Genomic DNA, 72,089 nt, shown 5'->3' on the forward strand with positions numbered 1-72,089 from the left:
GCGGAGAATAAAGATTAGCTGTGTTTAACTGTACCAACAGGTTTGCCATCCAAACAAGATCACATGGGATTACCTTTCACAGGTGAGACTGGAAAAATACTTTTCATTGTATTTGGTCATTATAATGTAATTTTACAAACAGATTTTCCTGACTTTGTGGCTAATATGAAGTCTCGCGCATAATAGTTTATGCGCATGCGTCCTTACTTCTTCTATTGTTCTGGTGTCTTCGAAGGGACCGTCTTACAGCGCCCCTAGAGGTGTGGCATGTGTATTGCATCGTTTTCAGCAAGCGTTGCGTTGCCATATGGACCTGATATTTTACTGATTGTTGCCCATTTGGACGCGATATATTTTTAAATAACATCTCATTGCCGTTGTCGTGTGGATGTAGCCTAAATTGACCATAGGTGTGAATGTGAGTGTGAATGGTTGTCTGTGTCTATGTGTCAGCCCTGTGATGACCTGGCGACTTGTCCAGGGTGTACCCCGCCTTTCGCCCGTAGTCAGCTGGGATAGGCTCCAGCTTGCCTGCGACCCTGTAGAACAGGATAAAGCAGCTAGAGATAATGAGATGAGATGAGATTTCAGATAGGGCATCACTCACACTCTCTCTCTCACACACACACACACACACACACACACACACACACACACACACACACACACACACACACTTTCTTGTGTGACATAATGCATTCCCTAGTCCTTTAGTGTCACCTTAATGTCCAGGTCAGACAGCAGAAAGACGCATGCTGCGACCTGAGATCAGTCGGGTGGCGACTGTCTGTAGGTAGACACAAGTAGTTGAAAACTAGTTGCAGCCTGCCATCTAACCTGGGCGTAACCATCACAACTAAATGCCTAACCCCAACTCTCAACCAAAACCTAACCTAAATTTAATTCTGACCTGAAGCTTAGAACTAAATCTTAACCCTCACACAGCCCTTTCAAGAAGTGAAGACTTGTCAAAATATCCTCACTTCCCAAAAATGTTCTAACTCTGTTGGTTATAAATAAATAAATAAACCAACATATTCCAGTTTGCAATATGTAGCAAGTACACACACAGTCCAGTATTTAATTTAAATTAAAAACCATGCACAATCAGAATTTTCAGAAAGATGTTCTAACATCCCATTTTATTCCATTGCCTGTCAGCAAGCACAGCTTTGCCTAAATAACAGCACCATTTAAGTTCTACAGAAAGCTTTTATTCCAGTATTGCCCATCCATCCATTATCTATCCTGTGCATCAGACAGGGTCATGGGGGAAGCTGGAACCAATCCCAGCTGCCTTCAGATGAGAGATGGGGCACCTGGGCAGGTGATACCAACTCATTTCAGTGGAAAGTAGCTAATGCATGCTCAAAAGAAAAGAATAAACTTTTCTCAGAATAAAAAAGAATAATAGATCATAACATTTAGTCCAGAAAGAAGTTGTCTTTGGTCGTCTCATCTCATCATCTCTAGCCGCTTTATCCTGTTCTACAGGGTCGCAGGCAAGCTGGAGCCTATCCCAGCTGACTACAGGCGAAAGGCAGGGTACACCCTGGACAAGTCGCCAGGTCATCACAGGGCTGACACATAGACACAGACAACCATTCACACTCACTTTAGAGTCACCAGTTAACCTAACCTGCATGTCTTTGGGGGAAACCCAAAACCGGAGCACCCGGAGAAAACCCACACGGACAACATGCAAACTCCACACAGAAAGGCCCTCGCCAGCCACGGGGCTCGAACCCAGGACCTTCTTGCTGTGAGGCGACAGCGCTAACCGCTACACCACCGTGCCGCCCTGTCTTTGGTTGTGTCACAACAAATTATTTACATATGTACAATAATTTCTATCAAGAATGCACGCAAGTCAACTTCCAGTGATGATGATGTAGGAGAAAGCTGCTTGGAAGAGGTCTCCTGGTTGAACTGCTAATATATCCCTGTAAACACCACAATTGATTCGGGAAAGTGACAGATTACAATTACAGCTTCAACTCGGTCATGTAATGAGTGACTCTAAATCTAAAGTAAGTAATACACCGAGCTGCCCAGTCACTCGTGGCGTGGTGGCTACTGTAGCTAGCAAACTTGCTAAAATGGCAGCCGTGAGCTCGGATGCTAGCAGCACACCTGGTCTTGTCAAAGACTCGCTGGACATTTTATCAACGAGCCAGCTGGTTTCTGAACTGGAGAAGCAACAAGCCTCGCTTCAGAAAGACATCTCAGTGTTAATCCAGGAGCCTGTTAAACCATTACAGACCTTGGTGGACGCATTCCGCGAGACGGTGAATCACTTTAATGGCTGCCTCGCTGCTGCAGAGACCCTGGCCGGGGAAAACTTTGAGCGCATAACAAGCACGGAAAAAACAGTGAAGATGCTGCATACCCAGAACAAGTCTCTTCAGGACCACCTTGACGATCTTGAAAACAGGTCCCATAGAGTCAACCTTCAGATAATTAACATTCCTGAGGGCAGTGAAAAGGGACGGGACCCGATCGAGTTCATATCTGATCTGTTGATGGAAAGCCTTGGCCCTGACATTCTCTCCAAACCCTCGGAGCTCGAGAGGGCACATCGCTCCCTAGCCCCTAAACCTGGACCGGGAGGCAGACCCAGGCCTTTTGTGATATGCTTTCATTGTTTTCAGGAGAGGGAGAGGGTGCTTCATTGGGCCAGACAACACGAGCTTAAGCACCGCGAAACAACACTGCGAGTGTACCCAGATGTCAGCGCCACATCACTGCAAAGAAACAAGTTGCTTTCAACAAAATTAAGCAAGCCCTCTATCAGAAAGGAGTGAAGTTTAGGCTTCTCTTCCCTGCTCACCTGCAAGTTTCATATGAGGATGAAACGTTCACTTTTGAGACTCCGGAGGATGCACATGCATTTTACAACAAGTGAGTGATGGACAAAGAGTAGAACGCAGTACAGGGTTCCCTGTTGTCACCCACACCTGGGGTTTTCTTCCCCGCCTGTTTGGATGAGGCTGTCTGCTCCTGCCACTGTATGCTGCCCCGTGGTCGTGGACTTGCTGTTTTGCGGACATCTTCATCGAACATCATGGTAACCATGGAAACGGGTAGGTGCGTGAGCTGTATTTACTCTGATCATGCTCCAGGAGTGATGTACATAGACTTGTTGTATTTTGCTTTGTTACGTTGGGGACTTTGTTTACTTCCAATTGTGCAGTGTGGATGCTATATGTGACGTTATCACCATCTTTTCTGTCCTGATTATGATGGTAAACATGTTAAGTTGGTTTCCGTGAGTCCTCGGTTTGGCTGATGTACCTCTAATGCACTCATATCTATCTCATATCAAGCATTGCTTTACTAGACACTTTATTTAATTATTTATTTATTTTCCTCCAACTTCACTACCTCTTTTTGTTTGCTTTTATTTCTCTGTGCCTTGCGCTGTCCTGCAGTAGAGTTTATTAAGTGGGATGGTTTCTCTATTTGAGACAAATATTGAGGCAAACTTATTGATGGCCTGTTTACCTTAGTTAATGTTAAGACTAATGTTGCTTTTCTGTAATCATATGTCGTTCTTTTAAAACATGGTGTAGGCTTTATATATTGTTCACCTGGATGACCTCTTGAACAAGAGAAGGTTATGGAAGCAGAAAGTGTTATCCTGTTGGGATTGAAGAGGTGGGTGTGTTTGGTTTGTATAAGGGAAATGGGGGTGGGAGGGATGTGGAGGGATGCTTTGATGTCCTTTTTTTTGTATGTTTGTTGTTCTTGTTATGTGTTTTTGTTTTGTTTTCTCCCCTTTTTCCTTGGCTCGGGAGTCGCGTCAGGCCTGGGAGAGGTATTGCTCCTTGTTTCTTTATGATATGATGACTCAAGGTAAGAATCTTCGCTTTATCTCCTGGAACCTGAAGAGCGCCAACCAGCCTGTTAAACGTAACAAGGTAATGACTCATTTAAAGCAACTCAGGGGTGATTTTTTTTTTTACAGGAGACTCACCTCTGCTCCTCGGAGGTTAACCATATCAAGCGACCTTGGATAGGGCATGTATTTCACTCTAAATTCCCAGTAAGGGCAAGGGGTGCGGCTATCCTCATACATAAAAGTGTTCCATTTGAGATATCAAGTTCCATTAAAGACCCTAATGGTCAATTTGTAATTATTCCTGGTAGACTATGTGGCATACCTGTGGTTATGGCCTGTGTTTATGCACCTACATGGGATGATGATAAATTCATGACAAGCTTTTTCTCCTCTCTTCCTAAAGTTGATGACCACTACTTAATTATTGGCGGCGACTTCATTCATCTCATCTCATTATCTCTAGCTGCTTTATCCTGTTCTACAGGGTCGCAGGCAAGCTGGAGCCTATCCCAGCTGACTACGGGTGAAAGGCGGGGTACACCCTGGACAAGTCGCCAGGTCATCACAGGGCTGACACATAGACACAGACAACCATTCACACTCACATTCACACCTACGGTCAATTTAGAGTCACCAGTTAACCTAACCTGCATGTCTTTGGACTGTGGGGGAAACCGGAGCACCCGGAGGAAACCCACGTGGACATGGAGAGAACATGCAAACTCCGCACAGAAAGGCCCTCGCTGGCCACGGGGCTCGAACCTGGACCTTCTTGCTGTGAGGCGACAGTGCTAACCACTACACCACCGTGCCACGGTGACTTCAATTTATTTCAAAACCCCTCCCTGGACAGGTCTTCCTCTAATCCTCAGGTGTTATCCAAGTCAGTTAAAATCCTTGACACATATAAGATCATCTCATCTCATCTCATCTCATCTCATTATCTCTAGCTGCTTTGTCCTGTTCTACAGGGTCGCAGGCAAGCTGGAGCCTATCCCAGCTGACTATGGGCGAAAGGCGAGGTACACCCTGGACAAGTCGCCAGGTCATCACAGGGCTGACACATATGGCCCTTTTCCACTACCCTTTTTCAGCTCACTTCAGCTCACTTCAGCCCGACACGGCTCGCGTTTCGACTACCTCAGAGCAGCACGACTCAGCTCGCTTCAGCCCTACTCAGCACCCAAAACTCGCATGGTTTTGGAGTGGGGCTGAAGCGAGCCAAACCGAGCCGAGTGGGTCTAGGGGCGTGAGGAGACACTCCCCTGTGCACTGATTGGTGAGGAGGAGTGTCCTCACATGCCCACACACGCTCCGCGAGCACGCTGGGATCTGTAAACACCGTAAACCTGGAAGAAAAAGAATTACGAATTACGAGAATTTCTGAAGCCTTATGCGCCTCGCCTCATCTATACGCTCTTGCCAGTATCTGTTGGCGTTGTCGGTGACAACAAGCCACAGCACCAAGACCAGCAACACTAACGACTCCATGTCCTCCATGTTAATTGTTTACTATCCGGGTCATGAGACTACCGCTTAAAAGGTCACTGATGTCACTGTTTGCGCCGCCTAACGACATCACGTGACGTCCACCCACTTTCGCTAACTCCACCCAATGTGTCCACCCACTTCCAGCCAGCGCGGTTCAGCGTGGTTGTAGTCGAAATGCAACTCCAACAGCCCCACTCAGCTCGACTCAGCCCAACTCAGCCGCGTTGGTAGTGGAAAAGTGGCATTAGACACAGACAACCATTCACACTCACATTCACGCCTACGGTCAATTTAGAGTCACCAGTTAACCTAACCTGCATGTCTTTGGACTGTGGGGGAAACCGGAGCACCCGGAGGAAACCCACGCGGACACGGGGAAAACATGCAAACTCTGCACAGAAAGGCCCTCGCCGACCATGGGGCTCGAACCCAGACCTTCTTGCTGTGAGGCGACAGTACTAACCACTACACCACCGTGCCACGGCAACTTCAATTTAATTCAAAACCCCTCCCTGGACAGGTCTTCCTCTAATCCTCAGGTGTTATCCAAGTCAGTTAAAATCCTTGACACATATAAGATCAGTTTAGGTTTATTTGACCCATGGAGAGCTAAATCTCATTCAGACAAAGCTTTTTCCTTTTTTTCACACATCCATCATTCATATTCGCAGATAGATTTTTTTTTCTCTTGGATAATTATTTTTTATCAGAGGTCCACTCATGTGAGTACCATAGCACTGTTATCTCAGATCATGCCCCCGTATCTGTAGATATTAGCTTTCCTAGGCATCTCCCCCCCCCCTCCAGACAGTGGAGACTTAACTCCTCTTTGCTAGCCCAAGCTTCCTTTAAAGACTTCCTTCATGCGCAGATCTCCTTGTTCTTTGATACTAACGATTCTCCAGAGATTTCTAGACGCACTCTATGGGAAACTTTTAAGGCGTTTATGCGTGGGCAAATTCTATCATGTGTTTCAACCCTAAAGAAGGCAGAAAGGGTGGAGTCGGAGGCACTCACCAAGGAGATATTTAGAATCGATAATTTGTATGCTTCAGCTCCTACCCCTGCTCTTTATAAAGAATGCCTTCAGCTTCAGTCCAAATTTGATTTAGTATCCACAAGTAAAACACAGAAGCAGTTATTCCTTGCTAAACAACGTTTCTTTAAGACTGGGGATAAAGCGGGAAGATTATTAGCACATCAGGCGTGTGCAGCCACACTATCCAGATTGATCCCCAAGATCAAATCCGCGTCAGGTGAAGTTACCTCAGATCCTATCGAGATTAATAAGATATTTTGTTCTTTCTACTCAAACCTCTACTCCTCACAATGTCCTTCAGATGTTTGGGATGGAGATAATCCTCTAGATAAGATTATTTTTCCTAAAATAAATGAGGATTTGTGTAGGGAGCTGGGAAGTCCAATTTCGAAGTACAGGAGGCAATTATGTCACTTCAGAACGGTAAAACTCCAGGCCCTGATGGGTTCACTGTTGAGTTTTTTTAAAGTGCATATCACGGGTAAATTCAGGAGCAAGATCAATGTCTCATCTCATTATCTCTAGCCGCTTTATCCTGTTCTACAGGGTCGCAGGCAAGCTGGAGCCTATCCCAGCTGACTACGGGCGAAAGGTGGGGTACACCCTGGACAAGTCGCCAGGTCATCACAGGGCTGCACATAGACACAGACAACCATTCACACTCACATTCACACCTACGGTCAATTTAGAGTCACCAGTTAACCTAACCTGCAAGTCTTTGGACTGTGGGGGAAACCGGAGCACCCGGAGGAAACCCACGTGGACACGGGGAGAACATGCAAACTCCACACAGAAAGGCCCTCGCCAGCCACGGGGCTCGAACCTGGACCTTCTTGCTGTGAGGCGACAGCGCTAACCACTACACCACCGTGCCGCCTCAAGATCAATGTAATTCTCCTATTTTATATTAAACTTTGGTCAAATATCTGTCACATTTTGCATTCTCTGCAATTTTTTTACCTTGCGTAATACCAGAAAAATTCAGTTGAAATCAAGCCATTTGAGGCGAATTGGTCCGCCTCTGAAAAAACTTGGCATTTGGATTTCCTGGCAAACATTGATTTTTGTGACGTCGCATGCAGGATGCCTCCTTCTGAATCCTACGTCAGCGCTGGTTTGTTTATGAGAAAATGACCTGGTGGTTTTCTGCAAATTTCTTCAACATTATCATCTCATCTCATTATCTCTAGCCGCTTTATCCTGTTCTACAGGGTCGCAGGCAAGCTGGAGCCTATCCCAGCTGATTACAGGCGAAAGGCGGGGTACACCCTGGACAAGTCGCCAGGTCATCACAGGGCTGACACATAGACACAGACAACCATTCACACTCACATTCACACCTACGGTCAATTTAGAGTCACCAGTTAACCTAACCTGCATGTCTTTGGACTGTGGGGGAAATCGGAGCACCCGGAGGAAACCCACGCGGACACGGGGAGAACATGCAAACTCCGCACAGAAAGGCCCTCGCCGGCCACGGGGCTCGAACCCAGACCTTCTTGCTTTGAGGCGACAGCGCTAACCACTACACCACCGTGCTGCCCAACATTATCATGTAATTATTAAAATGGTTAACAGATGTATTGTACTCATCGTTTCCCAAAAGACCGGACAATGAGAGAGAAATGTGAGCGCTTGGTCTACACAGGCTGTGCACTGAAACTGTGTAAGCTCTCACAGCCTGCTGGTGCTTCCGCACGAATCTGGCTCCAGACTCCCTTGGGATTTTTCCAGACGCGTTTTGTTATTTTATTTTTTTCTGCTGTAGACAGATGGCCTTGTGCAAAATTACCTTCTGGATGAGTGTGTAAAGGGACATACTTTCATATTTAAAAAAAAAACGAAATTGGTCCAGAATATGCACTTTAAGCTATTCTCTGCCACCATTGCACCAGCCCTCCAGAGAATGTATAATAAATCCTTTGTTGAGGGCTGACTGTCTCCCACCCTGTCAGAGGCCTCTATTTCTCTCCTGCTTAAGAGTGATAAAGATCCCCTCATGTGCGGTAGCTATAGGCCCATTTCCCTCTTAAATGTTGACCTAAAGATCCTGTCAAAGATCCTAGCCCAATGCCTACAGCGGGTCCTATCAAGTATAATATCAACTGATCAAACGGGTTTCATGCCTGGAAGGCACTCATTTCATAACACAAGGAGGCTCCTAAATATTATTAGTGCTCCTAGTTCGAACATTCCGGAAGTGATTACGGTATCTCACTAGACGTGGAGAAGGCCTTCGACAGGGTAGAGTGGAGCTTCCTTTTTTTTTGTTTTGCAGAAATTCGGTTTCAATACAGAATTTATATCTTGGATCAAATTGCTTTACGCCAGCCCAGTCGCCTCAGTCCACACAAACGGACTCCAGTCTGCCGCATTTCCCCTCTATCGTGGAACCAGACAGGGCTGCCCTCTTTCCCCCCTCTTACCGTATTTGCCATAGCTATTGAGCCTCTAGCCATCTGGCTGCACCAGCAGGGTGGGTTTGAGGGCATCACCAGAGCTGAGAAAGTTCATAAATTATCGCTGTATGCCGACAACCTCCTTTTATACATGTCTAATCCAGCTGCCTCTCTTCCTGTGGTTCTAAGTATCTTCGACAAATTTGGGTCCTATTCAGGCTATAAACTTAATCTCCATAAGAGTGAACTTCTTCCTATCAATTCTCTGGCCAAAAATATACCCCTGTCTCTCTTCCCTTTCAAATATGCTACAGACGGATTGAAATATATGGTGTGCATATTACAAATTCAATCAATTGACTTTTCTCCAAAAATTTCCCTCCTCTCCTTGAGAGGTGTAAACTAGACTTTGACAGATGGTCTGGTCTCCCACTATCCCTAGTAGGTTCTGTTAGTTTAGTTAAAATGGTTGTTTTACCCAAGTTTCTATATCTTTTTTCACATATCTGCATCCTTATTAAAAAGTCTTTTTTTAGATCACATGATCAATTAATAAGTTCCTTCCATTGGGGCAATAAAAATCCACGCATCAGAAAATCAGTGCTACAGCTCCCAAGGCTCTTGGTGGCTCAGCAATGCCCAATTTCTTACATTATTACTGGTCTTGTAGTATTCATAAACTTTTATACTGGATTACCAACACAGCAGACGAAGAGCGCCCTGCATGGGTGGAGATGGAACGTGCATCCTCTAAACTCTCTCTTCATTCCCTGGTTTGCTCCCAGCTCCCTTTGATGTCTTCCAACTTTGCCTCAAACCCAGTGGTAACTAACTCTGTTAGAATCTGGATTCAAATTAGGAAAAGCCTAGGCCTCCATAGGGCCTCAGACCTCTCCTCCATTGTAAACAATCACCTATTTCTGCCCTCATTCACTGATTTGACCTTTCGGACTTGGCTTGACAAAGAGATAACTACATTTAAGGACCTTTACAACCAAGGGACTTTTATATCCTTTTCTGAGCTCTCAAAGAATTTTGTTTTGTTTTTTTGCACACAAAGCTCACTACACTAATTTGAGGCTATCTTGGAGTTACCCCAATGTAACTGACTCATGTAATAGATGCAAACAATCTCCAGCTAACCATTCCCATATGTTTTGGTTCTGTCCCAGGCTTGCCACATTCTGGTCTAAATCTTCAAAACTCTTAGCACAGCATATAACACTATTATCTCTCCTGAACCTCTGGCTTTGTTTGGTGTCCCCCTGCAGCCTTTTACCTCTAAATAGACTAGTGGCAAAATCTGAAAAGAGGCCTAGAAATCACTTTAGGGAGGACGGAATGTTAGCTTGTGGCATCTATGTTAGGTGGTTAATATGACCCTTAATGGACACATTTTTGGTGGATGCCACTTGAATTAGGCTTTTAATAATTTTGTATGTGGAAAAACATAATTACCACCCCAAGTAATTTTTTGGTCAATTTGATCAACGAAAAAATTGGGGGGTACCCATAATTTTACTTCTCCCATTTCAAAAGTAGAAAAGGCACATGTTAATTAGTCATACAATATTAAAGCTTATAAAAGTAGCTTTCATTTGGTATATAACACTCCTCAAATGTACTGCTTGAAGGGAGGCTGCTTTCCTATTTTTTTTTAAGTCGTGCTATTTTGTCAGAGCTTGTAAATGTTGAATAACAGTCTTTGTGATAAAGGATGTCGGTTTCTTCATCTACATCACTATTTTGAATCCTTTCTATGGTGTGGAAGTTGTCCACGTCGTTGTACTTTTTGCGTTCCGCTGCAGCTTGACGAACTCGTTCAAATCCAGTGTCTCCAAGTTTTCTTGTGTCCTTTTTCAGGTTTTTTCTCTGACAGAACAGACACAGATCCCAGTCAGAAGTAGTGTCAGAACTTCTCTTTTGGCTATACATGACAGATTCCATCATGCTTGTTTAGCATTTGTCACAATATCCTGCCAAAGAAAAGCACATATTCAGAAATTGTGCTATTTTGTATTTATCCTTACCCTAAGTTTATCCTAAGTGAAAATTGACTTAATTAAGAGTCAGTGGTATCCATGGTTCATGAAGCAACTGTCATCTATGTTTACTCCAGACAAAGCAAGATTAATCATAATTTTACAATCTGCAGGGTACCTGGTGAAAGAGAGATGTTACAATACTTAACTAAATTAAGAATGATTTGTTTTGGTTTCCGTTCAATCATTCCAGTCTGTTACCATGAATAACAAGATACATATCATAAAATAGAGAAGTATTGTTTATAAGTTTCATATATAGTGGGTGTATATACATAATAAATACGTTTATCACTTTAGAAATCATAAAAGATTTTGTGTGGTCGCCTTAATTTTACACTGACAAAATCTGTTGAACTGATGCAGGTGGACTGTCGCAGTATAGCTTATTATGCAATCCATCTTATTCAAGTTTACAAGGCATTTTCGTATTCTGGGAGCATTGAGGTTCCATTTGACATGCTTAAATATGTGGTATTGGTGCATTGGGTGTAGTGAAGATATTTAGAAATAAAAGCAGAAATACATGTAGTTTGATTGAAATTGGTTAGTTTCATTTTTTCAACACAATGTTTGATGAATCTCATACCTCCTTCTGAAACATGTATATCTGAGTGTTATATTTAAAAAAAGCTCTTTTTATCAGCTTTCATACAATGAGTCGTTAACATATGCCATTTTTTTTTTAATTTCTGACATGGGAGAAGATGCATTAGGAGTAACCCTTATTTTTCAGCCAACAAAACTGGCCGAAAATTGAGTGGGGTGGTGGCCATTAAGTTTTCGGTGTAAAACAATTTTTAGACAGCCTACTTTAGGTGGCATCCACACTAAATGAGTTCAGTAGGGGCCATATTAACCCCCTGACATGGATGCCACAAGCTAACATTCCGTCCTCCCTTAAGTGAAATTTGGCCACCAGTCTAAAAGTCGTGCAGACTGTTTTTGCCTTTGCCAATCTGTTGGCCAGGCGACTCATACTCCTCAATTGGAAACACCCTCATCCTCCATCTCATAGCAGGTGGGTGAAAGAGGTGTTACTGTCCGTTAGACTTGAAAAGCTTAGATTTTCCCTCAATGGCTCCCTAAACTCATTTGAAACAACTTGGAGACCTCTCTTAAATTATATTGAATCTTTGACATCTCTGCCTGACTGTGACGATTGAGCCCCCCACCCCATTTATTTATTTAAAATTGTATTTATCTCATCTCATTATCTCTAGCCGCTTTATCCTTCTACAGGGTCGCAGGCAAGCTGGAGCCTATCCCAGCTGACTACGGGCGAAAGGCGGGGTACACCCTGGACAAGTCGCCAGGTCATCACAGGGCTGACACATAGACAACCATTCACACTCACACCTACGGTCAATTTAGAGTCACCAGTTAACCTAACCTGCATGTCTTTGGACTGTGGGGGAAACCGGAGCACCCAGAGGAAACCCACGCAGACAACATGCAAACTCCACACAGAAAGGCCCTCGCCGGCCCCGGGGCTCGAACCCAGGACCTTCTTGCTGTGAGGCGACAGCGCTAACCACTACACCACCGTGCCGCCAAATTGTATGTATTTATTTACTTATTTTTTCTTTTTTCATTGTTATTTTTATTTCATTTACTTATTTCATTATTTTCTTTATTTATGTATTTGTTGTATGTATTCTGTATTGTTTACATGTTGACACTGGATTTACATTGAGAACTCTTCTGGGTGGGGTGGGATTGTGGGAGGGATAAAAGACTGGGAAAAAATGATAGACTGGAAGTCCTCTCTGTCACATTGCACTGTCATTTTGTTGCCTGTGAAATTGCTTCCAATAAAGAAAGTTAATAATAAAAATAATAAAAAAAGAATGCACACAAGTCATGGTAGTCAGGAAACAGCCAAGAAGTGAGTTTAAAACAAAGAATAAAGAAGCACATGGGTGGAACAAACAATGGTGAGCAGTGATTAGTAACTGGAAACATGCAGCTCAGTCACACTACACACTGGTGGTGAGCTGACTGAAGCTGCTCTCTCAACTCATATAACCAGCATCTGTATGAAGTACAAGACAGTCGCTAACATCTGCTCTAAAGTCGTTAGCTTTGTCATGAGGCTCTTTCTTTTTAGTCACTAAAGGGGTAGTAAATCCCTTGCTTATAAATCATTCATCCATGCATCTTCAGTAAGCACTTTATCCTAGTGTGACCAGGTTGCCATGAACCTGAAGCTTACCCTGAGAACCCTCTGAGGTTTTATAAAGGCACTTGAAGGATATTACACATGACAAACAAAAATAAAATAACATGGTACACATCCTGCAGTGTGTTTGTCTGTCCCTATCAAATGGCCATCATCCATTCTGTAGTTACTGCCTGATGAGTTGACACACACGTACACCCATATGACGTGACTCCTGTTGTCAGAGAAACCAATTCAATCACATCAAATAATGGGGCTGAAATGCTTTCACATAGTGTTCATATGATTACTGCCAACACACAAATAATGCACACCACAAAACCATATTACAGACAAGAAAGCTTTTCATTTGGTTTCCATATTTGAGGGGTTGCAACATGAGTCAAGATAAAAAAGATAAAGTCATAAATTATGTAACAAGAATTTTTTCATGAAAATATAGAGCCATCTTTTTAGTTATATTAATGGACATACAGCAGGGTCTGAAAGTCTGAGAGCACAAATGAAAATTCTTCTATCTTACATCCTTTTAATTAAATTTAAAAAATGTTAGAAATTGTTATATATTATTGACAAGTTGAGCAAAACAGAATATTTGAAATGTTTATGAGTTTCAGAGTTTCTTAGTATTTGGTATAGTTGAGGTCAGAAGTTTACATACATTGACATGAATGTCGTCTTGGATATGAACGTCATGGCAATATTTGGGCTTTCAGTCATTTCTTTGAACTCTTTTTCTGTGGCAGAATGTACAGCATATGTCTTTAATAAAAAAAACACTAGAATTTGGTGCACAAGTTTTAATTTTCTTTGGGTTTTCTGAAATCAACACAGGGTCAAAAATATACATACAGCACACCTAATATTTGGGTACAATGTCTCTTCGCAAGATTCACCTTGACCAAACATTTTTGTTTACCATGAACAAGCTTCTGGCAGAATTCTGGTTGGATATTTCACGACTCTTCGTGGTAGAATTGGTAGAGTTCAGTCAAATTTTTTTTTCTTGGTATGGACTCGACTTCTAAGCATGGTCCATATATTTTCAATAGGGTTAAAGTCAGGACTTGTTTTAAGCTTAATGTTAGCCTGCTTTATCCTCCACAACCAGCTCTGATGAGTGTTTGGGTTCATTGTCCTGTTGTAACTCCCAAGTCGTGTTCAAGTTTCTGATGGTTTATACTGAAGAATTCTGAGGTAGTCCTCCTTCTTCATTATTCCATCCACTGTTTGCAATGAACCAGTTCCACTGGCAGCAAAACAGCCCCAGAGCATGATGATCCTACCACCACCACCACCAGCTAGTACAGTGTCCCTCTGTACATGGTGGTCATTGTGGCCAAACAACTCAATCTTTGTCTCATCTGACCATCCAGCTATCCTCCAGAAGGCTTTTTCTTTGTCCGTGTGGTCAGTTTCAAACTTTAGTTAAGCTTGAAGGTGTCAATTTTGGAGCAGGGGGTTATTTCTTGGATAGCAGCCTCTTAGTCCATGGTGATCTGAACTGTAGACAGTGATCCATCAGCTTCCAGTTCATGGCAGGGCTGTGCCATGGTGGTTCCCAGGTTGTTCCTGATCATCCAAACCAAGTTCCTTTCAGCTGAGGGTGTTTGGGTTTTCTTGAAGCAAAGTGGCTTGGCAAAGTAACACCTCACAGTAACTTGCATGCAATTGTTTGAACTGATCTTGGAATTTGCAGTTGTTTAGAAATGGCTCCAAGAGACATTCTGGAGTTGTGTACATCTGTGATCCTCTTTCTCAGATCTGCACTGAGCTCCTTGCACTTTTCCATTGCATTGTGTGTTGGTCAATCCAATGACTGCTGTAAGCAAACCCTTTTTATGAAGGCCCAGAGAAGCTACCAGCTGTAGTCAATCATGATCACTAACAGGAAGTTGAGACCTCGGCCTTGGCAAAATAAAATATATTTTGGAAGTTTCAGCACCTCTGAATTAATAATCTAAGTGTATGTAAATTCTTGACCCTGTGTTGAGTTCAGAAAACCCAAAGAAAATTAAAACTTGTGCACCAAATTCTAGTTTTTTTTTTTTTATTAAAGATGTATGCTGTACAGTCATTCTGCCATAGAAAAAGAACAGTTCAAAGAAATTACTGGAAGCCCAAATATTGCCATGACATTCATATCCAAGATGACATTCATGTCACTGTATGTAAACTTCTGACCACAACTGTATGTCCCGTTTTTGCTTTAATAACAGTGTGCACTCGAGCTGCATGGACTCCACAAGATTGTGCAAAATGACCCATTTTAGATCAAATCTATCAGTGTGTCATCTGACCACACACTTCAATAGAAGAGATGAGGCATGAAGGAAATCTGATCTTTTGTTCAAAGCAGTTAACATGGTTAATATCACAAATTTTACCAGCTACCTGCAATTGATTTATTTTTAAAACTGCACTGATGTTTGCAGGAAAGGATTCAACTTAATCCGAACTATGTGCAGAGGACAATAGATGGATAAATTTATTAAATAAATTAACTTCCTGGGCAGCACGGTGGTGTAGTGGTTAGCGCTGTCGCCTCACAGCAAGAAGGTCCGGGTTCGAGCCCCGTGGCCGGCGAGGGCCTTTCTGTGCGGAGTTTGCATGTTCTCCCCGTGTCCGCGTGGGTTTCCTCCGGGTGCTCCGGTTTCCCCCACAGTCCAAAGACATGCAGGTTAGGTTAACTGGTGACTCTAAATTGAGCGTAGGTGTGAATGGTTGTCTGTGTCTGTGTCAGCCCTGTGATGACCTGGTGACTTGTCCAGGGTGTACCCCGCCTTTCGCCCGTAGTCAGCTGGGATAGGCTCCAGCTTGCCTGCGACCCTGTAGAACAGGATAAAGCGGCTAGAGATGATAAGAAATTAACTTCCTTATAAGGAACTAATATCCATCATAACGCTAGCCCGAGCGTTATGGGACTCGTATGACAAGTATTTTGGAATGGTGGTCAGTGGGATATTAACTCTTTCTTAAAGAAGAAAAATTCTCAGCTGTCTGAGAGATGATGAAGTTGGAGCATGTTCGTTGTTGAGCTGAGTTGACAATTGCAGTCTCCCATTTTTCATACTTTCTTTACACTTAACCCATTCTGTTAACTCTCTTATATACACACACAGTCAAAAGTTTGGACACACCTGCTAACCCAATGTTTATTTTTATCAAAAAAAAAAAAAAAAAGACCCTTCACGTCTTATGCCATGTACACACGTAGCCGGGTATTTTTAAAACCGAACATTTTCCCCCCCTCCGTTTATAAAAATGTTTTATCCACTCCACCTCGTCTTCGAAAAAAATCCCTTCCACACATAACCGAACATCTGCGTTTTCAATCACATTCATAAGCATTCCAAACCTGTAGATGGTTATTTCCCCAAATCCTCCCCCCTAATCACATCGCCTGTGCTCTTGGAGCAGTAGTTGGGCTTCTAAAATTAAACATGTAAATAGCACCTGCACAATAATTAACGCTTTCAAGGCACTACTCCGATCATTACTCTTTAGCTAGCCGCACACTACGCCGATTTTCAGCGTACCGAGCCAACTGAAGTCGCGAGTCAGGCGTAAAGACTAGTTTTCGATGGTACCGACTCGTCTCACAGCCGATTCGAAAAACTAATCGGGAGCCAGACTGATCGGCGAGAGTCGCTAGCAATAGCCAATCATATCTTTCGCATATAACACGTGACATCATTAAACACAATTTCTAGCGCGAGAAATACGTGTTGGTAGCACCTAATGCAGGTATATACTGTAATTCCATAGACTGAAGCTTTATCCATAGACACAGTGGGCTGGAAAGCCACTCTGCTCAAGTTGTGTGGCTGAATTCCAAATCGCTTTAACTCCCCTATATAAGTGCACTATTTAAGGTTGGGAATAATGGCTCATGCAGCCTAGATAGTGCGCTACATATTCCATGTTGTGTCATTTGTAATTCAGCCTGTAGCATCTTCAAGTGTTGGATTTAACAGTAACTATATCCAATAGCCAATCACAAAGCTATTAAGTTGTCATGTGTCGCTTCAATCGCGACTGCACTCGTCAACAGTCGGGAGTCGGCTCTGAAATGGGTCGGTTCGGTACCGCGTGGATCGCCGTAGTGTGCGGCTAGCTTAAGTCCATGCTTAATCTGGCTTCTGCAGTAAACAAAGGTCGCACGTTTGACGTCAGGGCAGATTTTTTGTCATTTTTTTGGCGCAGATTGTGACGTTCTAAAACGCAAAACTCCGGTTATCTCTGTCCACACGAAAAGGCATACACGGAGTTTTCAAAAATCTTCACTTTGCCCGGAGTTTTTTTAAATATTCGTTTTTGATGTGTTTTCATGTGGATGACAGGCCAAAACGTAGAAAAATATCTTCGATTTAGCAGATACCCGGCTACGTGTGGACGGGGTCTTAGTTGAGTGGTTCTTGACATATGGATTACTACAGTTGTGGAATAGGGCTATTTACTGCATTTTTATTATTTACTATTTGAGCTCAAATACATTAAGGCGGCAAGAAATTGCACTAATTAACTTTTGACGAGGTATACCTGTTAATTGAAAAGCATTCCAGGTGACTACCTCATGAAGCTGGTTAAGATAACGCCAATAATGTGCAAAGCATCATCAAGGTAAATGCTGGCTACTTTGAAGAACCTAAAATATAAACCATATTTTAACACTCTTGTTTACCACATCATTCCATATGAGTTCCAAATATTATTTCACAGTTTTGATGTCTTCAGTATTGTTCTACAGTGTAGAAAATAGTTAATCAAAACACAGAAAACCATCAATGAGTCGGGGTGTCCAAACTTTTGACTGGTGCTGTATAAAAAAAATCACATAAAAGTCAAACAGGACACTTCTACTCAAACAATTGCTTCTTTTTTTTATGAACAAAATATTTATTTTCTCAAGAAAAGCTACAATAACTTCACAATCAAATTACAGAATTATGGCCATGTAAATAGTGCACGAGTATCGAAGCACTTGAAAAGGACATTTTGTTCTTCAGTGAGAGATTGCATAATTGCATGTCTCAGTTAACAAAAACTGAAAACCCATCCAATATATATATATATTATATATATATTTTTTTTTTAAAAAACACAAACTGCTGGTATAGCTCATTTATTTCATCATTGCAAGCACCTGTGTATACAAGCCAACTGGAAGCTTGGTTTCTTGTTCCACACATCCATGTTCAAAGCAACAGCTTCCCAAACCTGCACAGCATGTATTACAACTACACCATATTCCTGAACTTAGTCATGCACAGAGGAGTGATGGTCTTGGCTGTTGCTTCTTATTCGCCCTGTTTCTAAAACATGTACTTACAAACCCACTTGAGGGCCATAATATAAATTAAAGATTATCAGGAGGTGAAAAAAATATTGAGGAACCAAAGCAGTTATGCAACTGTTTTTAGGAACACAGTCATAATGGTCCATTTCCTTGCTCCACAGGGAAGGTTATTCAAGTTATTCAACTTTTCTGGGCTGAGCAGCAAAATACAGGGCCACTAAGCAGTACAAGGTTCCACCAATCGTCAGGCCCATTGTAGTCCTGTACAGCAGCCGGTCCATGACTCCACGCTTCAGGTGAATTGGCACTCCATCAGCTTTCTGTGAAGGGGATGGACAAGTAGAAAGAATTTTAAATGACAAAGCAAGTGGTTAAATTTAGCTGTGGAACACTTAAAGTCTGTAGTTTGTATAAGAACTCCGGTTTAAAAATGACTGAAGCTGGTTTGAAACGAATGAGTAATCTACGAAATGATCTCTTCACGATAATGCTCCCCGAGGACACAAACTCATTTCACACTGTCGCTTGTTTATAAGGCTTTTGCATATTTATTCATTTATATGATCAGAACATGCAGCATGCAGAACTGGGCAGCTGTATTCCCTTATGTAGGGATACTATTTGAATCAATTAGCTTGCAAGTAGTTAAGTTTTTTTCCAACTTACTAGCATAGAACACAGTTCATTTTCTTAATGTACAAATAATATTAATTCTGTGTCATCAAATTTGCAGTTAGCTTTGGGTTGTATGGGTTCCAGACAGTGAAAACTAACGAGCCACGCATTGAGACAACTTCCGAATCAACTCCACAAACTGAAGAGTATTCTGCTTATGCAAACTTTTTTTTTTTGGGGGGGGGGGGGGGGGGGGGGGGGGGATATCATCCGATCATTTTAGTTAGTTTAGCCTGTGGATATTTATTTTCAATTTGACTGGTTGGAATTAGGCAAAATCAACTTGAAATGCAGGATGAGACTCTCCCAATGATTGGGACAATGTATACTGGTCACATAAAAATATATAAAATTATAAAATCTTATTTAAAAAAAAAAAAAAAACAGGTGATCTAAACTTTTCAATACACGACTGACTGATAAATATCAGTAATATTCCAGTGTAGTTAGTGAATGACCTGTTATTTAATTAAGTCTCATTATTAAATTTTGTAGCATTAGTTTTTCAATACTGGAAGTGCTTTAATTCTCTTTTGTATTTAGGATTTTTTTTTAAATAACTACTCAATCAGAAGAAAGCCAACAGATTATTCAGTTATCAAAATCATTAACTGTAGCCCGAACAAAAACAAACAAACAGTCATGCCTTAGCCTTCTTTTTAGGTTTCCCAACCAGAACTGGCAGCACTTAAGCAGCGTTAGCATGCTAGCTTTCCATTATACAGGGTGTCTAAAGTCAAGAACCAGTGGGGGTACGTTGAGCAAAATCCGCAGAAACATGAGAAAGTGGCTAAGAAAAGGTATATGGCGTAAAAGTGAACATGAACAGCATGTGCTGTAAATAGTAACTACAAAATTACACACAGTTTTACTGCTTTCTGACTTTTTGTGCACCCTGTATACACCATCAGAAGCTTAAGCATGTTTAAATGGTCACAAAACAGCATGTCACAATTTGATTTTGGAAACCTTTGAGCAATCCTGGCTCTGAGGAATTTGCTTACAGACAGTAGTGTGTGTGTGTGTGTGTGTGTGTGAGAGAGAGACAGGTGATTTTATGCAAAGTGGTTTACTTGTGATGCAGTATATAACTAGCCGCGTCAGGAAATCATACATTCACTGGCCACTTTATTAGGAACACCCATCCACCTGCTATTTTATGCAGTTCTCTAAAAATCAGCCAATCCCTTGACAGCAGCACAAAATCACGTACAACCCCGATTCTAAAAAAGTTGGGACAAAGTACAAATTGTAAATAAAAACAGAATGCAATGATGTGGAAGTTTCAAAATTACATATTTTATTCAGAATAGAACATAGATGACATATCAAAATGTTTAAACTGAGAAAATGTATCATTTAAAGAGAAAAATTAGGTGATTTTAAATTTCATGACAACAACACATCTCAAAAAAGTTGGGACAAGGCCATGTTTACCACTGTGAGACATCCCCTTTTCTCTTTACAACAGTCTGTAAACGTCTGGGGACTGAGGAGACAAGTTGCTCAAGTTTAGAGATAGGAATGTTAACCCATTCTTGTCTAATGTAGGATTCTAGTTGCTCAACTGTCTTAGGTCTTTTTTGTCGTATCTTCTGTTTTATGATGCGCCAAATGTTTTCTATGGGTGAAAGATCTGGACTGCAGGCTGGCCGGTTCAGTACCCGGACCCTTCTTCTACGCAGCCATGATGCTGTAATTGATGCAGTATGTGGTTTGGCATTGTCATGTTGGAAAATGCAAGGTCTTCCCTGAAAGAGACGTCGTCTGGATGGGAGCATATGTTGCTCTAGAACCTGGATATACCTTTCAGCATTGATGATGTCTTTCCAGATGTGTAAGCTGCCCATGCCACACGCACTAATGCAACCCCATACCATCAGAGATGCAGGCTTCTGAACCGAGCGCTGATAATAACTTGGGTCGTCCTTCTCCTCTTTAGTCCGAATGACACGGCGTCCCTGATTTCCATAAAGAACTTCAAATTTTGATTCGTCTGACCACAGAACAGTGTTCCACTTTGCCACAGTCCATTTTAAATGAGCCTTGGCCCAGAGAAGACGTCTGCGCTTCTGGATCATGTTTAGATACGGCTTCTTCTTTGAACTATAGAGTTTTAGCTGGCAACGGCGGATGGCACGGTGAATTGTGTTCACAGATAATGTTCTCTGGAAATATTCCTGAGCCCATTTTGTGATTTCCAATACAGAAGCATGCCTGTATGTGATGCAGTGCCGTCTAAGGGCCCGAAGATCACGGGCACCCAGTATGGTTTTCCGGCCTTGACCCTTACGCACAGAGATTCTTCCAGATTCTCTGAATCTTTTGATGATATTATGCACTGTAGATGATGATATGCTCAAACTCTTTGCAATTTTACACTGTCAAACTCCTTTCTAATATTACTCCACTATTTGTCGGTGCAGAATTAGGGGGATTGGTGATCCTCTTCCCATCTTTACTTCTGAGAGTCGCTGCCACTCCAAGATGCTCTTTTTATACCCAGTCATGTTAATGACCTATTGCCAATTGACCTAATGAGTTGCAATTTGGTCCTCCAGCTGTTCCTTTTTTGTACCTTTAACTTTTCCAGCCTCTTATTGCCCCGTCCCAACTTTTTTTGAGATCTGTTGCTGTCATGAAATTTCAAAATGTCTCACTTTCAACATTTGATATGCTGTCTATGTTCTATTGTGAATACAATATCAGTTTTTGAGATTTGTAAATAACTGCATTCCGTTTTTATTTACAATTTGTACTTTGTCCCAACTTTTTTGGAATCGGGGTTGTACAAGTCAAGAGCTTCAGTTCATGTTCACTTCAAACATCATCTCATTATCTCTAGCCGCTTTATCCTGTTCTACAGGGTCGCAGGCAAGCTGGAGCCTATCCCAGCTGACTACGGGCGAAAGGCGGGGTACACCCTGGACAAGTCGCCAGGTCATCACAGGGCTGACACAGACACAGACAACCATTCACACCTACGGTCAATTTAGAGTCACCAGTTAACCTAACCTGCATGTCTTTGGACTGTGGGGGAAACCGGAGCACCCGGAGGAAACCCACGCGGACACGGGGAGAACATGCAAACTCCACACAGAAAGGCCCTCGCCGGCCCCGGGGCTCGAACCCAGGACCTTCTTGCTGTGAGGCGACAGCACTAACCACTACACCACCGTGCCGCCCACTTCAAACATCAGAATGGGAAAAACTGTGACTTTCACTGTGGCATGGGTGTTGGTTTGAGCCAGATAGACTGGTTTGAGTATTTCAGAAACTGCTGATCTCCTGGGGTTCTCACACACAACAAGTCTCTCGAGTTTACAAAGAATGGTGTGGAAAAACAACCACCACTGAGTGAGCAACAGTTCTGTGGGTAGAAACACCTTGTTGATGAGAGGTCAGAGGAAAATGGCCAGGGTGAGTTTCCCCAAAAGCATCGTATCACAAAGATCATTAAATGGTATCGTGAGCATCACAATGAACGCTCACTCTCCTAGTTTAGATGCTCTTAGCATTAAGAAGCTTTTGGGAAACCCACCCCCAGATTGGTTTGAGCTGTCAGGAAATATATAGCAACTCAAATCACTCTTTCCAACCGTGGTGAGCAGAAAAGCATCTCAGCATGCAACAGCAGAAGACCACATTGGGTTCCACTTCTGCCAGCCAAGAACAAGTTCCGACAAGAAGACAGTCATCTATATCCCCTACCCTATATACCAAGTTTCAAGATATTGTGTGTCACATTTTTCAAGTTCTGCTGCAGGAAACCAACCCTACCTTTTTCACACTGACCTCAGCAGCCCATGGCATTAGCCCACCAGACCTTTGGTCCAGGTGAGCTAAAAATTAAAATCCCTCACATTTCTTAGTCTCAAAAGGCACATATACACATTACATAATCAACACATATACCAACTTTCAAGACCATACCACTCAGTTTTCAAGTTCTGCTCCGGAAACAAAACCTACCCCTAAAACTAACCCGAGAGACTAATTCTGAAATTGTTTCCATGGAAACATGAAAAATTAAGAGTTCTTAGTAATGAAAAGGCACATATACATCAACTTGTTAACATGTATACTAATAGGCATCCTTCAGTCTCAAGAGACTATGGAGTTGGGCTCTGGCGTTGATTCTGGTACAGTGCCGGGTGTGGCTGGACAGGCCGATGTGGGAGTAACAGTCTCACGCACAGAGCACATGAAGTCTGACACTGATCTGTCAAACTGGGCTCGAGCTTTCCTTCTCCATCTTTTTGTCTGATTCCTGGGCAAATGCCTTTTCAAATGTGGAGAGGCCTTTCTGGACAGTCTGTTTCCAGACTGAGCATTCTGAGGCGGCCACTTCCCAGATGTTGAGGTCAATGCCCAAGACCTTGATGTCCCTCTTGCAGGTGTCCTTGTAACACAGTTGTGGTCTGCCTATGGGGCGTTTTCCCCTGCACTAACTCACCCTACAGGAGATCCTTAGGGATCCGACTATCGTCCATATACGTGACATGGCCGAGCCAGCGCATGAGTCTCTGCTTCAGCAGTGCAAACATGCTGGGGATTCCGGCTCCCTCTAGTACAGCATTGTTTGTGACTTTGTCCTGCTAGGTGATCTTCAAGATGCGTCATAAGCAGCGCATGTGGAAGGTGTTGAGTTTTCGCTCCTGCCATGCGCACAGAGTCCAGGACTCACGACCATAAAGGAGGGTGCTCACAACACATGCACTGTAGATATAGATCTTGGCGTGCTTGGTCGTCATCTTGTTCCATGCTCTCTTCGTCAATTTGGACAGTGGTAGCTGCCTTGCTAATCTGCTTGTTGAGCTCACTGTTAAGCAAGAGGGAGTCTGAGATTGTGGAACCGAGGTAAGTTCATGGACAACTTCCAGCTCGTGATCAGAGATACTGATGATGGGTGGCAGTTCAGCATCCTGAGCCATGACCTGAGTTTTCTTCAGGCTAATGGTGAGTAGAGTTGCAAAATTCCGGGAATTTTCAAAGGTGGAAACTTTCCATGGGAATTTTCGGGAAAAGACTGGGAATTTTGAAAGTGGACATCAATTAAGTAAGTAGAAAAAAGTATTGTAGCATAATTTTGGTTAAAAGAGGCAGATTTATGGGAATAAAGTTGTGCATAGCACACTGTTACTCACTCACATGGACAAAGCATGTTATTTTCTCAGGAGCCATTGAAGCCACACCCCTTACATGCATTTTGCATCCCTCTATCACATGCATAATAACTTCTAGAATTCTGAAGAGCTAGAACTGTTTTAAATACAAACTGCCGAGATCACACATTACAGACAAAGGACTACATGCCATCAAGTAAGTTTTGAGGATGTTTGAGGATGATTTTTTATCTATTATGGTATTTAAGTAAAAATGAAAAGGTATAGTAGAATAAATCTAGTGCTAATTTACTTGTAAATTAGAATTGTGCCATTTCATTGAAGTAGTTAGCTTGTGATGCTAGTTACAGCAAATTGTGCTAGCTTAATGGGAAACCAGATAAGCTAAATGAAAGCTTCCTATGAACATTTCATGTAAGAAAACTAAATTTAATGCTAGCTTACTGGTAAAAATAAATGTAAGATAATTAGAACATTTCATTGAATAAATTCTCATGCTAGCTAGCTACAGCAAAATGTGTTAGTGCTAGTTTAATGGGACATCAGATGTGCTAAAATGTTAACTGTGTAAATGTTGTCTCATCTTATTTCACAGAAAAATGCCACGCGTGCTATCCATTGTGTGGAGGCATTTCACACCTGTGACGGTAGACAGGAAATCTTTGTTCATGTGCAAATATTGTGCCAAGAAATATGTTAAGAATGCTACGAAAATGCAGAATCATATTTTGCAATGCTCCAAATGTCCAAAGGCAACAACAAATGCAGCAGGTGAAAATTCATCTATTGCATCAGATTCTTCTGATACCATTTCATCGGTTCCTGGACCCTCAGGCCTCAGAAGGTACTTTGACTCCATGGATGAGCAAAGGTGAGAAATGCTGATGAATGTTTAGCTCGAGCGATCTATGCAACATCCTCACCTCTGATGTTGTCTGCCAATGTCTACTGGAAGAGATTTTTTAATGTAATCCAACCAGACATGCACTCCCCCAACCAGACATGCACTATCCACTCATTTACTGGATGAAGAGTACAACAGAGTGCAAACAAAGGTTAAACAAACCATCGACAATGCAGACTGCATTTCCATCATCTCTGATAATATATCATCTCATCTCTAGCCGCTTTATCCTTCTACAGGGTCGCAGGCAAGCTGGAGCCTATCCTAGCTGACTATGGGCGAAAGGCGGGGTACACCCTGGACAAGTCGCCAGGTCATCACAGGGCTGACACATAGACACAGACAACCATTCACACTCACATTCACACCTACGGTCAATTTAGAGTCACCAGTCAACCTAACCTGCATGTCTTTGGACTGTGGGGGAAACCGGAGCACCCGGAGGAAACCCACGCGGACACGGGGAGAACATGCAAACTCCACACAGAAAGGCCCTCGCCAGCCCCGGGGCTCGAACCCAGGACCTTCTTGCTGTGAGGCGACAGCGCTAACCACTACACCACCGTGCCGCATATATTATATATATATATATATATATATATATATATATATATATATATATATATAAAAATAAATCCCCTAAATTACCGTAATTCCAGTGCTTTTTTTTTTTTTGAAAATTCCCAAAATTCCCGTAACAAAGTTTCCATGGAAACTTTCCGGAAATTTTCCGCCCCTTTGCAACCCTAATGGTGAGCCCAAAGTCTCAACAAGCTTTGCTGAAGTGGTTCATGAGCTGCTGAAGGTCATCAGCTGAGTGGACAGTGACTGCTGCATCATCTGCAAAGAGGAAGTCACGTAGGCATTTCAGCTGGACTTTGGTCAGTGCTCTTAGCCTGGAGAGACTGAAGAGCTTTCCATCTGATCTGGAGGTAGATGCCTTCTGTTGCAGAACCAAAAAGCATGCTTCAGCAGTACAGCAAAGATGAGCCCGAAAAGGGTGGGCGACAGTGCTGGAACCATGTGTATTGGCGTTTGCCTTTCCATTGGAGTATTTCAGTGGCGTGGAGAGAGGGGACTGCTGCATGGGTAACAGCTTGTACTCCATATCAACCTATCCAGGCTTTGCACACCAGAGAGGACACTCCAGCTTCGCTATGCAGCATCAACAAAACACAGGGGCAAACAGTCTACCAGTTATAAGTCTCGCAGTTCAATCTACATCAACTTGTTAACATGTATACCAAGTTTCAAATCCGTATCATGAATAGTTTTGGATATATGCGTCGGAAACGAACATTGCTTTTAGAAACAAAGTCAAAATCCATTTATGTAAAAAAATTTGAATACTTTTTTTTTCAAAAATCCAAAATAGAAAAAGGCACCAGCTCACATGTTGCTTGAAAAAGTTTCATGAAGATATCTTCAGTAGTTTTAAAGATATGGCCTGGAAACGAAAACCTGACCGGAGGGACAGAACCCGTTTGGGCAGGGGATAATTAAACTGGCCAGTGAGTGTAGGTATATGTTATGTAGATGTTATTCAGAGTCTTGTGCCACTGTGGGGGGAAGAAATTTAAAAAAAAAAAAAAAAAAAATTAGTGGAATACCTGAAAGATCTTTTGTAGTTCAGGAACCTTGTTAGAGCCCATATACTGGACTGTAGGTCCTGCTTCAGATACCACCTTGGTGGGTAAAGCGAAGATCATGGGGGTGGGTTGTGAGGGCACAGTGGGTTTCAGCCCCTGAAGGAAAAATAAAATATTGAAATCTTAAAATATAGTCTACAGTGGTGCTTGAAAGTTTCTGAACCCTTTATAATTTTCTATATATTTACGCTAGCCTGGCAAGCCAGACTAAATGCGAATATTTAGTCTGGCCTCAATCCGTAGACATTTCCGAAGCGGGTAGGAGGAACAAACCGCTGTCTTTCAAACTGTCTCTGTGCGTATAGGCCAACGCTCTGACCAATCAGCGCAACAGTGACTGTGACGTAGTCGGAAAGCAATGGGGGAGGCCTTGAAATTAAATAATTTTTCAAAATGCGTATTAATTAATAAACAGGTTCTAGATATTAAGAAGTTTGGAGATAATGAACACAAGTTTGGAGTCTGTACCACATACTCATTTTTTTCCAAGTGTTTTTCAAGAGTTTGCTTAAACTGTTTTTGAGAGTTTATTTAGTGGTGTTTGGTGAAATAATTTCCCTTAAATTTAAAATAACGGGAAAATAAACAATCAAAAAGTAATGTTTCAAAGCTGTTTATTAATTCTTCGTACTGCACAAACTAGCCCATCCTTTTGGCTACGAGCGGAGCCAGCTGGTAGATCAGACTTTTGCCATAGCCGGTCGGCAAAACAGCGAAAATGTCCTTCTTGAAAAGGAATGAGCGGAGAGCCTCTTCCTGCTCATGTTTCAATGAAAACTCCAAGTCTAATTCTTCTAAAACTGATTCCAAAGCGGAGTCAAACGCGCGCTGTTCACTAGCTGTAGCCATCTTTCCTGTTGTGCTTTCTCCAGCGTCGCGCAGCTTTGTCGTCACTCCTGCAAAAGCCTGCCCAAAGAATCCAAACAAAAACCTTGCGTTGTGACTGGCGGGCATGATTTGATGCCCGGGGTGTTTTTGTTTATATGGTGCAAGGCTAGACCCATTCGCTAGGCAAAAAATATTTTTGGCCGCTAGGCAGTTGGGTCTAGTTTACTAGGCTATATTTATGCAGAAATATGACCTAAATCATCAGATTTTCACACAAGTTCTAAAAGTAAATAAAGAGAACCCAGTTAAACAAATGAGACAAAAATATTATACTTGGTCATTTATTTATTGAAGAAAATGATCCAATATTACATATCTGTGAGTGGCAAAAGTATGTGAACCTTTGCTTTCAGTATCTGGTGTGACCCCCTTGTGCAGCAATAACTGCAACTAAACGTTTCCGGTAACTGTTGATCAGTCCTGCACACCAGCTTGGAGGAATTTTAGCCCATTCCTCCGTACAGAACAGCTTCAACTCTGGGATGTTGGTGGGTTTCCTCACATGAACTGCTCGCTTCAGGTCCTTCCACAACATTTTGACTGGATCAAGGTCAGGACTTTGACTTGGCCATTTCAAAACATTAACTTTATTCTTCTTTAACCATTCTTTGGTAGAATGACTTGTGTGCTTAGGGTCGTTGTCTTGCTGCATGACCCACCTTCTCTTGAGATTCAGTTCATGGACAGATGTCCTGACATTTTCCTTTAGAATTCACTGGTATAATTCAGAATTCATTGTTCCATCAATGATGGCAAGCCGTCCTGGCCCAGATGCAGCAAAATAGGTACAAACCATGATACCACCACCACGTTTCACAGATGGGATAAGCTTCTTATGCTGGAATGCAGCGTTTCCCTTTCTCCAAACATAACGCTTCTCATTTAAACCAAAAAGTTCTACTTTGGTCTCATCCATACACAAAACATCTTTCCAATAGCCTTCTGGCTTGTCCATGTGATCTTTAGCAACTGCAAATGAGCAGCAATGTTCTTTTTGGAGAGCAGTGGCTTTCTCCTTGCAACCCTGCCACACACACCATTGTTGTTCAGTGTTCTCCTGATGGCGGACTCATGAACATTAGCCAATGTGAGAGAGGCCTTCAGTTGCTTAGAAGTTACCCTGGGGTCAGGGCTCTAAATTAACTTTTTTTCTTTGTGTCCCCCAATGGTCCCGAATTATGTGTTGTATTGTCCCAAATGGAAGCAATAGTGTCCCCATTTTTTTTCCTCTCTGAAATAACCAGTGGTTAATATTATCATATGAAGTTACTATTATATTTGTAACTATGCGATTTTGAACCCTTTATATCATTTTTACAATAAGTCACAAGACACAAGCGACACATGTCCTATACATCATCTACTTCAAAATTACAGTTATTGCATTTTCAGTTTATTAAACTTTGGTGATCTCACTGTATGAATAGATACCCGTTTATTTAAAGGGGCCAACTAGCTCATTCAGAAAATGTTTCAACTCCCTACATCTGCAGTACACTTTAGTTGAAAATAAGACCCCTTTTATGTTCATTTCATCTACTTATACCTTGAATATCTGTTGGCACTTATAAGGCCAACTTATAATTTTCACCATTACCGTTATCCATTTTTATGAACTTTCCGTTATCCATTACTGTTATCCATTTTATGAACTTTCGCTGCCGAAACGTGGGTGCAAATGTTAGCAACATCAACATAGTGCCAGGTCCGAGCCTAGTTGTGCTGCTGACTGACTAAACTTTCTGAACTAGAAAGACACCAAGAAAACTCACTTATTCTGTTGAACGGTATCTTCCGTCAATATCATCCACATCATTCCTGTTGTATTTTATAACGTGTCGAATAGTGTTCATTAAGTTCATTCAGTTGCTAGTGTTGCCTGCAGACCAGGCGATGACACTTTGGATCCTGAAGGTCCCGGAGACGTTATGTCTGGGCTTTCAGTTTCTTCCCCGCGGTCGGTCCGCTTCAACCACTTAAGCATTTTTGTTCTGGCAAGAGTCGGCGCAGCGTGTGCGGTAGCAATTCCATTCCAAGTCCATATAATGCGGACACCGGCCGAAGATTCTAGAACAGAATGCGCTGCTCTGTAGCCTACTGATGCAGGTACATCGAAAGTGTAGCTACTATGTATTTTTCGCTGTTAACGTTTTAAAATTAAAATTGACAAATTAGGTGAATGTCTCCGTATGTGTTACGGCTTTGTAAATAATATTAATGTAGAACTTTTTTTCTAGATCTATTTTTTTTCCATTGTCCCGGGATTGTCCCAGATATGATAATTTTGTGTCCCGATGACATTTTTTATGGTCCCCAGGACGTCGGGACACCGTTAGTTTCGAGCGCTGCCTGGGGTCCTTTGTGACCTCGCCAACTTTTACACACCTTGCTCTTTGAGTGATCTTTGTTGGTCGACCACTCCTGGGGAGGGTAACAATGGTCTTGAATTTCCTCCATTTGTACACAATCTGACTGTGGATTGGTGGAGTCCAAACTCTTTAGAGATGGTTTTGTAACCTTTTCCAGCCTGATGAGCATCAACAACGCTTTTTCTGAGGTCCTCAGAAATCTCCTTTGTTCGTACCATGATACACTTCCACAAACGTTGTGAAGATCAGACTTTGATAGATCCTTGTTCTTTAAATAAAACAGGGTGCCCACTCACACCTGATTGTCATCCCATTGATTGAAAACACCTGACTCTAATTTCACCTTCAAATTAACTGCTAATCCTAGAGGTTCACATACTTTTGCCCCTCACAGATATGTAATATTGGATCATTTTCCTCAATAAATAAATGACCAAGGGTAATATTTACGTCTCATTTGTTTAACTGGGTTCTCTTTATCTACTTTTAGGACTTGTGTGAAAATCTGATGTTTTAGGTAATATTTATGCAGAAATATAGAACATCCTAAAGGGTTCACAGACTTTCAAGCACCACCTTATTTATGCCTATAAATAAAGAAAGGTCAATTGTTAAAACTATTAAGCCCACTTTATCTTCTCAGGATGAAAACAAGGTCACTATGGCAGCCCCCAGAGTGATCCACATCAACATGACCCAATAGCAAAGCTCGATACAGCTTAAAAACATGAAGCAAGGTTTTTCTGTTCGTCTCCAAGTTTAATTTTACTTACACATTTATCATTTGTACGAACATTTATAATAAGACAGTATTCTTAAGTCTTCTTTAATGTAATAAAATCAAATACAGTGTATTGTGCGCCTAACAATCAGATCAATTTCAAAAGCAGATGCACTAAAAGGTTTCCAACACATTTGTCTACAGTACACAGCATATTAACTTTATAAACATCGCCATTTCCTCAACTAGACAAACTGAAAGCAACATATAAGCTGTTAAATGCCCCATGTGTTACACTTAACTGAAAATATTACAAGCAGCTGTAAGGTTAGCTTGCACCGTTAGCCGCCGGCTACTAAAACCACTTCCTCCGACACAAACCGCAGTGAAGGTCACTTCTACCGACTTTACAGAATAACCGTCCCCGTGTTTACCTGAGGATAGCAGGCACTCGCCGGTGTAGAACCCGTCAGTTTTCCCGTCACTCCGCTGATTTTGTAGTACATTTTGAGATAAACGCTTATACCAAAGAAAGCTGAACCCACACCGCACTCCTTCTACTTCAGCCTACAGCAGAAGAGCGAGGACCCAGCTGAGCGGAAGTGACATCACACGGCAGGCTTTTTTTAATGCCTGAGTAAAAAGACGTTTTGCTGTTGTTGTTTTTCTTTTTCTTCATAACACTTTGTTGATTCTTGTAATAAGTCATTTTAAAATTATTTACTTTCAAAATCTTTGTATTATTACCAATTTAGCCTATCCTGAGCGAGGTCAAAATGGCATCTTTTTTGTTTTACAATTATGCTTGCCAGCTAAATATAATATTTGTATTATAATGAACTTTAGGCTCCCTGCCAAAATATCTATCTATCTATCTATCTATCTATCTATCTATCTATCTATCTATCTATCATTTCTGCACAGTGTTGTTCATACTTGCCAACTTTTCAAAATTCTCATGGAGGAGAAAAGTGCATGAAAGACATTTTCAATTGGATGAGGGTCTGATGCGCGGTTGAAACGATAAAAACAGTGGATCCCAATTAATTGCAAACCATTTGAAATTTATACAATTAAAGAGTTTTTGAATTGTTGATATTGTTCTATCAGTTACTGTAGGTTATGGGATTCATGTATCAGGCATGAGAGAGCTCAGCTCAGAGTGAAACATCTGAAATAATACTCGTCTTGAATTTTAATATGATAACAATGAAAGGGAAGTCTTAAATCAGATTTTTAGCTGAAAAATCTCATGCCTGAATATTGTCTGCATACAGAGACCCACAGAAAATAACACAAGTGATGCTTTAGAAGAATGCTTGTTATTTCTTAAAATAGTCACCGTGAATGAAAGTATTATTGGATTGCATCAAATGTGTTTTCCTTCTGTAAGCTCATGTAAAAATACAGAGAACTATAATATCAAATATAAATTAAATTTTAATAAGATTTAACCAAAATAGTAACAACGCAAGTAAATAAATACTGCACTGTCTTAGTGCTACTAAAGTCAGTCCCCCCAGGATTTCGCGGGCCTTTTTTGTGATTGTTGCGGGCTAAAATGTCTGATGTTGCGGGGGGGTTCCCAAAAAATTGTGATGAAAGTTGCGGTGTTTTTTAGGTTTTTGTTGCGATTACATTGCGGGAGGAAGTGAAAGTTGCGAGAAATTGTTGCGATTTTCTCTTTTTGTGATTAAAATTGAGTGATGTGTTAAATATTAAGTTATTACTGAAAAACTATTGATTAAAAAAACAGACACTGAGAAATGGTCCTATAAACAACTTTACCAATATAAAAGATTACCAGGACTACAAAAATGCAGAAAAATAGGCTTTACTTATCCAAATGCACCTGTTGGTTCAAAAGTGCAGAGAACCTCACAGCACAACATGAAGTTACCTTAAAATATAATATAAATGCCTCAGCTTTCATGTAAGAAAAAAAACCTATTAATACTAGTACTGTGTGCAGGCAGTCTCTCCTGAAGACTAAATTAAACTATAATTATAAACTAATAAAATAAATGGCTCAGGCTTCATAGAAGAAAAAAAACAATTTGAACAGAATCTCACAGTATGATGCTGAAGCTGCCTAAACAATGGAAAATAAAATACCATGTTGGCATCCATTAATTTCTTGTATTAAGTAAAAAAAAATAATGTAAAGTGCACACAGTCCTTCACTATAAACATAACACACTTTCAGTAACAGAATTTAAGCCTATATAAACACTGACTGGCACATGGAAGTAAGGTGGAAGGTAGTTTGTTGACGTCACCTCAAGACGACGCCAACGATTGGTCAAATTTGCGGGAAAGTTGCGTTGATTGGATATAATTGCAACACTGCCCTGAATTCGCGGGGATTGGTTGAATTTGCGTTGAAGTTGCAAATCACTAGTGATGGGAATTTCGGCTCTTTTTCGGGAGCCGGCTCTTTTGGCTCTTCTTATAAGGAGCCGGCTCTTTCGGCTCCCAAACGGCTCCTGAGATTTTATTTTTGATTTAATTGCTGCAATTAACTAGTTAATTAATTACATTATTATTTATATTTTATCAATAGGATGTTTTCCATTTTATTTTTTAGTTTTTGTAGCCATTGTAAAGCTTTGTAAAGTATAGCAGTGTAACAATGTTCTAGCTATAGAAATAAAACTTACTTACCAATTAATAAATTATTTTCTCACAAACATAATGCAAAACTGTGTTATATAAGATGCGAGGTCATCTTCAGGGCACACGTGTAACTTGAGATAAGAGGAGACAGTGAGGCTCCTGAAATGGGAGGGGGCTGGGCTGAGTGGCACCTTGAGTGCATGTAAAAAGAGAAAAAAGTGCCGCACTCTGCTCCACCAGTAATGAGAAGCCGCTGGAACAGCAAATATGCTCCTGTTATAATGACTGCTGTCTCATTGTATACTGCAGATTAATCTGGCCATGCCAAGGCGGTTGCCGACCGAACCTGTCAATTTATGAGCGACAATTTATATCATGAGCTTTAGGAATTCACAGCAACAAAACAATGATCATGGTTGTCAAATAGACAATCATCCTTCAGCTGAGCTGAACTCTCTCTCTCTCTGTCTCTCTGTCTCTCTCTCTCTGAGGTACCTAAGGACAAAAAACTAATTCAGCTCCCCAACTCGGCTCCCACCGAAGAGCTGGCTCCCGTCGTTCACTTCAAAGAGCCGGCTCTTTGAACCGGATCGTTCGCGACCGACACATCACTACAAATCACCAACATCGCGAAATCCTGGAGGGTCTGTAAAATGCATCTCTCTCACTAAACACTTTCCAACAGAATTTTTAGAAAGCACTAGAAATCCTATCCAAATCCTGTCGGAATGCATCAGAGGAATTTGCTTATTTGCAAACTTTGACTGAAAGTTTTCAAACAAAATTTAAAAATGGCACTATAAATACTACTATACTATCAAAATATACTCCGCAAAGAAATTCACTCGAATGCAAAATTTTAGTCCTACCGAAATCCACTCACTAGTAATCTTTCACTTAAAACTCTATCAAAATCAGTCACTTTCCAGATAATTCACTTGTAAACGTTCACTTAAAACTTTCAAACATAAATTCAAAATAGCACTAAGACACTATGACACTATTCAAATACACTCACCAAACACATTCTCTGTCATACAAAATTTCATGAAACACTTTAGAAGCTGTACAGTTTGTTTCTGAAATGGTATGGAAGACTAGTTTAATTTCACACTCAAATGTCCATTATATTCTGATTTAAGGTATCTTTACCTTAAAATGTGTAACTGGCTGGTCGAACATTTGCTTATCCATGGACATTCATTCTCCCGTGCAACCTGGTATTTGCATTCATATTTTTGCCGTTTAGTATTGGGTTTAGTGGCCATGATGAATGACTGCTTGTAAAAAATGTCGACAGCCTGGGTGAATCCTACATTATGGAAGTGACTGTCGTTCTGTTCATTGATTGGTTGAAAATCAGTTGACGTCAGCGGTGTTTCTCATACGATTCTGATTGGACGTAATCGGGAGTATTTTTAACTTGGCGGTAGGGATTTCCCAAAACCGGGAAGTTATCCAGTTTTTAACAAATATGATTGGGAGGCAGGAGACGGAGGCTAAAATCGGGAGCCTCCCGCCGAAATCGGGAGGGTTGGCAAGTATGGTTGTTCATTCATTCAGCTAAGGCAAACTCCAATTCTGCTTGGGTCACATCAGCATTTTTGTGAGACCACAAAAGGCCATAATTTAAGATTGTTGATTTATTTAACTTAAGAAATGTTATTATTATCATCATTATTTTGATTAACACCAATATTAGAAATAGTACATTTCTAGGAAAAAAGAAAAGCTAGCAGGACGGCACGGTGGTGTAGTGGATAGCACTGTCGCCTCGCAGCAAGAAGGTTCTGGGTTCAAGTCCAGCGGCTGACTAGTTTGCATGTTCTCCCTGTGTCTGCATGGGTTTCCTCTGGGTGCTCCAGTTTCCCCCACAGTCCAAAGACATGCAGGTTAGGTTAATTGGTGGCTCTAAATTGACTGTAGGTGTGAATGGTTGTTTGTCTATGTGTCAGCCCTGCAATGACCTGGTGACTTGTCCAGGGTGTACCCCGCCTCTTGCCCATAGTCAGCTGGGATAGGCTCCAGTTTGCCTGCGACCCTGTAGAACAGGATAAGCGGCTACAGATAAGGGATGGATGGAAGAAGAGCTAACAGAAACTAGATCAGCGGCTACAATTATCGACACCTTTTCAGATTCACCAATAAAAAACAATTTTACAAAGGTGAGTTTCAGTTAGGCGGCACGGTGGTGTAGTGGTTAGTGCTGTCGCCTCACAGCAAGGAGGTCCGGGTTCGAGCCCCGTGGCCGGCGAGGGCCTTTCTGTGCGGAGTTTGCATGTTCTCCCCGTGTCCGCGTGGGTTTCCTCCGGGTGCTCCGGTTTCCCCCACAGTCCAAAGACATGCAGGTTAGGTTAACTGGTGACTCTAAATTGACCGTAGGTGTGAATGTGAGTGTGAATGGTTGTCTGTGTCTATGTGTCAGCCCTGTGATGACCTGGCGACTTGTCCAGGGTGTACCCCGCCTTTCGCCCGTAGTCAGCTGGGATAGGCTCCAGCTTGCCTGCGACCCTGTAGAACAGGATAAAGCGGCTAGAGACAATGAGAGAGAGAGAGAGAGAGAGTTTCAGTTACAACAGTTATTATTGGTTAATTCATCAACCGGAAGACCCTCCTCACCCTTTGAGCTTGTCATCTGATGATGCAGCTCGTTACCTGAGATGGAATTTTGTTTTAGCATGATCAGCAATTAGAGGAAAACCCGGACGTTATCATCGCAGGTAAGCATGGTGGAAAGATCATGGACATGTTTTTACTTCTCAAATTCACCGATATTTCATGATCTCTTTGTCAAAACCTACTTTGTTTCTTACTCTTTTATTTGACGGTCGATATTTTGCATCTAAACGTGCGTTTGAGAAGTCACATGAGGTGTCGATAATAGTGATCACTTTCACCGGTGTCCACCATTATCGACACCCTGTGGAATTAAGTGACATTTACAACTGTTATGGATCGATCTCTGTGTAACATTGTTGAAGTATTTTAAAAAAAAATGTTGTTTAAATAAAAGTGCTGTGATTTATAATCTCTCATCTCATCTCATTATCTGTAGCTGCTTTATCCTGTTCTACAGGGTTGCAGGCAAGCTGGAGCCTATCCCAGCTGACTACGGGCGAAAGGCAGGGTACACCCTGGACAAGTCGCCAGGTCATCACAGGGCTGACACATAGACACAGACAACCATTCACACTCACACCTACGGTCAATTTAGAGTCACCAGTTAACCTAACCTGCATGTCTTTGGACTATGGGGGAAACCGGAGTACCCGGAGGAAACCCACGCGGACACGGGGAGAACATGCAAACTCCACATAGAAAGGCCCTTGCCGGCCACGGGGCTCGAACCCGGACCTTCTTGCTGTGAGGCGACAGTGTTAACCACTACACCACCGTGCCGCGTGATTTATAATATATATATATATATATATATATATATATATATATATATATTTTTTTTCCTGATTCATAGCAGAATGGAGCTTATAGAATATTTGGAATCTGATTACAATCAATAGAATTAGACCAGAATTAAATTCCGAGCATATGAAAAAAATACATGTCTGAAATATTCAGATTTTTTTGTTTCATTCAGAAAATATTTTTTGCAGTTTGCTGTAAAGATCTACCACATATTACAATATCAGTAGACATTTTATATTTTTAGATGTAAAAATATAAAGTTTTGGTTCGAGGAATGACATGCGACCTTTGACCTGGATTTTCATGTGGTTACAATGTCAATTGCTTGTTGACATTTACTGGTAAACTACAAAACTAGAAATTAATACAAACGACAATAAATGATTAACAAAATGTGTTGTACAAAAGTATTTAGAAAGTGGGTAGAAAGTGGAACAAAAAGATTTTCTGACACAGGTTAAACATTATCAGTTCATTTGCTGACAAACATTAGAATTACTTCCTCATTAACGCCAGCACCGACATTGATATATTTATATAAAATATATTTTGTACTAAATATATGTCTATGTAAAACAAATTTTAAATAAAAACTATGTTTTTTAACTTCATAACACATATCGGTTATTTTTTATAAATAATCATCTGGATGTCCATAATTGTAGAACGGTGTCGATAACTGTGGACAAAGGTGTCAGTAATTGTGGAACGGTGTCACATGATCTGACACGCTAAGTAATCGGGAATCAACTCTTTTTTTTTTCCAGTGGAAGTTTGAGTAATTATTCATGCGCAATTTACGTATTGAAAGTGTTTTCTACTTTTGCAATGGCCAAAAGTTCATTAAGGGGTCGATAATTGTAGCCGCCATTCTATTTAAGTTTACACTTTATCAGTGACAGTTATTATACAACAGTTACTTCCAGTCCACTGATTTGAATGAACGGTTTGGGATGTTCTCCCCGTGTCTGCGTGGGTTTCCTCCAGGTGCTCAGGTTTCCCCCACTGTCCAAATAGAGATTCGGTTAAGTTAACTGGCTACTCAAAATTGCCTGTTGGTGTGAATGGCTGTGAGGAGAAAACCTCAATAATAATCCAGTAGAAGGCAACAGGAAACCACTACTGTAATTCTTCCCTAGAGATTTTAATGGCTGGTAAAAAACCATCAGTGTGGCCATGTCACTGCAGCGATATGCCAAAAGAGAGAGAGAGATTTATCGAACATGCAGACATTTCACTATTTGTATCACTCCGCTTGTTTGTATTCAGCACATACATGCAGCAGGCCCACTGAAACCATTACTACTGTAGCAAGTCGCGTTAGCGACATCATCAGTGGACATGGCAAATTATACATTTTTCATGAATATAACTTCTGACTTAAAATATGAAATCTAGTTAGATGAAGATTTAAAAAAAGGAATAAGGGAAGCCCATTTCAGTGAATGTACCTTGAATGGGAATGTATCAATCATTGTGAGCTAGCTATCCAAAGAGCTATCAATGAATGCGGAGCAAAAATAAACAAAGTATTTGGCCATATTGTGTCTGAAATGTCAGTTACTCAATATTAATTTATTTATAAAACTTGTATGAAAGCAATATAAAACAATCATACTGATATACTGAATATCCTCGGTAGCCTTGTGTCTACAGCCAAATCACAGCCATGCAGATATCCAGTATAACTACACTCTTACTCATGCAATGTTGCTTAATTTTTCTTATTAAAGTTTCTTTTTAAATAAAGGCGTTCCTTTGTTCAATCACATTTCATTTTGCATACGCATGTCCTCACTGTATACGTGTGTTTACGTCACAGCCCACAGCTGCCATACCATGTTTCTGAATCGTTTTATAGCTGATTTACATTACATTCTGCACACAGTTCTCTGAAAGCACTTCAGGATGCTGCACTTTATATAATATGTTTATTATTAACACAATATCATGATACCAGTCCATAAATAAATCCATTAAACAGTAATGTGATCATGACACTGTGAAGCAAATGTTTTTATTACATTACATTAATGGCATTTAACATTTTCCAGAGCCACATACAACATACCCAGAGCAGCCTGGGGAGCAGTTAGGGGTTAGGGGCCTTGCTCAAGGGCACTTCAGCCATTCCTGCTGGTCCAGGGAATCAACCTGGCAACCTTTTTGTCCCAAAGATGCTTCACTAAACTTTAGGCCATGGCTTCCACACTATCCATCCATCCATTCATCCATCCATCTATACATCATCTTCTTCTTCTTTTGGCTGCTCCCAATTAGGGGTCGCCACAGTGGATCTTTCGTCTCCATTTCTCCCTGTCCTCCGCATCCTTCTCTACCAGAACTGCCACTTTCATGTCCTCTCTCACCACATCCATGTATCTCCTCTTTGGCCTTCCTCGTTTTCGTGTTCCTGGCAGCTCCATCCTCAACATTCTCCTTCCAACATGCTCTGCATCTCTTCTCAAGATGTGCCCATACCATCTCAGTCTCATCTCTCTTAGCTTAATTCCCAAGCTCTCCACATGTGCTGTCCCTCTGATGTGCTCGTTTCTTATCCTGTCCAACCTTGTCACTCCCATCACAAACCTTCACATCCTCAACTCCGCCATCTCCAACTTTGCTTCCTGTCTCTTCGTTAAGGGTACGGTCTCCAATCCATACATCACAGCTGGTCTCACGACTCTGTTAATTTCTCAGATTGGTGTATTTAATAGATATATCCATCCATCTATAGATATATCTATTAAATACTCCGATCTGAGAAACTAACAGAGTATATCTAAACTTAGACTTTTACAGCATTTTTCATCCATTTCTGTCATGAGCTGTTTAAGGTTTTGAAAGGACAACACTCTCAGAAAGCAGTTTCAGAGCATGAGCTCATCTACAGAAGATGGAAAGTACTGGATATGACAAGGGAACTTTTTAATGTTTAAACTTAGCATTTTATTGTGTTCACTTCAGGTGAATTATTAACAGCATAACTCTGAATTCATCAATATTAATCTGAATGACGCACAGCACAGAAGACATGCACAACACATTAGTTAGCTTGCTGGAGGACTGCACTCAATTAGCCAATGATTACAATGTCTGATTGATGAATGAATGTTTAATGGTTTATGGTTAGATTTAATGTTGTGGATTGTCTGCAAGACAAATTACTTCCTGTTATCAATTATACTATAAGAACGATAAACAGTCATTCCGTCACCCTCATCTATGTGTTTTTATGATAAGATGTGATAGCGTACCATTCCACTTGCTAGAGCAGAGCAATACTTCCCTCCTCCACACCATACTTTCATTTTAGCTAACTAGTTACCTTTTTCTGACTAGCATGCTGACCCCTGAGTGAGACATGTCTATGCCATCAACTATGCATCCAAATTTGGGGCACCGGTCATAATGCCCTCCACAATTATTAGCACCCCTTGTAAAGATGAGTAAAAAGGGTTCGAAGAAAACCCACCTTTTGGTGAAGTAGCTTCATCTCTCACTGAAAAAGATGAGGAAAAATCCAACCATTATCATCTCATCTCATTATCTCTAGCCGCTTTATCCTTCTACAGGGTCGCAGGCAAGCTGGAGCCTATCCCAGCTGACTACGGGCGAAAGGCGGGGTACACCCTGGACAAGTCGCCAGGTCATCACAGGGCTGACACATAGACACAGACAACCATTCACACTCACATTCACACCTACGGTCAATTTAGAGTCACCAGTTAACCTAACCTGCATGTCTTTGGACTGTGGGGGAAACCGGAGCACCCGGAGGAAACCCACGCGGACACAGGGAGAACATGCAAACTCCACACAGAAAGGCCCTCGCTGGCCCCGGGGCTCAAACCCAGGACCTTCTTGCTGTGAGGCGACAGCGCTAACCACTACACCACCATGCCGCCCAATCCAACCATTAATTGAAATAAATTTATTCAGAGAAAAAACAAATCCTTCATCAAGAAATAATTATTTTCAATAAACATGTGTCACTATTATTGGCACCCCTGCATTTAATATTTTGTACAACCTTCCTTTGCCAGTAAAATAGCACTCATCTCTACAAGGCATGCCTATAATCATGGCAGGCATGACAGTGGTGCTTGAAAGTTTGTGAACCCTTTAGAATTTTCTATATTTCTGCATAAATATGACCTAAAACATCAGATTTTCACACAAGTCCTAAAAGTAGATAAAGAGAACCCAGTTAAACAAATGAGACAAAAATTTTAGACTTGGTCATTTATTGATTGAGGAAAATGATCCAATATTACATACCTGTGAGTAGCAAAAGTATGTGAGCCTTTGCTTTCAGTATCTTGTGTGACCCCCTTGTGCAGCAATAACTGCAACTAAACGTTTCCGGTTACTGTTGATCAGTCCTGCACACTGGCTTGGAGGAATTTTAGCCCATTCGTCTGTACAGAACAGCTTCAACTCTGGGATGTTGGTAGGTTTCCTTACATGAATTGCTTGCTTCAGGTCCTTCCACAACATTTCAATTGGATTAAGGTCAGGGCTTTGACTTGGCCATTCCAAAACATGAACTTTATTCTTCTTTAACCATTCTTTGGTAGAATGACTTGTGGGCTTAGGGTTGTTGTCTTGCTGCATGACCCACCTTCTCTTGAGATTCAGTTCATGGACAGATGTCCTGACATTTTCCTTTAGAATTTGCTGGTATAATTCAGAATTCATTGTTCCATCAGTGACGGCAAGCCGTCCTGGCCCAGATGCAGCAAAACAGGCCCAAACCATGATACTACCACCACCATGTTTCACAGATGGGATAAGCTTCTTATGCTGGAATGCAGTGTTTTCCTTTCTCCAAACATAACGCTTCTCATTTAAACCAAAAAGTTCTATTTTGGTCTCATCCATCCACAAAACATTTTTCCAATAGCCTTCTGGCTTGTCCATGTGATCCTTAGCAAACTGCAGATGAGCAGTAATGTTCTTTTTGGAGAGCAGTGGCTTTCTCCTTGCAACCCTGCCATGCACATCATTGTTGTTCAGTGTTCTCCTGATGGTGGACTCATGAACATTAACATTAGCCAATCTGAGAGAGGCCTTCAGTTGCTTAGAAGTTACCCTGGGGTCCTTTGTGACCTCGCCGACTATTACACACCTTGCTCTTGGAGTGATCTTTGTTGGTCGACCACTCCTGGAGAGGGTAACAATGGTCTTGAATTTCCTCCATTTGTACACAATCTATCTGACTGTGGATTGGTGGAGTCCAAACTCTTTAGTGATGGTTTTGTAACCTTTTCCAGCTTGATGAGCATCAACAATGCTTTTTCTGAGGTCCTCAGAAATCTCCTTTGTTCGTGCCATGATACACTTCCACAAACATGTGTTGTGAAGAACAGACTTTGATAGATCCCTGTTCTTTAAATAAAACAGGGCGCCCACTCACACCTGATTGTGATCCCATTTATTAAAACGCCTGACTCTAATTTCACCTTCAAATTAAGTGCTAATTCTAGAGGTTCATATACTTTTGCCACTCACAGATATGTAATATTGGATCATTTTCCTCAATAAATAAATGACCAAGTATAATATTTTTGTCTCATTTAACGTGGTTCTCTTTATCTTCTTTTAGGACTTGTGTGAAAATCTGATGATGTGTTACGTCATATTTATGCAGAAATATAGAAAATTCTAAAGGGTTCACAAACTTTCAAGCACCATTGTATATGGGTATGATGGTCAGGTGTCCACATACTTTTGGGCATATAGTGTACTTGTACTGTGTCCCAAAGCATATTCTAATGTACTTTTGGTGTCATTATTATTTCGATACACTACTTATTGTGTAGTATGCGGTTTGTGATACAGCCTTGAACTCTCTCCATATGTGTACTGACACATTAGGTGTTTTTTTTTCCCTATCAGAAACAGTTTTAAAATCTTACATCTAGCACCTTTAAATTATGATTAAAATAAATTCTGAAAGATTTTTTTGAACATAAATTAGCAAAAGTTATTAAAGAGAGTTAAGTTTCCTAAGTAAATATATGGCAGTCATTTTATAATCTAAGGGGGAAAAAAACAAAACAGAATTTTGTGCACACAACCAAATACCAAATGCCATACCCTTCCCACCATTACCACAACATTTCTACCTAATCTTCCGCATAACCATTTCTTACAGTATCCATCCATCCGTTATCTGTAGCCGCTTGTCCTGTGCAGGGTCGCGGGCAAGCTGGAGCCTATCCCAGCTGACTGTGGGTGAGAGGTGGCGTACACCCTGGACAAGACGGCAGGTCATCGCAGGGCTGACACATAGAGACACACAACCATTCACACTCAGATTCACGCCTACGGTCAATTTAGAGCCACCAATTAGCCTAACCTGCATGTCTTTGGAGTGTGGAAGAAACCCACACAGACACGGGGAGAACATGCAAACTCCACACAGAAAGGCCCTTGTCAGCCACTGGGCTTGAACCCAGAACCTTCTTGCTGTGAGGCGACAGTGCTAACCAATACACCACCATGCCACCCCCGTTAAATGTCATGTAACGCAAAACATTGAAGAACCCTAATTATAAGTGTCTATATTAGGGTTAATTAATAACCCCAATATAATAAAATAGGTACCCTATGGGTACATGTGGCTACTGCTTATAAATAAAATTGTTTTCTGATACCATGTCCATACAGTAAATATAGCATATATATACTCTATGAGGCAGTAGCTACAAAAATGAAGCATAATCCAAAAATGAACAATTTAAAAATCACAGAAGTAAAATATACCAAGTGTCTGTACTTTATATTATTCAACTCTTACCTGTTACAGTTTTCAAAACTGAAATTTCCGAACCGAGGCTGACATACACACGCTGTCGCTGTGACCCAAACTCTTATTTCCCGGAAATGGCCTGGCACTAGAGCTCAGTGGTCTCAGTATTCTTTTCGAAAACTTCCTGTAACAACTCAGAAATGCGTCACATCGACATCACACATGGGACCACTGACTGAAGAAGGTAAGGAAAGGGGGACGACCTGGAGTATATTTTAAAATAGGAACGCACTTTCCCTCTGTAATAAGCATAAACATGTCTGAAAGCGATTTCTTTAGTCTAGTCCATTTATTTCGAATGGTGAACCGAATTGTATACGCTCACCGGCCATTTAAATAGGACCACCTGTATGTGTATGCGCAGTGCACAATTGTTACACTCATTCTTACATTCTTACAACACAATGACATAGTGGCTACAGCCTTTATGTGAGGCAGTAGCCACAATAAACTTATCTTGGTTTGTTAAGTGTAGGGGCATAATAAAAATACACAAGGTCAGATCCTAAATGCACGAAGAATAACAGTCATTGTAGAGAAAAAAATGGTGCACTCTCAGAAAATAAAACACATTATTAAAGCTTTGCAGGTAGAACAGCTTGTCACTGGGGCAGTACTCTCTAAGGTACACTTTATGTACACATCTGTACACTTTATATACTCCTTGGGAACATGTATGTACCTTTTTGGCCCTAAAAAGGTCCACATAGTTGCCTTGAGGTCCAATAATGAGCCCTAGTGGGTACATTAGTGGAGATTGTAAATTGGGGGACAGAAATGGACTCCTCCTGTACCCCTATTTCTGACAGTGTGGGATCTAGGTCTGGGATATTAACATTTCACCTGACACCAGTTAGCTATCAGCTGGGATAGGCTCTAGCTTGCCTGCGACCCTGCACAGGATAAGCAGTTACGGATAATGGATGGATATTTAGTGGTACTTGAAAACATTGATTTAAAGGTCCCATGGCATGAAATTTTCACTTTCTGAGGTTTTTTAACGTTAAAATGAGTTCCTCTGACCTTCTTAAGTCACCCCAGTGGCTAGAAATTTCATAATGTGTAAACCAAACTATGCCCAACATTTGAGAATGGCGCGTCAAAACGGCGCGTTGATAATCTCTTCCCTTGCCTACGTCAGCAAGGGAGATGATCCCCACGCCCCCCCTCTGGATTCCCACCCACCGTATGGATTGCCCCGCCCAGTTGTAGTGAGGAGACCATAGAGGACACAACAACATGGTGTCACCTAAGCGAGCGAAACATGGAAATTGCGCTGTACATGGATGTGACAACACAGAAAGGAGTCTGTTTTTACTGCCGACGGGAGAGCCCCTGAAGACGCAGTGGCTTAATTTTATTTACTTCAATAATACGCCATCGAGTCTACCTAAGACGGTGTATGTTTGTCAGCATTTTCCTGATGAATGTTTCCACAACTTGGGACAGTACAGGGCAGGTTTTGCACATCAACTGTCACTGAAGCCTGGGTCCGTACCAAGCATCCCTGCCGCATCAGCCACAAACACCAAACAAGTAAGTGTATAACTGTTAAGTCGTTTTGCCGTGTTTTAAAATCGGTGCGTTAGCCTTGCAATGGCTACATTAGCTGTGCAGCTAACCGCTTCCTGCAGTTAGCCAGGTACTCTGCGCTACAAAACCAAAAAGCATGCAGCATGCTCGGTTATAATAGCCAATCAAAACAGTTTTTACAAAGACACCCACATTCTTTTTTTTAAGTCACTCGTTCATTTTATTTGTTTGTTTGTTCAGTAAAAACCCAAACATTTGTTGAATTTATTTTATTTCCTCGCGTCGCACCTTAATGACGTCAGCCCGCGGTATTTTTCCCTGATCCTGGGCCGGGGTGTCGTGAGTGGCAGAGCAGCTCCATCGCTGCGATCCATTGAAAGTCAGCCCTAGATCCAATCTTTTGTCGGGAGCCAAGGTTGCGCGGGCGGCTCTCCAGCGGCACTGGCCGCCCGTGGAGGCAGCGGTTCTCCCAGGGGCGAGTTGGGGGGAGGAAACGGCAAAGTCCCCATTCCTCCATGGTAAAACTGCTCAGTTTTACCATGGCCCTCAGGCTGAAAAAAACCCGACAAAGTCCCAGTTTTACCATGGGCTCGAGTTGTACCATTTTTTTAGACAGGGCGGACGGACCAGGGCATTCGCCCGCCTGGCCGTGCCCGACGAGGAGTGCTCTCGGCCGGCTTGGGAGGCAGACGGCAGCCCCTCCCCCTCCCCCCATGGCACGCCCCCACCCTCTACTCTTCCCCGCCTCCTGCTTCTCATTAGCAAAATGACGCACTGGGAAAAGCGCTGAAATGGGGCTTTCTTCCAGGAGGCTATATCTACGTGCCGAGGGTTCGAGAAAGGCTGCGGATATAACATCCGGAAGCCTCCACGATCCCTTTTAAAGCATCAACAAACCACCATGCCATGGGACCTTTAAAGATAATTATACTCTTATTACCATTTGTAGTAGCTTGGGAAAACCCTTAATATAACTGAAATATGTTTCTTCTTTGCATGTACCTCAGCCACAAATAAAGTTATAGCATTTTTCATCTGGTTACCACTAAAAGTGAAAGGGATGAAAATTGCATTCATTTAGCTTCCATTCCAATTCAACTGAAAGACAAAAAATATACCAGCCTTTATTCATGGCTTAGAGAGTGACAAACCATTCAGCCTCACCATTGAGTTCTGTTCCGTTGGCTAAATTTTCACCATATTTTGCAAACAAACAAACAAACAAACAAACAAACAAACAAACAAACAAACCATAAAATGAACACAGAGACCATCGTATTTAGCCATGAAGGATATATTTAATCATAGTTTATCATAGAGCTGTTTCAGCCTTTACAGAGACATATTTTATGCTACTTTATACAAAATAGAATCTCTATTTTAAAAACATAGGGAACGCTAAAAACAATAATAATAAAAAAAGATTACTGGAATTTTAGACATTATGCATAACTAGACTTTTACAAAAGTAGCCTTGCTATTTACCTATTAGTCTATAACAAAATATCTAAACCCTAAAGTCCCCTACAAGAGAAACAAGCCATGGAGTAAAATAAGCAGTCATATTTTTAAATACTCTCCCCCCCCCTCCCCCCCAAATTTCTTTGCAAAAACAGTCTGTTGTTTTACTTTATTCAATATTTGTGGACATTGTTGAACAATGTGGCAAACAACAGGCTTCATCATCAAATCCCAAAAATCTATACAATATGTGTGCCAGTGAATACATTTAGAATTTATCTATGATTGATATAACATGAGATTATAAGTAATATGACAAATAACAGAAATTTATACAGTTGGTAGGTAGTAGATTCATCACAGTGAACAGAGGCAGTATGAGAACACTATCATAATACACAAGTTTCTGTATTGGCACTGGATTTTATTCTGGCAGTTAAATTAATTGTACAAAAATGTAGATTTATTGTATATTTGACATAAGATACCATAACCCACTATGCATACTAATTACTTAATTGGTCCATGAGTTAATGAAGCTATGAACTTCATTAAAAACTGTTTAAAGGGAAATGTTTAATATCATTCTTCAGAATATTGTTAAAATAGTGCTGAATAATGTTTTTATAAATCCTGTGAGGCAGTATTGGCAAGTAAGTAAATTATCTTCCCTATAAAATATCATGGCTTAAGATGGCATTTGTCTGAATAACCTTTGGCACTCAAATCGATGGCCAAGTACATTTTCATTGAAATCCTGAGCTTTTCATTTGGGGTTGGATAACATAGCATATAAAGTAAATGAGAATCATGTTTACCTTTATATTGAACTGGCCTTTCAGAGGTATCGGGAGAAAAGTCTTTCATTATGACCCCTGCGTTTGTACAGAAATGGCTCTCAAAGTGAGAGAGAGAGAAGCAAGGTCAGGCAAATGAGAGAATAGTAAAAGTAGACCTTCCACATGACATGGAGCTTTAATTATCAAAAAGGAAGATATAGCACATCAGGCACATCAGAGACATCTTCATTCCTTTTATGGTCCTCAGAATGGATCGTCTTCCAATCAAGACATCAGTTTCTCAAGAGGAAAGCACTGAGATGACAGCAAATGAATGAAGATGCTCATTAGTGACAATAACAGCATTAGCAGGGAGGAGTATCACCCAGTGAAAGGAAAAACAGCTGGATAGGAGGTGAATTTGTGATGTTCACTTCCTTTTTTAGAGCATGATCTTCAGTAAAGTCAAAGTTGCTTTTTTCACCTGTTTTCTTGGGTGTGATATTACGCCTCCCTTTGCTTTGAAATCATATGTGCATGTGATATAAATAGATAGAGTCCTTAGCATGTTTAAAACTAGCCGATTTACATGCAATTTGGTCAGTATATTTTTCCTTTTATTCTGAGAAGGATTGTTTTCCTCAAAAATGATAATCCTGCCCAATTTGTCTGAAAATGTACATAAAAAAGGCAAATTGAAAACAACAACAACGAACAGACAAAGGGAACAGAATATTTAGCCTGCTAAGATTTATGCCATGTCCATAAGTAAATGTTATTATTCTAGCCTTTCTCTTATCTTGTTTTTGTATTAACATTTGGTGTTACCTGTAACAACTTTTTCTCAGCAAACTCCTTAAATCCAACTCATTTATGAAAAGAGGATTGTGCCTAGCGGCAACTGGGTTTTAGGATCATTCTTAAATCCTCTAGAGGGCTTTCTTTGGAAATCAGTTTTTGTCATTGTGAAGCCATATTGAGAAACAAAGGAGACAAGCCAGTGGTGAACTGGGAAAATTTTATAAGTATTTCATTGCCAACCAAACCATCTATCAGTGTTCTCACTCAGAAGCAAATTGTGTTCCACTGTGCCTATTTACCAATCACAGTTGCCTACACAGCTAAGCATCAGTCCTCTCTACTGCTCTCTTTTTAGTTCTCTCTCTCACACACACTCTCACTCTTGGTTTTCCAGTATCCCTGCAGATTTTGTGTCACACACTGTTTGATTTTACAAAATAATTCCAATGAGCGTTTGCACGTTTCAGTCTGTAATGCTTATATAACCACCTAACATTTTGTTTCAGGGAAACTGGACTGCTGCGTTCTGAATTTCTTTTCCTACAAACAATGCAGATATACAATAAAATACAACTTAGTGTGTTTAGTAAACACATAAAGTACATAAATTTAATAAAATACAACTCAGTGTAACAATAAAAATAACTCATTGAAATGAAATGAGTTTAATTATTTTTTTCCTGTATGTTTGCCAAAACTGGAAGATGTCTAGATGACATTCAGAAGCTAAAATATTTCAGTGGCTGCATACCATAGCGAGTGGATGAAGTGCAAGTCTGTCTGGCTGTAACAATGAAGCTTTGTAGCTTCTGTCAAGTGTGCTTGAGGTCTCTGGTAGATAAGATGAGGCTTCCCACCAGCAGTTTGAGTAGTTTTCCCCTGACTGGGATATCTGGTCTGAAAACCAATGTTTCCATGGTAGCCTTGCCTACAACTGTGAAAGCCCAGTAACTGTCACTATGGTTGAAACAGCACAGCTGAGTGAATCCTGGGTTCCTGAAAATTTGTATGTCAGAGATTGACTTGAGCAGACCATGGACTCTCAACCTGGACCATGGAGGGACACAGAATCCACAGTATTTGTTCCAACCATGCACCACAACACTCAACCTGACTGAACGGGTTCCAGTCTTTTGTTTCTAGTGAAATCAATTTATGTGGAGCAGGGCTGGAACTAATCCCTGCAGACACTGAGCTCCTCAGTGAACTGAGTTGAGTACCAGATGGGCTAAGTAAATGTAAACTCATTGAAGACCAAGCTATGCTCTACCTGAGACCACATATTTGACTGAGTTGGATCATTCATTGAGCTGAGAGAATCAATGGAATCTATTATTGAAAAAGTAATGAGAAACAGGTCCATAATAAAGTCTGACACAGTCAATTGAGGAACTCAGCCGAGAGGCTCCTGGTGCAGCGAGCCGAGCGGAACTTGAGCTCATGGTAGCACTGCACGAAGCTGTGGTAGATAAAAGTAATGGGTAGTGCCAGCAGCACTATGCCACTCACCACACAAAGGCCTCCTAGCACACGCCCTGGCACGGTGATGGGGTACATGTCTCCATAGCCGACAGTCGTCATGGAGATAATAACCCACCAGCAGGCAGCAGGGATGCTGGCATACTCCTCGTTGCTGGACTTCAGGTCAAGCCCATGCTCAAGCAGCTGAGCCAGGGCTCCAAAGATGGCCATGGCCACGCAGATGAACACCAGCAGCATGACCATCTCGCGGTAACAGCGGCGCAGCGTTAGGCCCAGCGTCTGCAGGCCCAGGAAGTGGCGAGCCAGCTTGATCACCCAGAAGATGCGCATCATGCGCAGCACACGCAGTGTCACACCAGCCCGCTGCAGCTGCGAGTTCTCTCCAGTCAGGACTGTCATGGTCACGGAGATGTAGTAAGGCGTTATGGCCAAAAGGTCAATGATATTCAGTGGACGTCGCACAAACTCACACTTGTCACGTGACACAAGGAAACGCACGATGCACTCTGCTGTGAACCAGCCAATACACACTGCCTCAATGATCCTAATCAGACACAGAATTATGTGAGAGAAAATTGAGAGAGGCATTAATAGAGAGGAAGCCATCAACTTTGCATGCATTTACAGTCACAAGTGATTTGAGTTACATGAATTACTAAGCAGAATCTAAGTAATTTCATTTCAATCATAAACATCACTATATAAAATACACTATATAAAAGGGGTTTCCTCTTCAGACTATTGGTACAAAAATGATAGTCAGTTTGCAAAACTGCAGATTAAATAACCATTTACTAATCCCTAATTAGCATAAACATTATACAAAAGACAAACAATCAAGTTCATTAGAGTGTGAAATTGAGTTATTATTACCTTGTGGAGACTATGCTACAGCAGTAGTCATGCAAGTGTCTAAACATGCTCTCAGACCTAGGAGCATTTTTTTGGATGAATAATGGCATTTTACAAAGTATTTAACAAGGTTTAGTGTATGTGGTATATAACTAAATTGATAATAATGATTAAAGGAGAACTGAAGGCAATTTTTTTTCAAAATGTTATTTATCTCATTTTATTAAATATAGGAATGCATTTTTGATAGTTATTTTGTCACTGCTATAGCAAGTTATGAGTGTCTGAAATATGCTATGTAATATATCAGTCCATACTGTATGTCAAAGCAATGGCTATAAACGAGATTCGTTAGGACGGAAGTAAAACGTACAGCGGAAATCAAAGTGACCAACATCTGCCAACGTTGTCAAAAGACGCGTCCGCCCTCTTTCGAATGCTGACGTAATCAAGCCGGAAGTTTTGTCTGTTTTGATAGCAATCAGGAAAATTTGAAGAAAGTAGGCAGTAATTGTCATTTAAACTCGTTTTTGTGCAATATTTTGTTTGGAAAACAGTTTTCAAAATGGCGGCACTGACACCTGGCTGACACTTCATGTTTCGAAGTCTCGCACAAGTCTCGTGAAGATCGCGCGGATAAGCGATGCCCGCCATGGACCAAACGAACTAAATTCAACATAACTAAAAACCGAATAGGCCGATAAGTATAATATTTAATTGCAGTTAGTTGCCAATACGAGTCACGATATAAGGTTACTACAACCAAAAACATAATTGAATAACACATTAATTAAGAAATAAACCAAGTTTAAAAATGACTTCAGTTCTCCTTTAAAGAAAGCCAATTAAATTTGTGAAACAAAGCATATCAAAGCCATATTGATTAAATGTGTCAAGTCTAAAATTTCTGTTTTCTGTTTTGAGATTTGCCAATTTAATAAAAAAAAAAATACATAAAGGCATATTAAAGTGCTGCTAGGTCTTAAAGGAATCAAAACAACAGATCCTGTTCAGAGCCCAGACAATTATATCTTATATTTTTACACTTTTAACATCACTGCTTCCTCAGTGAAAGGAGTTAAGGTTTCTTTGTTATGATCAGTGCAATGCTGGGCAATCTGAAAAGGAGTCAGCAGACACATGGTATCATGAGATAGGATGAGGCATGTTTCTAGAAGTCTTGTTACTAGAGATGAACATCTTGTGAGAGAAGTTTCACATCCACTTGAAAGATCCTGTACCAAATTAAATCCTCTACACAAACTGTATTCCTTATGAAGATTTTTTTTCCCTGCTAAATCGCGAAGGGTGGCATATTTAACCAGGACAATCTTTATGCCAAGTGGTGTGGAACTAATGGTGATGTCAAAGGGCTACAATGTAAAGAATTCTTACTGTGCAAGCACTGAACTGGAATAAAGGCACATTTTGTTTTTTTATAAAGAACACACATACGCAATAACATCCTCTATCATGTATGGATGACACTGTTTGCTTGAATGACAAACCTGACATCTCACCTAAACAGACCTTTCTCACACAATCTCTCTCTCTCTCTCTCTCTCTCTCTCTCTCTCACACACACACACACACACACACACACACACACACACACACACACACACACACACACACACACACACACACAACATAGAAAAGTCTGGGCACTCCGCAGGTACCAGCACCAGCACCTTCAGAACAGTCCACGTGGCAATATAGATATAGGACAGACACATGAAAAGGTTAAAAGGACAGGGGGAAATACACTCCAGAAATTATGAAAGGAATTGTACTTACACAGCTATACCATAATAGGATTTTAGTTTGTTAACAATTTCTTAAGATATGCTACACATTTAACAGAACAACAACAGAAGCCAACTTCACCAAGAATTTTACCCATTGAAGAATAAAGAATAATGTAATCATTAGATTGAATCACTGAACTAGTATAAAAATAATGTCTATACAACAAAATGTTTGTTGAATGTTGGCAAATATGCTCTAGGTATGTAGGTCAATAGGTACTATCCTGCTACATTTTGTTTCTTTCAATGTAAAAGTGTCAAAGTGTAAAAGTCACAACAGTGGTCCTTAGCCAATACCCTAACGTCAGTTTGAATGTACACAATATTCTCCAAGTCCTGTAACTACAGTCACACACTCCAGGATGAGCATTTATATCATGAATTGTGCATTCTAGTGCCATTTTCCCCGAGAATGTGTTCATTAAACACTCGACATTTTGTTTCATGGCCTACGTTAAAGTCAAGGACGCTTCAGCACCTTGGACAGGGGCGATTCTGGATTGAATTAACGCATTTGGGCAGTAAAAAGTATGACCAAGCAATTTGCCATATGATTGTTGTGTTACTTTATTCACTTCAGAACAGAGGAATTAAATGGGACCTGTTTTCAAGTGCAGTGAATGCGTATAAAATGCTCGGTCGATGCAAGATAGCAAAATCGTAGGGTTTTATTAAATCTGAAGCGTTTATAGAAGTCAAAAGTTCATTCAACCGTGAGGATTTTAAAATGCAGACTATTTTATATGTTATGACCAAAGACAGAAGACGAACATTTAGGAATTGTAACAAAACACAAGACAAAACACAAGTCAACCGGTTTGGACACGTGATGGTTTCTAAACTGTCTTGGTCAGAGATCATGCACATGATCAGGGAGAACAGAACTATTTAAAACGTGCTTTGACAATTTCTCAGCAGTGCACCGTGCATAAAAGGGACGAGAGAAAAAAAGGCATAAGTACCCGGCCGGATGGTCTATAGACTCTGTGTACCTGTGCTCCTCCACCATGTTACTTTCGGCCGTTTTCCAGTCGGGCAGAGTGCTTGCGCACAGGAGCACCATAGACACAATGACGAAGAGGACGGAGACGGAAGCAAGAATCTGTGCGGCCACCGAGGACGCGGGTTCCTCGAAGGTCCTGCGCATGGTCTCGAGCCACTTAGCGTCCTTTACGCGGCCAGTACCTCGCCGCCTCCGCTGCTCTTGCTCCTTTTGGTCATCTTTGTCCTCGACGCGGCGCTCTTCCTCGGTGAAGTGGGTGCATGTGTCGGACATGCGATCATCCAGACGACGCTGGCAGCACAGTTCCAGGTGCGAGCTTTCCAAACCCCAGTAGATCATCTCGTTGTAGAAGGAGAGCTCGCACATGCGTGGCACTAGGCGCAGTTTGCCGTGCTTCACGTAGAGCATGAGGAAGCCGAAAGCCTCAGCGTGGCGATCGAAGAAGAACTCGTTGCGCTCCCGATCGTAGTCGTCGCACACTTCGAGGACCTCTCGCTCCGACGCGCAGCTGTGCAGGCGGCTCACTCTCCTCAGAGGGAAGTCCTTCAGCACATCCTTGGGAAAAGCGTACCGCGTGCCGCCAACGTTTAAGATGCAAACGCTTTGGCCAAACTTCATCCTCAGGAGCGTTCAGTGAGCACAGGAGAGAAAAGTGGAGATCTCGGCCAACTGCAGGCAGATGGAGAAACTCCGTCGCTGCGCGTTAGTCTCAGAGCGCATGCTTTGGCTGTCTTCAAGTGGAGCACTAAAGGTTGGCAAAAACTCGAAAGACCCTGGTGCAGGCTCCGTGGATATCAGGCTCGGAGAGAAAACTTGGAAACGCGAGCGCCGACGCGGAAGAAAGTGCGGAGGCGCGCACTGGAACGCGCTCACAGCGTCTCACAGGCGTCACCGTGCCGCTGTCAAACCGAGGAAAGCAGGAGTGATGTCAGGCGCGCGCACGTACGAACACAAGCGCGCGCGCGAGCGCACACACACACACACACACACACACACACACACACACACGCAGGTTCTTGGTTTTTTTTGGTATCTTTCTGATGAGAGCTAAACTATAAATAGTGTGTGATTATTTTAACTTGTGTTAAATTGCATCAATCACATTATGTACTGATACCTGGATAGGTGTGCATAAGTATCCAAAGTCAAAGAGCTTTAGGGAACAGGAGCAGATTTTGCGGCACGAACAGCTACAGCTAGAGGGCGCCTCGTCCTCCTCCTCCTCCCTGTGACCCCTCAGTGCTCTCTTCGTGTGCAATTTTTTTTTTTTTGCATTCCTCACACCTACACGTTGATCCAACTAAAGTTAAAAGTACTTTTGAATCAGTGCAGCATAAATCAGGTGCACCTGCCATCTCTTAATCAGTTTACAGCCATGATGGTAAACTTTCTCAAAATTACACCCAAGACAGGAACTTGAAAAAATACAGTACTATTACTACCAAAGTTGGGCGGCACAATGGTGTAGTGGTTAGCACTGTCACCGCACAGCAAAAAGGTTCTGGGTTCAAGCCCAGCAGCCGCCGGGGGCCTTTCTGTGTGGAGTTTGCATGTTCTCCCCGTGTCTGCGTGGGTTTTCTCCAGGTGCTCTGGTTTCCTGAAAAGACATGCAGCAGGTTAAATGGTGGCTTTAAATTGCCTGTAGGTGTGAATGTGAGTGCACATAAAGGAACTGGCCACACTACTGCTGCAATTCTGGCCAAGTCAACTGGTTTGCCTCAAGCCCAGATCGGGTTCAGCAGTGACGATAATGACGACCAAAACAGAGAATACTATTACTTGAAAATTACTTTTATGAATAAATGGCTAAGAATTTTGATCCTGAATGACTTGATTTTCAAATTACATTTTGAAATAGGGTGAATTCAGGTATAGTGGAACATCAGGTTAATCAGGACAGACTTAAATGGAGTGAGTAGAAGTGAAGGAATGTAATGGATGCATGGGACTCCCCACAAGTATGGTTAATTGATGAAATGATTAATTTTATATGTATTAAATCATGTTTTTATGAAACATCTTAAGAAGCAGAGGAAACACTGGGAAATACAAAAATGTGACTGAGGCCTGCTATGTAATGTATAGATATTTTGCTTACTGTATTGTTTACTGTTAGTGTCTTGCATATACCGGCGAGTGGCCTAGTAGTTAGCATGTCCTCCTCTCAATCGCGAGTTCTACTCATGGTTGGGTCATACCAAAGACCATTGTAAAAATAGTGCCTACTGCCATCTGGCAAGGCACGCTGCAATACAGATGCGAGTGGGGAGTCAAACTCTCATGGTTACCAGAGGACTAGCCCCCCCACACACACACTGTAACTCGAGCTATGTAATATAGGCGAGAAGCCGAGGGCTACGAAACGGAGATCGGCGCCATGAATGGTGTGGAAGGACTTTGACTTTTTTTTTTGAGTGTCCTGCATATGTAATTGTGGAGCTTGATGTAGATGTACAGTAGTTATTTGAATAAAAGTTGTCTCAAGTCCTCATCTCATCTCATTATCTCTAGCCACTTTATCCTGTTCTACAGGGTCGCAGGCAAGCTGGAGCCTATCCCAGCTGACTACGGGCGAAAGGCGGGGTACACCCTGGACAAGTCGCCAGATCATCACAGGGCCGACACATAGACACAGACAACCATTCACACTCACACCTACGGTCAATTTAGAGTCACCAGTTAACCTAACCTGCATGTCTTTGGACTGTGGTGGAAACCCAAGCACCCGGAGGAAACCCACGCGAACACGGGGAGAACATGGAAACTCCGCACAGAAAGGCCCTCGCCGGCCACGGGGCTTCGACCTTCTTGCTGTGAGGCGACAGCGCTAACCACTACACCACCGTGCCGCCTGTCTCAAGTCCTGTTATTGAAATTTGATTTAGTGATGCATGAATAAATGTGCTACAAATAAATTACATTATAAATGTATTATTGAAGATGAAATTAAAGGCTGAAAGCAGTGACATCTTTTGTGAACAACTTGAGGATTTTAGAAATGTGTCATGTTTCATTAATTGCTAGAAAATGAAAAATTTGTCCCAATAAAACTGAGTTCATTCGATATAAGCTTGGTTGATTAATTATGGTAATATTCCCTTTGAGATATTTGAAATATCACATAAGCAACCTCAAGCTCCTGCCAGAAGCATTTATTACCCCAGGTAAATAAAGAAATGTCATGTTTGTTAATCCTTGAATAATTAAACTGTTTAATTTAAAACCAAATTAATGGCAAAGTGCTTTGGCTAAAAATAAAACTGATTTCTTCTGTATAACTACAGTATTTCAAACAGAATTCAGTGTAGTCTAAGCACTTCAGATTGAATCAATTTTGATTAATTATTTCTTAATCAAAAAGATCAGACCTTTTTGGCTACCTACTGTGGAAATTCCTTTCACTGTGGAACTTTTAATTGTTTGAGCAAATAAACACAGCAAAATGTGTCTAAGTATTTATGGTGCTTATGTATTAAAAACAAAATGCTAAAATCAGTGCCCATAAACTATTTTGAAAATGCAAACCATATCACTGTTCTTGTCAAGTCAAGTTTATTATTTATAGCGCTTTTAACAATAGACATTGCCATAAAGCAGCTTTACAGAATTTTAGTGACTTTAAACATGAGCTAATTTTATCCCTAATCTAGCCCCAATGAGCAAGCCTGTGGAGATGGTGGCAAGGAAAAACTCCCTCAGACAGCATGAGGAAGAAACCTTGAGAGGAACCAGACTCAAAAGGAAACCCATCCTCATTTGAGTGATGACAGATAGCATGATTATAACATTTTTAACAGTTTTAACATGAAGTCTGTTTTGTTGAAGTTATAAACTGTCCATTGATGGAAACTTGAGTGCAATAAGACTCCTAAAGTTAGCAAGTCAACTGTAGTCCTCAGCCATAAAAGCATTATTGTAAGTGTCCAGAGAATCTTCCAAGGGCGACTTTCGACTGTCCATATGGGGCCATCCTCCACAGGAGAGATGTGCTGAGACTCCAGCCAGACGTAGGGCATCAGGATGGATCAGGCAGGTCCGAGGAGCAGAAGAGGTCAGCATCTCGATCTCAGGATTGACATGTAACTCAGAGGGACAGATAGAGTTGGGCGGGAAAGAAAGAGAGAGAGAGAAAACACAGGTTGTTAGGTATGCCCAATGTCACCTGATGAGTAGGAACAGTATACATTTTGTGTGGAGTGCAAGCAGGGACTCTGGCAAAACTAACTATGACAGCATAACTAAAAGGGGAGAGCCAGAAGGTAGCACAGGCATGAGGGCACCCCGGGACATAAAGCAGCAGCCACTACACCATCAACAAACTCGAGTGAGCGAGTGAGTGAGGAGCTGACAGCATCCATACATCCCAGTTTACCAAAACACTCTATGCCTGAGGACCCTCCAGATCTATTCCTTTCCCTAATAAAATTAAAGGAGACCTAAAGGCAAATCTTTATTATCAAAATTCTATTTCTCTCATTTTATTAAATATAGGAATGCATTTTTGATCGCTATTTTGTCACTGCTACAGCAAGTTATGAGTGTTTGAAGTATGCTATGTAATATATCAGTCCATATGTCAAAGCAATGACCATAAACGAGATTTGCTGAGACCTGTGCGAGACATCATAGGACGGAAGTAAAACATACAGCGGAAATCAAAGTGACCAACATCTGCCAATGTTGTCAAAAGACGCACACGCCCTCTTTCGAATGCTGATGTAATCAAGCGGGAAGTTTTGTTTATTTTGATAGCAATCAAGAAAGTTTGAAAAAAGTAGGCAGTAATCGTCATTTAAACTCGTTTTTGTGCAATACTTCGTTTGGAAAACAGTTTTCAAAATGGCGGCACTGACACCTGGCTGACACTTCACGTTTTGAAGTCTCACACAAGTCTCGTGAGGCTCACGTGGATAAGTGACGCCTGCTGTGGACCAAACGAACTAAATTCAACATGGCTAAAACCCGAATAGGCCGATAAATATAATATTTAATTGCAATTAGTTGCCAATACGAGTCACGATATAAGGTTACTACAACCAAAAATGTAATTGAATAACATGTTAATTAAGAAATAAAGCAAGTTTAAAAATGACTTCAGTTCTCCTTTAACCTTCTTGTAGGTAGGAGTGATTAAAAAGGTTTCTAGGCAATTCACAAAAATCGAGCATATACATAAGACAATCCAGGTGACTCAGGAGCTGACAATTTCAGGACTGCAGAGTTATAATGAGTGCATGCAAACAACTTTTGTATGGAATCTTTTCCTTTTTTGCGTGAGTGAGTGAGAGATCTGTGGTTTATTTAAGGGCTTTGTTCAATGATCCAACATGGCAGCTGGCAGTGCTGGGATTTAAACTCATCATCTTTCAATCAGTAGCTTAGAAACAGAGCCACCACTGTCACATAAAGCTAAACATGTTTTTGCAAATGTAAGGAACAAACTGTTCCAGTACATGTGCTTGACAGAAACATGGCTCATTTCTTCACTCTCACACTTGAGCCACTGTTACTAATGTACAATTCAGGTCATAAGTCTGTTCTACTTTTGTTGTTTATAATTAAAAACTGCATTACAAATACCATCCTTCCAGGTGATCAGTGAGCAGTGAAGTGGCCAGCATAGGAAATATTTATCTGTGGTTCTGCCTCATATGTGGAAAGTCTGTTGCTGAGGAGGTTGTATACAGTATATGGTCAGATAGCCTGATGCCACTAGCACTAATTAGGTACATAATAGAAATCCATGAAGGCTGCTCATGCCTTTAATTATATTTTCACAGTGTCTGGTGTGCCATGTCTTACTGCTGTCTCATATTAATGAGCCCAGCCTCAATAAAAACTTGCACCAGATCACCAATCACATGATTAAGCACAGTGCTAATTATGGCTGTGCCTGTCCAGTGTCATTCTGTTACTGGCCAGCAGTTAGATGTGACTAAAATGGCAAATTGGCCTTGATCCCTTCGATTTGTATCTTTAGCCTGCAAATTAATGGAGGTCAAAAGGAGGTTAACTCAAAGTTTGGAGTGAAATCAAAGGCCTGACTCCTTCCTTGTCTTCTTTTTATGCGGAGGCCTTGAGTTTGGGTCATTTTCTTTAATCAGGTGCTAGTATGAGCTAGTATCTCTTTACATTTTGGGGAAATAATAATAATAATAATAATAATCCCCAACTGGGGCGGCACGGTGGTGTAGTGGTTAGCATTGTCGCCTCACAGCAAGAAGGTCCTGGGTTCAAGCCCAGCACTCGACGAGGGCCTTTCTGTGTGGAGTTTGCATGTTGTCCACGTGGGTTTCCTCCAGGTGCGCCGGTTTCCCCCAAAGACATGCAGGTTAGGCTAATTGGTGGCTCTAAATTGACTGTAGGTGTGAATGGTTGTTTGTCTCTGTGTGTCAGCCCTGCAATGACCTGGACAAGTGTCCAGGGTGTACCCCGACTCTCACCCATAGTCAGCTGGGATATGCTCCAGCTTGCCTGTGACCCTGTAGGACAGGATAAGTGGCTACAGATAATGGATGGATGGATGGATGGATGGATGGATGGATGGATGGATGGAACCCCCAACTGCTCCTTGGGCACTGTAGCATGCCCACTGCTCTGAGTATGTGTGTGTGCTCATTGCTCACTTGTGTGTATGTATGTGTGTGTTCACTGCTTCAGATGGGTTAAATGCAGAGGATGAATTTCACTGTGCCTGAGTGTGCATGTGACAAATAAAGGCTTCTTCTTCTTCAAATATATAATTTATTTTCTAAACAATAACCTTATAAACCAGTTTGTTGACGTGAACTGGATGTGAAAGCATAATATCTGATTAGCTTGATAATTAGATGATTTAACGTATCATCTGTGTTAGACTAGAAAAAAACACTAATCAGTACAATACTGCTGCCAAGGTTTGCAAATTCAAAGTACATCTAGGTCAGGCCTGTCAGACTCCAGCACTGCAGAATATTCTCTCATGTAACACCTTTGATATAAATATTCGTCTTATTGTCAAGGCCACTATGGGGTGATGTGGGACATTAGAAGCAAAAACTAATCTCTGGAGTCATGTTCCTCATGGACCTGAGTTTGATACTCCTGATTAAAATGAACTCAGGTGTAAAAGGAATTAACTGCTTTTAGAAGCAAATTCTTTTTCACATTCACATTCCCATTTCTTATTTTTCAGCTTTATTGCTGGGCAAAGTTTATTCATGCTTGGTCAGATCACTCAAGTTTTGTTACGGCCAAGTGAGCAGCTGAATATAAAAATTGCTCATTAAAAAGGTTCTGAACCATGTTTACGTTACTTATTATTTCGGAATTTTATTTGCCCATCTTAAAGGTGGGCAAATAAGAAAATACTGCAGGTGGGTATGAACAGAAATAACTTTCATGTCAGGTAAGAACTGTCTGAGTGTCTGTGTAAGGGACCAGGCACAGGATTGAAAAAGCAGTTTCACTCATTAGATTAGATTAGATTAGATTAGATTAGATTAGATTAGATTAGATTAGATTAGATTAGATTAGATTAGATTAGATTAGATAAAACTTTATTGATCCCTTTGGGAGGGTTACCTCAGGGAAATGAAGATTCCAGCAGCATCATTACAGATAAACAGAAAAAAGAAAAACTTCTACATAAATTAAAATAAATTAAGTATTTACATATACAAATATAAAAGAATAAGATATGGGGAAGAGAGGAGGGGGGAAGGGGGGAGAAGTGGGGTTAGTGTGTGTGTGTGGGGGGGCAGGAAAGATATTGCACTTTATATTGCACATTATACTGCACATTGTCCGGTATTGCTTATTTCTTTAGGCAGTCACTATTACAGAGAGACTCTAAGTAAGCCGACTTTGAGATTAAAGAGTACTTTTTGGGTAGAGAGAAATCTTGGGTTTATGAGTACATGTAAGCAGATGCACTAATATTATTACTTTTAATAAAAAAATACTGCAGGTGTATTCAAAGTTAATGGTCACTACCTGCTGTGAGCTAAAAACTTGACTGAACTTGATCACTGTTCTTCTCTCTCTCTCTCTCTCTCTCTCTCTCTCTCTCTCTCTCTCTCTTTCTCGGACACCACCGATGACTTTGAATTTGTGACTTCCTCCTACTTAATTGAGTTTACTTCATTTACTTTCCTTCAGAGTTTTAATGAAAACCCTGAAGACCCAAAAGCATTCCAACATTGCTAAAGCATGAAATTGTCTAATCTTATTGGCAGGTAATCTAAAAGAAAAGAATGCAAGATTATCTGACATTAGATTTAAAAAAAAAGTCCAGCTTGAAATGAGAAGTTTTAAAAAAGCAATAAAAAACAAACACAAAAAAGGCTTAAGAATATATATATATATATATATATATATATATATATATATATATATATATATATATATATATATATGTATGAGTGATTCCACGCTTATGGGTACTGAAATGGTGACATGAACTTATTTTTAAAAATTCACCTAAAACCATTTCTTTTTTTTACCATCAGGTCACAAAACATGTAATCTTTAATGAATGATATGTTAAAAGATAACTTTAATTTTCTGAGATGTAATAAAAACATATTCATATGCCAAAGTCAGAACGTAACAGAAGTGTTGTGGACATATATTTTCTCAATTTTAACAATGTAGAATTACTTTTTGAAACATAGGAAGGTGATGTTTTAGCAAATATAATTAATAAACATGTGTAGTAGAATAAACATACACACTCTTTCAATAAGATTAACATGGTATATAGCTAGATTGTAATTAATTTGTAACAGACGCGAGATGGACAATCGTAACAGAAGTAATGTACACTGTAAACCCGAATAAGTTGAGTTTACTTAAAAAAAATTGAGGAAAGTGGTTGCCTTAAAAAAAATAAGTAATTATTAATGATTGAATTGGGTACCGGGCGGCACGGTGGTGTAGTGGTTAGCGCTGTCGCCTCACAGCAAGAAGGTCCTGTGATATATATATATATATATATATATATATATATATATATATATATATATATATATAGTCAAGGCCACTATGGGGTGATGTGGAACATTAGAAGCGGAAAACTAATCTCTGGAGTCATGTGTATATATATATATCCATTATCTGTAGCCACTTATCCTGTTTTACAGGGTCGCCTATCCCAGCTGACTATGGGTGAGAGGCAGGGTACACCCTGCATGTCTTTGACGGAAACCAGAGCACCCAGAGGAAACCCACGCAGATGGGGAGAATATGCAAACTTCACACAGAAAGGCCATAATCAGCTGCTGGGCTCGAACCCAGGACGTTCTTGCTGTGAGGCAACAGTGCCAACCACTACACCACCATGCTGCCCTCAAATATAAACATGTAAATGTATTTGTGATTGTATTGAAAGGACGTATCCTTCCTGCTCCAACATCACACCAGTGTATTGGTACCGTATGAGGGGAAGCCATGGCCTTATGGTTAGAGAAGCAGCTTTGAGACCAAAAGGTTGCCAGTTTGATTCTCTAGACCAGCAGGAATGGCTGAAATGCCCCCAAGTAAGCCCCCAACTTCACCCCAGTCTGCTCTGGGTATGTTGTACTCTGGATAAGAGTGTCTGTTAAATGCCTGTAATTTTGCATGTATTGATTTTAATATTTAGCTCTGACCGGATGTTGTTTGAACATAACATCATAAAAGTATCCTGGTTAGAACCTTTATCATTATTGTACATATGTACAGTGTGTAGTTAAGAATATTCACATTGAAGTTTTGCATTCTAGTATGTTGTGTCATCTCTTTTGCACACCCCACATTCTGACATTGTCATATAATGTCTATAACATTCAAGCATGTTAGATCTAACGTATACCATTGTGTAAACCAGTCAAAACTGAGCTCACATTTCAGTTAAAATCTGGGATCACAGTCAGGAAAAAGAGGAAAAAATCCCCATGATGAGGTCTGATATTTCAAGCTAGATTAAACACACATTAAGAGATAAAATGACCTGTTGTTTGTGAGAGAGTGCAGTATATGATATGATGAATTAAGTAAGTAAGACAAAGTGAGAAACATCATTGTGTCTCCCCAGGCTTCAGGCTCATTTCAGACAGTGCTTTACTTATTGCTGATAGGTATGTGTCTTAGTTCAGATTGTTGTTCTCTGCTTCTCCTTCATGTTTAGCTGCCTTGATGAGTCTAAAGCAGAGAGTGCTGAGTTGTAGATATTCTTTCATAAGCTTTGTCAATAAAATACACAGTCAGATGGCTCTCCTACATTTTCCCAATGCATGTTTCAATCTGTGAGGAGTATGACATAATAGCTACTAAAAGAGTGTGTTGTTCCAGTAAAGCCATTTTAAAAGGTGGCTGTGGGTGCTAACTGCAGTGCATTCATGAACATAAGTGAGAAATTATTGCATTTTGAAATTTGCATTTGTAAGCCTTGGAAAGTACATTTGAATAATGAGCCTTCATTTTGATCATTTCTATTTCCTCTTTCTGTATGTCTCTCTGGTCAGAGTGGGGGCTTAATGCAGACTGTCTTCATACTGGAAGTGTTCATACCATCAGTGAAACTAATTCAGTCCATTCTAACTGGACCCTTTTTTCATTTGGACTTCATAAATAATTCAACTCTGATGCCTGCTATATATACACGCAACCCCACATCAGAAAAAGTTGGGACAGTGTGTTGAACTTGAAATTAGAATTGAAAACAATGACTTGTAAATAATCTTTGACCTGTATTGCACTCAAAAACAATACAACAGCACATTATTTGATGTCTTACCTAATTAAAAAAAAAAATAAACACATTTTAATTCTTGCAAAACCTTTCATAAAAGGTGGGACGATAAAGCATTTATGATTTTATAATGTTGCCATTCCTTCTCATAACACTTAAAAGATGTTTAGGGACTGAAGTCACCAAAAGATGAAGAGTGTCTGGTGTTATTTTGTCCCATTCTTCTTGTAAAAAGGTCTTAAGGTGTGCAACAGTACAGGGTCATTGTCTTTTTTTTTTTTTTTTTAAATCACCACACGTTCTCTATTGAGGACAGATGGAACGGACACCCTCTTCTTCCACAGGCACATCTTTGTAATGTTTGCAGAATGTGGTTTTGCATTGTCTTGTTGAAATATCCCTAGAAAAGATATGGTTTTGAAGGCAACATATGTTGCTCCAAAATCAATGTATTTTTCTGCATCAATGCTGCCATCACAGAAGTGTAAGTTACCTTTGCCAAGGGCACTGATACAACCTCATACCATGACATACCCTGGCTTCTGGACTTGTTGCTGGTAACAATCTGGATGGTCTTTTTCATCTTTGGTCCGGAGCACATGGCATCCATTTCTTACAAAAAAGACATAACACTGATTTGTCTGACCACAATAGACATTTCCACTGTGTGATGGTCCATTCCAGATGCCTCCAAGCCCAGAGAAGTTGATGGTGCTTCTGAACACAGTTAACATAAGACTTCCTTTTTGTACAATAAAGTTTTAACTGGCATTTGTGGATGTAACTCTGTAGTGTTTGATAAAGGTTTGATAAAGTAATCCCAAGCCCATGTGGTTATATCAGCTACAGATGAATGACTGTTCTTGATGCAGTGCCATAGAAAGGATCAGAAAATACAGGTGTTCAGCTTAGGCTTGCGCCCTTGCCCTTCATGCACTAAAATTCCTTCAAATCCCTTGAATCATTTAATGATATTATGCACCATAGAGGGTGAAATAACCAAATCCCTTTGTCCTTCTTTGGGGAACATTGTTTTTAAACATTTCAATAATTCTCACACATTTGTTGACAAACTGCAGATCCTCGGCCCACCTTTGCTCCACAAAGACTAAGCCTTTCCTGGATACTGATTTTGTACAAAATCATGCTTAGTCAATAGTTGACATCACATGTTTCAAATCACATAATTATTTAATTGTTTTACCTCACTCCTAGCTCTAATTTGGCCCCGTCTCAACTTTTTGCTAATGTATTGCATGCCTGAAATGCAGGAATGGACGCATATTAACAAATGAAATGGATTTGACCAGACAAAATATGAAATATTTTGGTTTCATACTGACTGCAATAAAATTTCAGCAAACATAGCACTGGGTAAACCAACTGTATATTATTGTTGAAGGACCAGTCAGCCATAAAAATGAAAGAGGTACAATGCAGCATGTGGTCATGTTTCAAGGCTATGAACCATGTTTATTTCTTGAGTCTTACATCTTAAGAGAGAAAAAGTTTTTCAATCTAAGGCCAGTGGGCCTTACTTGTTGGGTCTATTGGACCACGAGAAAAAAGTTTCTTCAAGGGTTCTTTCAGGATTTATTGGATAACCATAGATTTTTAGTGTAAAAATGGAAGAATTACAGCCATTTGTGATGGGGAAACACACTATTGCAGAACCTTAGCTTTCCTTGCTAGCAAACCAGCCTGTGTTTTCAACAGTTCTGAGTGAAATCATTGTAATCAAGGAAGCATCAGGAACCAAGGGTGTTGCAAAATGCACAACAGAAGTAAACAGTAATTGAAAGACAGCAGAGTGCATAGATTACCTTTGAGCTTTTGTTCTGCTATTGCAGAAATTTTCTTTCTATACCATTTTTCTGAAGATGTATCTTTTTCCATTGTGTTCTCCACTGCTGCACCCGTCTTCCTCTCCAAACTAATGACATGCCCACTGATCTCACAGTTTGCGCTGGAAAAACAGCTATAGTTACCAATTTATTTTTTGACAAAATGCTCCAAATGTTTCAAAATTTGGTGCATGAACCAGAATGGAACCTGTTCCTTGTTGGTGGAAAAGGGGTCCAAGAGGAATAACTGAAACCTTCAAGGGTTCTAAATTCCATCCATCAATCAGCTGAAGCCACTTATCCTGTGCAGGGTCACAGGCAAGCTGGAGCCTATCCCTGGGCGAGAGGCAGGGTACACCCTGGACAAGTCACCAGGTCATCACAGGGCTGACTCATGAAGACAAACAACCATTCACACTCACATTCATACCTACGGTTAATTTAGAGCTATCAGTTAACCTAACCTGCAAGTCTTTGGACTGTGGAGGAAACCGGAGCACCTGGAGGAAACCCACACAGACACGGGGAGAACATGCAAACTCCACACAGAAAGGCAACTGGGCTCAAACCCAGGACCTTTTTGCTGGGAGGTGACAGTGCTAACCACTACACCACTGTGCCACCCTGGGTTCTAAATTTCCCAGAACTTATTCTGTGGCAGATTTCGACATGAAGTATGTGTCTAATATTATGGTAGAATGAATGAAAGAGGTAAAAGGCAAATGTATGTGCTCAGTCACACTCACATTCCTCTCAGTCTGAAGGCTAATGCGGTGGATGTACACACTGGTAGAATGGTTAGTGTAACAGCAAAGTGCCTAGCTTGATGTGTAATTATATTATTAAATTGGATTCAATACATTAAATGGCCATTTTCTTCTGAACAATAAGTAAGGTTATAAAATGTTGTGTCTAATGGTGCATAAAGTGGTACACTAGTTATAAGATATTTCTCTCTTGCTTGCAGAAACCTTCTGTTGCAATTACATTTACTTCTGGCTTTTTTTTTTTTAATTCTAGATTACCCTCCAGATAGAGCAAGCTTCTGCTTTTCCCATGATGAAGGAATTATGTGAAAGAATGTTTATGCTGAAATAAAATGATTTATTCTATCCACATTCACTGGATATGAACAATCACACACTCTGATTGGCTACTCTACTACTAGGCTATTAGCTCATATACCATGAGTAGAGAAAAACAAAATGGCGGAGCATGTTGCTGAACCAACTGAGGACGAAATAAAAACTGTACTCGAAAACAAAACTCCCAAAAATACAAAAAAAAAGCAACAAAATATGGAATAAAAGTATTTGATGGTAAGAACGTAGATTTTATTTATTTTTAGAATTATTATTATTATTATTATTATTATTATTATTATTATTATTATTATTATAGCATTTTGCACAAATTGCTACTGTCATTTTTGCTGGTTTGTTTACATTCTAAGCAGAAATGATTTTGTCGGATGTTTTGTATAAGGTTTTTATTTATCGAATTTGCAAAAAATAAAAACAATGCTCCATTTCTCAAAATCCAGTGAATGTAGATAGAATAAAACAGTTATTCCACTCAATCTCATGGTACACGGCTTATAGCCAACTTGGCACTACGCACCTTGTTGGCTATCAGCTCATGTACGACTCGATTACATGGAATAACTGTTAAATAACCACTGACCACGTCCTTCACTGCTACCCTAATAATTCTGTCATGTATTTGTCAGCAGATCTCTGATCAAGTACTTCTGTCTCTTCTAAACACCATACCTATATGAACTCTACTGGATGTCTTAGAAGAATTTTGTGAGCTACTAGGCCTTGTTTCTGCATATTAGTCTGTCCTGTTTTAATTATCTTTTTTTCCATTTAGCTTTCTGATCTTTGGATTAGTCTACTTCACTCCATTATTCATTACCTGATCCCATACTCATTGTCATTTATGCATCTGTAGTAAGCACAATCGCTCTAGAGCCTATTGAAAACTGGGCATGAGGCATCAATACCCCTAAGTGGAACCCCAGTCCATCACAGTTACCATGCACACATTTTCACACACTTGTTCACATCTTGGGCAAATTTTTACATCGCCAATTCGCTTGGCGGCATGTTTTTTCAGAAATGGGAAGAAACCAAAGATTGTGAAGGAAACCCACGGAGGCAAAAACATGCCCAGAAACTCGTGTTCAGGATATCCTATTGATGACTTGTCTTTTTGCTTTGGTCATGAATATTCTTAAATTCCTGACACTATATCAAATCAAATCAAGTTTATTTGTATAGCGCTTTTAACAATAAACATTGTCGCAAAGCAGCCTTACAGAATTTGAACGACTTAAAACATGAGCTAATTTTATCCCTAATCTATCCCCAATGAGCAAGCCTGTGGCGACGGTGGCAAGGAAAAACTCCCTCAGACGACATGAGGAAGAAACCTCGAGAGGAACCAGACTCAAAAGGGAACCCATCCTCATTTGGGCAACAACAGACAGCCTGACTATAATATTAACAGTTTTAACAGGTATAACCCTCAACTGTCCTCATTGGGCCGTCCTTCACAGGAGCGGTGCGATAAAACTCCGACCAGACACAGGGCACCAGGATGGATCAAGCAGGTCCGAGGGGCAGAAGAGACCAGCATCTCAATCCCAGGATCAACATGTAACACAGAGGGACAGATTGGGGGGGGGAGAGAGAGAAAAGAAAACACATTGTTAGGTATGCCCTAAAAATGACAAGTATTAAATCTGTGTGGTAGGCTCGCAGAGACGAGAGTCTTTACATCAGGCATAACACACAACAATGGCATGTTAATATGGTAAAATATATCATGACCTGCTCTGGCTGGATGCTTGATTGGGTGATGGGAGCACACTCCTCAGCAATGATGAGATGCAGATGGGACCCTTAGGGCTGGCCAAGACAATTCAGTTACATTTCACCGGGTCTGGGACATGCGACAGAATGTTTGACGGCCGATTCCCTGCAGGCTACGATAGCCAGTCGAGGTCTCCACCCTCTCCACCAAAAGATGTTCTTTATATGTACTTCATTTTATCTATCATTCTTTGTGTAGTTCATTAACATTTTGATATGCATATTGGAATTAAACTTTGTTTTGGATAAGTTTAGATTAGACTGATCTTGGATCTCCCTGTGCCTGTAACTTGGAGCCTCTTTCTGACCTGTATCTGTTATTATAGGCCTGTCTATTTAATACTGAACTCCATCTCTCTCTCTTTCATTTCTGTAAGCAACAGTGGTGTGTGCTGAATAACTTGGGCAATCACGGCAATCTTTGTGTACTTTTTTTTTTACATTTCTAAGGATTGTACAGGTTGATGTAACAAAACCTGTGATTTTATTCACAGTCAACCCTAAGAGCAGAGACTCGAGCAGAGTCAGTCTTTTCAGCTTTTCTCCAAGAGTTGAGTTTGTAGGTAGATGTTTGAGCTTTATGGCCTCTAGAGTACTTGGAGTGTCCTCTGACCTTTAAATACTGCTTTTCATTTCCTGTCCTTTTTATATTCATGGATCAGTATGACATGACCAATATATCCAGATTACATCTGAGCACTTTCATATGCAGCATTGCTATCAGTTCATTTTAGTATTAGTATTTTTCCCCTATATGTTACACATGCACAGCTACACACTCGCACACATTATTCCTAAATGAAATGAATCATTTGTTCTGCACTGATATAGGTGGTTTAATTTATGGATCAGTATACAGGGCTGAGGGCATGACTGTTGAGCCACAGTGTGTCAACACTTGTTGCATGTTTATGCGCAAATGCTTTTCACAGAAAAAAAAATTAGATAATTTTTTTTTTTAATTTAATGTTTCTAAGATAGATGGTAAGGTATCTGAAAATTTGGGTATATACAGCGGTGACAAATATGTGACCTGACCAAGTACAAAAACAGTTGATTATATTTTATATAATGTTTGATTTAATCTTTTATTTGTCTTAATCTTCAAGGTGAAGGGCATTTATTTATTTTTACCATTTTAGTCTAATTTGTCGCGTATAATATTTAGTCATTTGAATTAAGCTGATTACTAAAATCAATTAAGAAAATTAATAAAAGGTAGGTGTTATTAATAAGCAAAATAGTAGTTTTGATATTTTTGTTTTGAAAATCAAAATAAATTGTTTATTATTAAAAATCATAAAACTAGTGATTACATAAATATTCACCCCATGCTGTGAAACTCTTAAACTGCTTCAGCATAAGTCCCTGATCTATCTATCTATCTATCTATCTATCTATCTATCTATCTATCTATCTATCTATCTATCTATCTATCTATCTATCTATCTATCTATCTATCTATCTATCTCTTATGAAACTGTGGCACTTTAGTCAAATATAAACAAAGTTTCTCAGTGTTTTCTGTGCTATGCAGCTTTTTTTTTAATTAGTCACCAAAAGCCGTATAGTTGATGGTGCTTTTTGTCCTCTTTTATCCTTAGAAAATCGCAATTGTGGAGGCACAGAAGTTTAAATACAAAAAAAAGGAAAAGATGACAATTATGCATGACCCATGTCTAATTTAGACAAACTCAACTTCCTCTGCTTCACTGTTAATTGACTGCTTTTGACAAGACAAAATTGGAGAGAAGAGCTAATTTGCAATCAGATCATGCTGCTGCACAGAATTATCAAGTTCTAACGTGAACAATGTGCCAATCAGTGTGCACTGAAAGATGTGTGGAGGAGGGCTAGTATAGGGGTAAATGTGTGGTAAGAGTAGAGGACCAGGCAGAGAATGTTACTGTTTCTCTGGCCAAACCTGAACAAATAGAGAGGCTTCGAGGAGTATTGAGTGCGTGTGTGGGCTGAATGCTCAGTTTTGACAGCAGTATACCGATCAGCCACTGCTGGGAATAAGTCAGTTGACAGTAAATCTAGCTCATATAGCTTATAAATCTCTGGCCTGGCACTAGCATGTAGTTAACACTGATATTCCAGCAGTGATATATATCTGGTATATCACTGCAGTGACGTGGCCACTCTGACAACTTAAAGCTCATAGGCAATGGTTTTAATTTTATGCACATTTGAAACTTTATATGTTAAACCCTCTGTAATTTTCTTCTGGTCCCAAGAAGTATTGTTAATAAGTAATAATTAAAATAAGTTAGCGCGGATCGTGGCGAATTTCTGTTCGGCTATTTTCATGACCACTCCGTGTGTGACGTCATTTAAGCCAAACAAACTGCTTGAGTTGAGTCCACTTCCGTTTACTTGCATTGCCGTTCGGCTTGAGTGTAGACGTGTGTTTGGGAATTTCCAAAGAAAAACCATGCCTTATTGTTGTGCAGTGAACTGTAACAACAGGACCAGTTCAGGAAGAAGTTTTTACCTTTTACTGAGAGAGGAGAAGAGGCAGAGAGAGTGGGTTGGCTTTTTCCGGAAGAGGAGAAGAGGTGGAGCGAGAGGATTGGCTTTTTCCGAAAAAGAAGAGGCGGAGCGAGAGGGTTGTGCACGTGAAGCCAGAGGGTTGTTTTTTTCCGAAAAAGGAGAAGAGTCAGAGAGAGTGGATTGTACGCATGAAACAAAATCAAGCAAAGAAGAAACAGAGCAGCAAAGCTCAAGCAAAAAGGAGAAGATTGGAGGTAAACATTTTTACTTCTGCTTGCAATTGACAAGTCAAGAGTCCTGAGGGATCCTGTACAATCATTGTGGAAATGAGACAAAAGGGATATTTCCTTGCTTAAAGTAGGCTATAAATAGTATAATGCTGCGGATGACAGGCTAATGTGGCCTACCAGTGCACTGTCAAGTAATCGTTACCTATATCCACTAGGGACAGCGGTTTAATTATTCTTCAAAAGGGCTCTTATTTAGTATTATGATGAAAGTAGGAATTTATCATAACTACCAGGATAAATCGTTTGGGCGTGAGTCTTGTTGAAGTCCAGGGTCAGAGTTGGCAGAGTCACTGTCCGATTCCAAGGCTGCACGGTCAAACCAGTGAGCCACATTCACCGATTGCTTCGCAACGGCCAGAGGTTCATACATATATGGTTTCACCTCTCGATATTTAATTTGGAGAGTTCCTACTTCAAAATCACTATTGCTTTCAGACATTTTACACAGTCTCTCACGACCAAAGTCCATACACGTGTGCTCGGTTTGCAGGTAAACACAGAACTGCTCCCAGTCTGTTTGGCTTAAATGACATCACGACGACTGTCCCCTGGCGGTGAAAGTGCACATAAGTGAGATGTAAACAAACCTTCGGAAATTGGGCAAAACAGTATATTTTAACCGTTTTATTCAATTTTAGGGTGCAAATTAAATGCTAGGAAAATTGAATT

The 72,089-nt window shown here is 40.8% G+C and overlaps 2 protein-coding genes across 3 annotated transcripts; both read right to left on the reverse strand.

Annotated features, from left to right (window-relative positions):
* Nucleotides 1-17,869: 17,869 nt before the first annotated feature.
* Nucleotides 17,870-31,203, reverse strand: LOC132889265 (cytochrome c oxidase subunit 7A-related protein, mitochondrial-like). Its single transcript, XM_060925586.1, has 3 exons — nt 31,060-31,203; nt 26,609-26,743; nt 17,870-18,613 (listed from the first exon to the last, which is right to left on the reverse strand). The coding sequence occupies exons 1-3, from the start codon at nt 31,129-31,131 to the stop codon at nt 18,470-18,472; spliced, it is 351 nt and encodes a 116-aa protein (XP_060781569.1). The 5' UTR covers nt 31,132-31,203; the 3' UTR covers nt 17,870-18,469.
* Nucleotides 31,204-49,435: 18,232 nt separating this feature from the next.
* LOC132888604 (potassium voltage-gated channel subfamily G member 3-like) lies at nt 49,436-53,818 on the reverse strand. Of its 2 annotated transcripts, none has more exons than XM_060924654.1 (2): nt 53,190-53,818; nt 49,436-50,081 (listed from the first exon to the last, which is right to left on the reverse strand). In XM_060924654.1, exons 1-2 carry the CDS (start codon nt 53,816-53,818, stop codon nt 49,436-49,438), a joined length of 1,275 nt encoding a protein of 424 aa, XP_060780637.1. The 2 variants fall into 2 exon arrangements, with proteins under 2 accessions (XP_060780637.1, XP_060780636.1); XM_060924653.1 differs by having other exon boundaries at nt 53,160-53,818.
* Between the last annotated feature and the right edge of the window lie 18,271 nt (nt 53,819-72,089).

The sequence above is a fragment of the Neoarius graeffei genome, chromosome 7 (genome assembly GCF_027579695.1).
Source record: "Neoarius graeffei isolate fNeoGra1 chromosome 7, fNeoGra1.pri, whole genome shotgun sequence".
NCBI lineage: Eukaryota > Metazoa > Chordata > Actinopteri > Siluriformes > Ariidae > Neoarius > Neoarius graeffei.

Excerpts from the sequence above, each read along its gene's own strand:
- LOC132889265 (XM_060925586.1), bottom strand. The coding sequence starts at position 31,131 with ATGTACTACAAAATCAGCGGAGTGACGGGAAAACTGACGGGTTCTACA. Across the intron at positions 26,744-31,059 it reads CGAGTGCCTGCTATCCTCAG|GGGCTGAAACCCACTGTGCC; the intron begins GTAAACACGGGG and ends TTTTTCCTTCAG. Across the intron at positions 18,614-26,608 it reads AACTACAAAAGATCTTTCAG|AAAGCTGATGGAGTGCCAAT; the intron begins GTATTCCACTAA and ends TCCCCTTCACAG.
- LOC132888604 (XM_060924653.1), bottom strand. The coding sequence starts at position 53,818 with ATGAAGTTTGGCCAAAGCGTTTGCATCTTAAACGTTGGCGGCACGCGG. Across the intron at positions 50,082-53,159 it reads TCTATAGACCATCCGGCCGG|GATCATTGAGGCAGTGTGTA; the intron begins GTACTTATGCCT and ends GTGTCTGATTAG.